At 37.7% G+C, this 72089-nt stretch overlaps 3 protein-coding genes across 6 annotated transcripts; all 3 read left to right on the top strand.

Annotated features, from left to right (window-relative positions):
- Positions 1-23322: 23322 nt before the first annotated feature.
- Positions 23323-24048, top strand: LOC122289216 (uncharacterized protein At4g02000-like). The gene has a single exon (XM_043096196.1). The coding sequence runs from the start codon at positions 23323-23325 to the stop codon at positions 24046-24048; it is 726 nt and encodes a 241-aa protein (XP_042952130.1).
- A 3845-nt stretch (positions 24049-27893) lies between these two features.
- LOC122289215 lies at positions 27894-28679 on the top strand. The gene has a single exon (XM_043096195.1). It carries the CDS (start codon positions 27894-27896, stop codon positions 28677-28679), a length of 786 nt encoding a protein of 261 aa, XP_042952129.1.
- A 1453-nt stretch (positions 28680-30132) lies between these two features.
- Positions 30133-42873, top strand: LOC122289599 (glutathione S-transferase zeta class-like). Of its 4 annotated transcripts, none has more exons than XM_043096750.1 (10): positions 30133-30300; positions 30425-30518; positions 30622-30678; positions 30863-30948; positions 31046-31117; positions 36136-36189; positions 36316-36391; positions 40208-40302; positions 41205-41264; positions 42522-42873. In XM_043096750.1, exons 1-10 carry the CDS (start codon positions 30295-30297, stop codon positions 42540-42542), a joined length of 621 nt encoding a protein of 206 aa, XP_042952684.1. In that variant the 5' UTR covers positions 30133-30294; the 3' UTR covers positions 42543-42873. The 4 variants fall into 4 exon arrangements, with proteins under 4 accessions (XP_042952684.1, XP_042952682.1, XP_042952685.1 ...); XM_043096748.1 differs by having other exon boundaries at positions 30134-30300; positions 42499-42873; XM_043096751.1 differs by having other exon boundaries at positions 30135-30300; positions 40208-40269.
- The last annotated feature ends 29216 nt before the right edge of the window (positions 42874-72089 follow it).

The raw sequence follows: 72089 nt of genomic DNA, 5'->3' as shown, positions 1-72089 counted from the left end.
CATTCAGATCAACTATGTCCCAAATCTGGAGGCTGAGTGGGTGGGTCAGATTCAAAGATCTAACCGAGCAAATCTTCCTCATTGAATTCCAGGCAAAACAGGATCTAAGAAAGGTCTTGGGCTGAAGACCATGGTTTTTTGATAGGAATCTGCTCACGTTACAGGAGGTTAACGAGAATGAATCGATAAATGCATTACAGTTTCGGTATGAACCCTTCTGGGTTCAATGCCACAATTTTCCTCTAGCTGCAATGAATGAGACCATAGGGGAGAAATTTGGAGCATCGTTTGGCAGTGTTATCCGGGTAGACTCAGACTCTGATGGCCTAGCTTTGGGCCGATGCTTGCGAATCAGAATGGCACTAGACATCCATAAGCCACTACTAAGAGGTAAATGGCTAGAGATAGATCAGAAGAAACACTGGATTTCCCTAAAATATGAACGCCTACGAAGCTTCTGCTTCCACTGTGGTGTTCTATTTCATAAAAATAAAAGATGCTCCCGACAACGTTATGAACAAACCCCAGACGATAAATAGGACCTACCCTTCGGGCCATGGCTGAGAGCACAACCATCAAACTCATCTATCTTTGATCTACGGAAATATGGGGGCAGAACAGAAACACAAAAACACAATCCTTCCAACCAAAAGCAATCGAACGAGGAGACGGGAGAGTCGGATGGGAAGGAATCGATGGGGACTCGCGATGGGGTGCAGGAAGATAAACAAGAGAAACTCGAGAATGGCCAGGTCTCACTTCTACCACAAACCGATCCCCCCAACCCAAAATACCAGAACAAGTGTACGGGAGAGGGGCAAGTGGACAGAGAAGTACTTCACCAAACTTGTCTTGGCAAAAACTTGGCTCTATCTAGACAAACTGAAGCTCAAGACTTTGCCCGAAACACCCTTGACTCCGTGAACACCAGGTGTTTGATGGAAGTGGACAGTGGGGGCACTTTGGAAAAACAAGCTCGACAAAAGAAGGGGTCAATACCAGTGGCCGAGGAAGCTCTACCGGGGGAGGAATCTGACTTTATAAAAGCTCACTTAATAGCAATAGAAGAGTGTGGGGTAGGAACTCAAAGGGTAGTTGGAAATAACACTGGTAGGTGGAAAAGGAAAGCCCATGGTGGTGGCCACTCTGAACCTGTCTTTACTGATATAACCAATAATTACCCAGTGGTCGGTGCAAAGCGAAGAAATGCAATCCAAAACCAGGACAAGAGCCCTCCAAGAAAAAGAGGGAAGGCAAAGGGGGGAGAGAATGATGCAGAAATCAAAGTGGCAGGGGCTGAAATTCAGAACTGCCACGACAAATGAATATCCTGTCCTGGAATTGCTGAGGGCTTAGGAACCCCCGGGCAATTCGATTCCTTAGTAAAATAACTAAGGATAAGCAGCACGACTTAGTCTTCCTTATTGAGACTAAGTGCAGTAGGAGTAGGATGGACAAGGTGAAAAGGAGCTTACATTTCGAGTCTTGTTTTGCCGTGGACAGCCTGGGAGCAAGTGGAGGTCTAGCTCTCCTTTGGAAAGGGGAATGGGAGGTTATAGTCGTCAATTTCTCAAGGTGGCATATTAGTGTGATGATAAACGAGGAGAATAAACAGCCATGGCAGTTCACCGGTTTCTATGGCCATCCAGAACAGTCAAAAAGGAAGGGCAGTTGGGAATTGCTAAAACTTCTAAAACCTCAAGCCCCTACATCGTGGCTTAGTGTGGGAGACTATAACGAGATCCTTAACCAGAGAGAGAAGTGGGGGGGTGGAAGAAGACCCTATAGGCAGATAGAACAGTTTCGGTTGGCACTTGAAGAATGTGGTCTACAAGATTTAAACTACCATGGGCCAAGATTTACTTGGGCAAACAACAGGTGTGGAAGAGATTTCACCAAGGAGAAGCTTGATCGAGCAATGGCCAATCGAGAGTGGGTCGTTAGGTTCCAAGCAGGTTCATGTAAGGTACTAGCCATGGTACAGTCAGATCATTCCCCTTTATTTGTTGCCACCCTTGGCTCTCACCACGGCAGGCACTGGGGACTACAAGTATTCCGGTATGAAGCTCTTTGGGAACTAAGAGAGGATAGTAAAAATGTCCTCAAGCAATCGTGGAGCATGGGAATCTTGAGGGACCCCCAAGATAGTAACATAAGAGCTAAACTAGAGGCATGCCAAACAGGATATATATTGTGGGACAAACAGATAAAAGCTCAAGAGAAGGGAGGTGTCGATCAAGATCTAAAAGAAATTGGGGATCTCCAAAACAGTGGCGAGGGAAGACACATCACCCGGCTATCTCATCTACAAAGGAGGGTCGAATCAAGACTAGCAGAACAGGACCTCAAGTGGAAACAGAGGGCAAAGCAACACTGGTTGCAAAGGGGAGACAAGAACACCCAATATTTCCATAATCAAGCTTCGCATAGGAGGAGGACCAATACCATCAAAGCAGTCACCAACCCCGAAGGCCAAACAGTCTCATCTCAAACCGACATTGGTGAAGCTTTTACAGGTTTCTTCTCTTCTTTGTTTACTACGTCTCTCCCTTTTAGTATAAATGATTGTTTGAGACCCATGGATCAAAAGATATCCCCGGCCATGAGTGAGGATCTATCCAAGCCTTTCATGGCTGAAGAAGTAAAGAGTGCAATCTTTCAGATGAAGTCGTTGGGCTCCCCTGGACCTGATGGTTTTCCGGGGTAATTTTATCAGAAAAACTGGGAAGTTGTGGGGGCTGAAATCACTTCGTTTGTGCTAAATGTTCTGAATAGAGGTGGTTCCATCAGCTCTGTAAATGATACATATATCTCTCTAGTACCGAAAGTGCAGAATCCCAAGAGAGTTACAGACTTTCGGCCCATAAGTTTATGCAACGTTTGTTATAAATTGGTGACCAAAACCCTAGCAAACAGAATGAAGGGTATACTGCCATTTATCATCTCCGACAATCAAAGTGCCTTTGTACCTGGCCGTCTTATTTCGGATAACATATTGGTAGCGTATGAAGTGCTACACTCCATGTCGACACGCATGAAAGGAAAAAGGGGTTTCATGGCCCTAAAAATGGACATGAGCAAAGCGTACGATAGAGTAGAGTGGAGTTTTGTGGAGGCTGTCATGACCAAGCTGGGCTTCCCTCATCAGTGGGTTGCGCTAGTACAAAAATGTATCACCTCGGTCACTTATTCCATAATTGTTAATGGGGAACCACAACAGCGGTTTAAGCCAACCAGGGGCATTAGACTAGGGGACCCGTTGTCTCCCTATATCTTTATAATATGTGCAGAGGCCTTGACTGCTTTGCTGAATAAAGCAGAGGCAGGTGGAATCCTCACAAGTGTACCGATCGGCAGGGGCCCTACAAAAGTCAGCCACTTGTTCTTTGCCGACGATAGCCTTCTCTTTTGCCAAGCATCTCCAAATGAACTCTCAGAAATTCTGAACATCCTAAAACACTATGAAAACGCGTCGGGTTAGGTCATTAACAAAGAAAAGTCATCCCTGTTTTTCAGCAAAAATACAAGCCGAGAGACACAATCAAAGCTCCTCCAACTTGGGAATATCAAGGCCATCAGCACAATGGAAAAGTATCTCGGGCTGCCTGCCATGATGGGAAGAGGTAAAGTAGCTGCATTCCATGCTCTAATCGACAGAACTTGGGCAAGAGTTGTAAACTGGAACACAAAGCAACTCTCATATGCAGGAAAGGAAATTCTCCTCAAAGCTGTCCTCCAAGCGATACTTACATATTCTATGAGTATATTCCTCTTACCCCTCTCGATATCACAAAAACTCAACCAACTACTCAGAAAATTTTGGTGGGGTTACAATGAAGACCATTTGAAAATACAATGGGTACCATGGGACCAACTCAGCTCCTCAAAAGACTTGGGAGGGCTAGGTTTCAGAGATTTTAGAAGCTTTAATTTAGCTATCCTAGCAAAGCAATGTTGGAAGTTGATACAAAACCCCTCAGCCTTGGTCTCTCGGGTTTTAAAACAAAAATATTTCCATAACTCTGATATTTTTGGTGCAAAACTAGGCAATAGCCCATCCTATGCATGGAGAAGTGTCTTCTCGGGAGTGTCCCTTCTACGAGCAGGCTTGGCGTGGAGAGTGGGGAACGGGAAAAGTATTGACATATGGAATGATAGGTGGCTGCCGGGTATGCCTTATTCCAGCATTGCATCTACCAAGCCAGCTGATTGTTGGTGTACCAAGGTCAGCGATATAATTGACTCTGTCAGGCACACATGGGTTGATAGTCTATTGGTGGAGATGTTCTCAGATGCAGAATGCCAAGCCATTAGAAGACTCCCTATCAGCGTAGGGGGAAGGGACAACAAGAGGGTATGGTTATTCACTCCTAATGGCCAGTATACAGTTAGAAGTGGTTACCACTTTCATAGACAGCAGATGGATGACTTAGAGGGGGAATCATCATGCAAAAGAGAAGAAACCCAGGTGTGGAAGTCGATGTGGAAAATGAAAACTGCTCCTGCTGTGAAATCTTTTATCTGGAGAGCATGTAATGAAGCTCTTCCCACTCTAGCCAACCTTAAGAGAAGGAAGGTGGTCGTGGACAGCCTATGTCCTATCTGCCATTTAGAGCCGGAGACCTCTAGGCACGTACTGTGGTCGTGTGGGGCAACAAAAGATGTTTGGGCTGCAAGCATCATCAAAGTGCAGAAGATGTCCACAAGTTCAGATCTGTTCCTCAATATCTAGGCAGATCTCACCAAGAGGTTGGTAACGTCTGATCTGGAAGTGGTGGCCAACACCCTGTGCGAAATTTGGGTTAGGAGAAATGCCTATGTTCACGGACAGGAGTTTGTTTCCCCCAACATGGTGGTGCGTAGAGCGGAAAATACACTGTCTTCCTACCAAGAAGCCAACAGAGCTCCTCTAGTTTCGGAACATACCTCACCAAGGAGTCAACCTTGGAGGAAGCCAGCAATTGGCACCTACAAGGCGAACTGGGATATTGCTGTTAGCTCGGAGAGGGGAAAGGTGGGGGTGGGAGCTATCGTGCGTGACTGTAGGGGGTGTGTTATGGGTACCTTGCGTGCTAGTAGACCATCTCCAGGTGGTGTTTTTGATGCTGAAGCCTTGGGCTTGCTCTTAACAGTGCTGTTTTGCAGGGAGATGGGCGTTACCAATATAGTGTTTGAGGGAGATTCCCAGAGGGTTATCAATCAGCTACGCCAGAGCACTGCCGACTGGAGTACGGGGGTTCTTATCATCGAGGATGCTAGATATTATCTTGCAAGTCAATGCAATTGGGAAGCTTCACATGTCTTTCGCGAGGCAAACCAAGCAGCCCACATACTTGCCAAGTCTGCATTATTAATTGATGAGGATTTGTATGAAATTGAAGAATGTCCTTCATGCATTCGTTATGTTGTAACCTCTGAACTGATTTAAGTTATATCAATGAAATCAGGTTCTTATTTCAAAAAAAAAAAAACAAAAACCGAATTGGTGGAAATGGGAGAAAAAATACTACCATGAAAGCATATACACAAAGCAGTATTGGAAAAGGAGCAGAGAGAAGGGTGAGTTTTTTCTAAAGAGACTGAGGTTTTTCTAAAAAAAGGGCCCCACCCTCCTATCCGGAGGAAACACTTGAAAAATACTGATATTTTTTTCTAAAGAGATGGAGGAGTTTTTCTTTCTAAAAACTGGCCCTAAGCAATGCCTTATCCATGCATAAAAAGAGTAATTTACTTATGGATAATGATATCATTTAGGGGTCATTTGGTTGTAAGACTCAACTTAGTGCAGTCTAATTTTAAGCTGAATCTAATATCCAAATACTCGGCTCTCAAATTACTAAAGTAGTGTTAACTGAAAACTTCTTTATATGTGAAATTCACAACCTTTTTCAACTCAACATATTTTTATACGTGAGGCTCACAATTGTTTTTATTCTCCGTAAATATCTCTAAACTTATGTTAACATCCAAATACACATAAATTCATCTTAGCTAGACTCTATAAAATTTACTCAATCTTCTTAACTCATTATTATTTATAAAAAATTTAATTTATCTTAATTTAACTCAACATCTTAACGCAACTTTAGTTGTGGCACAAGTGAGAGAAAACGAAATCCTATCAACGTTGTCGGGATTAGACAGTACAAAGGTCCGCACAATTTGTATATCCTTCCGAAAATAACTTGGTCGTTACTTATCTTCGTCACTGGAGTGCGCCAATAATGAAGTAAATGACAAAATTTCAAAAGTGATATCATTTAATCCGGTTTGGATTTGAAAAGGTTTTCATTTGTTATAATTTTTTAAATTTTTATATAAAATATAATAAATAATTTAATTTAATTTATTATTATTTTTTATCTATCCATGGGTGTTTGGACCAGGTTGCGCACACCTTGATTAATTCTATAAAATCTTAAAGTTAACGGCCAGGTAAACTTTCGGTGGTCCTGAAGAAATTTGAATTGGTGATTATTAAAGAGCAAGTTCAAGGCCTGATCAACTGAGCTACCCCTCAAAATTATAATTTAACCTTTTCAAATTTTAATATAGTTTTTTTAATTTAAAATAATAATAATATTAAAAAATAATATTTTAACAATATTTTATTTAATTTTTATTTTCTATCTAAAATTATCTTAATCTCTTAACTCAAATTAGTACTAATTAGTTGTGGTACAAGTGAGAGAAAACGAAATCCTATCTACATTGTCAGGATTAGAGAGTAGAAAGGTGCTATCTATATTGTCAGGATTAGAGAGTACAGAGGTCCACACAATTTGTATATATATATTTTTGTTTTTGTTAAACAAGCTTGCATATAATAAATAAAGGATTATTACAAACTAAGGGAGTCTTTTTCACCGTCAATATACAAAAATAATATTGACAAAAATAGTAGTAGGAATAGGGTCCACACAATTTTTATGTGAATCTCGCTTTGCATATCCTTTGGGAAAGAACTTGGTTGTGATTCATCTTCGTCACTAGACTGCACCAATAATGAGGTAAATGGCAAAATTCAAGAAGAAAGGCGCCCAAATATTGATTCACCTGGGAACATAAAGACCACAAAAATTCTTTAAATCTTTAATGTTGTCGATTGTGTGGGTACCTCCCACGTACGAGCCTACATAGCTACCACAGAAATTAACTAAATTGTGGTCGCTCTAATCTCCTCGGCTGAATGCGTGGATGGAAATTAGTCCCCAACAAAGTTGGATATATGTTTTTCTCATAAACTGTACACTATTTCATAACTAATTGAAAATTATTTAATAAAATAATAATTTTTTTACTTTTTTTATTTTTTAAATTTGATGAATTTAAATTTAAAAATAATATTATTTTATAATAAAATTGTAAATGAGTTGTGAATTAGTGGTATGTTGTTGTTGATTACAATTTTATTGTTTCTATCTGCTGAAAGTCTTGGGAGGATGGCGGAAAGGTGGCTAAGCACAATTCTCTCTTGTAGGGATGTAATCAGTTCGGTTTGATTCAATTTTAGATAAAATTTGGGATCAACTGGTATGAATCGGTTTTACATTTTTAATAACCGATTCCATACCGGTTACCCTCCTAAACCTATTCTTCCGATTTTATCGGTTCTGATCTAGTTTTTCAATATACTATATTATATATTATATAATATATTATAGTATATAATACTATAATGATAATATATTATAGTATATTATAATATATAGTGATATAGTATTAATATAACTATTAATATTAGTATAATTATTGGTGCGTGTACAATTTATGTTTGGGGGATGGTTTTTGGAGGTCCTTCTCTTGCTTAGAGTAAGGTTTTTCTCTCTGCTTGTGTCAGAGTTTTTGTCTCTCAATTTAGGCTGTGGAGTTTTGTGCATGCATGGCTATGGACAGATTAACTTCTTTATGGGAGGGCCTCAAACTCTCAGATGTAGAAGAGCAAGTTGTTGTTTTATCTAATCATTCCATACGAGAAGCTTCATTGAAGGGGAAACATTGTCTTCTTTCTTTGGTTACTTCAGACAAACCTATCAACACAGAAGCTTTCAAAACAACAATGGCAATGGTATGGAGGTTGAAGGGTTGGGTGGAGTTCTTAGTGGTGGGTGACAATTCTGTTCTTATTGAATTCCAGTTGTTGACAGATAGAGAAAAAGTTCTACAAGGTCGACCATGGACCTTTGACAAATATTTGGTTGCCTTGCAAGAAGTTGATGGCAATCTCCCTATCAATGCCATTTCTTTTACACAAGAGCCATTCTGGGTGCAACTTCATAATATGCCCCTAGTAGGTATGAACCAGGAATATGGGAAGGTTATTGCTTCTGCAATTGGGGAGGTTCTTGCAGTGGAAGTGAAGAAGGATGGCACGGGTTGGGGCAGAAGTCTTTGAGTCAAAGTGAGTGTCAATATATTTGAACCACTGGTTCGTGGTAGATGGGTGCAAAGTGGTGAACAGAGGACATGGATAGCATTCAAATATGAAAGATTACAAAATTTCTGTTTCAAATGTGGAGTTCTAAAACACAAAGGTAAGAATTGTCCTCTCATGCATAGAGATGATAGTGAAGAGCTGCAATTTGGTCCATGGTTGAGGGCTAACTCAATCAAAAGTAGACTGTCTGAAGTGAAAAATTATGGTGGCGATGGTGGTGTTTCTGATCGACCAAGGGATGAGGAAGGAGGTGGGAATTCTGTTGGGAAGGAAGCCGATGGTTCTTCTAAGGAGCCATTACAAAATGAGTCATCACTAAATGCAGTTATTTCCAATAAAGGAGGCGTTACTATCATGCAGAAGGCCTGTCCTTTTCAGGTTACTGAAGGCAGCATTGGATCAGTTTTAAAGAATAATCAATCTAAGTTATTGGCGCACATAATGACAAGTAATCTGCCGAATGATCCATGTGTTATTGAAAATCCATTGCCTATGGAGACGGTTACACAAGGACCTGAAGCTGGTGCTGATCTTTTTACCCTCAGCTCTCAATCACAACCTCCTTTATTGAAAAGGAAATCCACATGGAAAAGGAAGGCACGTGAGGGACCAGGTAAGGAAATTATTTCTGATCCAAATCTCCAAGTAAATGGTGATAAAAAAAAAAAAAGAGCTTTGAGATCTCACTCATTTATTAATATGTCTTCCCAACATGAGAAAAAACAAAAAAACAAATGCGGAGTCCTTTGTTGCTAATTTGGTGGTGGCTGCCTCACAGCTCCACCAAGCCTAATGAGTTGCCTAAGTTGGAACTGTCGAGGGCTTGGGAACCCTCAAACAGTTCGTGAGTTGCACCATCTGGTGTGCTCTAAGTGCCCAAACTTTGTTTTTTTAATGGAAACAAAGTGTAACAGAAAAAAGGTGGAAAGTATTCGTAATAAGCTTGGTTACCAGCACGATTTTGTTATTGAGAGCAGGAAACTAAGTGAAGGGATTTGTTTTTTGTGGAAAGACCAAATGGAGGTGGAATTACTGACCTACACTCAGCATCATATCTCATTAAAGGTGACTGCAGAGTGTGAGCAAAGTTCTTTTTTACTAACAGGCTTTTATGGCTTTCCTGAAGTTGCTAGAAGGGCTTCTAGTTGGGAGCTTCTCAGAGCCATAAGGCCTACTGTTAACATGGCATGGATTTGTATTGGGGATTTTAATGAAGTCCTTCATAGCTATGAAAAATTTGGTGCAGCAGACAGGCCTTTCAGATTGATGGAAGACTTCAGAAGTGCCTTGGAAGATTGTGCTTTGAGAGAAGTTCCATTCCAAGGAGATTTTTTTACTTGGAGCAATAAAAGGGAAGGGGATTCTTTTACTAAAGAAAAACTGGATAGGGCGTTGGGTAATCAAGATTGGTTTGATGGTTTTCCTAATTGTTCTGTGTCAACACTTGCAGCTCAATGTTCAGATCATGCACCAATTCTGCTTTTATTTAACAGTGAATCTTTAATCCGAGTTTCTGGATCAAGACCATTTAGATATGAAGCCAGATGATTTTTAAAAGATGGTTGTGAGGATGTGATTAAAAGAGCATGGGGAAATACACTCTTACAGCATTCAAGGATTAAAGAATCTATTCAAGGTTTGAAAAGATGCAGAGGAACTGTCCAGATGGAGCAAGATTAATGGCCAAAGTATTAAGCATTTGATCCAATCCAAAAGAAACCAGATTAAACAGTTGCAAAGCATTAATCAAGGAAACAGAAACTCTGAAATTTATCAACTCAAGAGGGAAGTTGACACATTAATAGAGGAAGAAGATTTAAGATGGAAGCAAAGGGCAAAGCAACAGTGGCTGAAAGAGGGTGACAGAAATACTAAATTTTTTCACAAGTGTGCTTCCCAAAGAAGGAAAGTTAACTCTATAAAATGTATAACAGATGATGAGGGGCGTATAGTTGAAAATCCAGAAGAGATGAGCTCCTTATTTCAATCTTTCTTCAGTCATCTATTTACTTCTACTGAGCCTGCCAATTTTGAAGAATGCCTCCAGAATATACAGCCTGTGGTCACTCAAGAAATGAATTATGTTCTTATAAAAGGGATCTCTAATGAAGAAATTGAAAGGGCTGTATTTAATATGAATGGTCTTGGTTCTCCAAGACCTAATGGTTTTCCTACTATTTTTTACCAAAATCATTGGGGAGTGATTGGTCCTGACATTTTTGCAACTGTCAAGAATGCTTTTCTAGCTACCGAGTGGCCTAAAGACTTCAATGCAACTTATATTGCTCTCATCCCCAAAGTGAAAAATCCTTCAAGAGTAACTGAGTTTAGGCCTGTAAGCCTTTGTAACGTAATATACAAGATCTTGGCTAAGGTTCTGGCCAATAGACTTAAAACTTTTCTTATCTCAGTTGATCTTTAACACTCAAAGTGCCTTTGTTCCCAACAGGTTGATCACTGATGATGTAGTGGTGGCTTTTGAAGCTATACACTCTATGCAAACTCAGATCAAAGGGAAAGAAGGATTCATGGCTCTAAAGTTGGATATAAGCAAGGCATATGACAGGATTGAATGGTCCTTTCTTCAAGCTGTCATGATAAGGATGTGATTTGACTCTAAATGGATTGGGGTGATTCTGAGATGTGTTTCTACTGTGTCATATTCTATTCTTTTAAATGGGATCCCACAAAGCTCCTTTAATCCTTCTCGAGGGATAAGGCAAGGAGACCCTTTGTCTCCTTGCCTTTTTATTATTTGTGCTGAATCTCTAAGCAAAATGATCCAAAGTGCTGAAGAGACTGGTGCTATTACAGGTGTTCCTCTGCGTAGAAATCAGGTGAGGATAAGTCATCTATTTTTTGCAGATGACTGTCTTCTTTTCTGTAAAGCAAACCCCTTGGAGTGGTCCAAGTTATCTCATCTTCTAGACACCTATGAGCAGGCAAGTGGTCAAAGACTTAATAAGAAAAAAACCTCAATTATGTTCAGCAAAAACACTAAGGCTGAAGCTCGAGATCTAATCACTCAAGTTGCAGGCATTCAATCCTCTCAACCTTATAACAAATATTTAGGTCTTCCGTGGAGATTAGAAGATCAAAAACCAAAGCCTTTAGAAGTGTTATTGATAAAGTTAGAGGGAGGATTTGCAACTGGAAATTGAAGTATTTATCTCAGGCTGGCAAAGAAATCCTTATCAGGTCTATTATCCAAGCTATCCCTACTTATTGTATGGGTGTGTTTAAGATTCCTAAGTCTCTCCTATTAGAAATTGGTCGATTGACTCAACAGTTCTGGTAGGGTTAGAAAGCTGAGGAGAGGAAGATGCAGTGCTGTCACTGGGATAAGATGGTTAAGGCTAAAGCAGTGGGGGGTTTAGGATTCAGAGATCTTGAACATTTTAATCATGCAATGCTGGCTAAATAAGGATGGCGATTGCTTCATTTCCCTGATTCTCTTGCTGCAAAAGTTCTCTCCTCTAAATACTATCCTGATGGCGAGTTCCTAAAAGCTAAAACTCCAAGGCACTCATCCCTTTTATGGAGAAGTCTCATGGCTGCTAAACCTTTGTTGGAAGAAGGCTTATTCTGGCGTATTGGTAATGGAGCACGTACTAAGATATGGCACCATAAGTGGTTGCCTATTCCAACTTCATTCAAAGTTCAAAGTCCTATTAGTTGTTTTGATGCTGAAGAGTCTGTTTCTGCACTTATTGACCATGAAGCCAAAACCTGGAGTGATTGATCAAGTTTTTCTTCAAAAGGAAGTTGAAATAATTAGACAGATTCCAATAAGTTTATGCAACAGTCCTGATAAAGTTGTCTGGCGATGTACTTCTAATGGGATTTTTTCTGTTAGAAGTGCATATCATCTGCAACTTGAGCTTCATCAGAGAGATAAAGGTCAACATTCTCAAGCCTTTGTTGACAGTGAAACCTGGAACAAGCTTTGGAGGATTAAAGTTCCAAATGCAGAGAAATTATTTTTGTGGAAAGCATGTCACAATAGCCTTCCAACAAAACTAAATCTTTTTAAGAGAAAGGTTGTAAAAGATGCTTGGTGTCCTATTTGTAATCAACATGAAGAATCTATGGAACATGTCTTATGGGAGTGCGTGGCAGCTAGGGATGTGTGGTGTCTTTGCTCATCAAAATTGCAGAAACAATGTAAGAACCAAATTAACCTTAGGAGCATGCTGATGCATATGGTGCAGGAACTTGAAGATGAAGTTTTAATGGAAGTGGCTGTGGTGGCATGGAAAATTTGGAGAAGAATGAATGATTTGGTTTTTAACCAAACTTTTTCTACCCCTCAATTTATTGTGAGACAGGCAACTCAGAAACTTGAAGATCTCACTGCTCTTTTCTCTCAACAGACAACTAATTCTACAACCACCATCCCTCACACTATCTGTGACGCCCCCAAAACCCCACGCCCGAACACGGAGAAATCGAGACGTCCGGATGGTGACAACCCGGGTCACCATCCCATCGACGGGTGCCAAGTGTGTACAAAGGCAACAAATATGCACAAGAAACACGCAGCGGATAACGAAAGTCATAACTAAGTACCAGAATTTTTCTTAACATAATATAAGCTGTTTAAAACATACTTAAATAAAATATTACAACACAAATACAGTTTTAAAACCATAAAGAAAAGCATAACATCAGCAACCCGGCGGAGCCGTATCCTCGGGCTCAGCCTCCTCCTTCTCATCCTCCAAACCTGCACCAAAAGCTACGGAACCAAAAATGGTTCCGCAGGTAAGTAAAACCCAAACACTACCAGATAAAAACACATAGAACTCAAACAAGATGCATGATACATGCCCAATGCATAAAGCCCATAAAACACAAGTTTTCCACGCACGCCAAAAACCCATTTGGCCCAAAAAACACATCCTTTCCGAAAAACACGCCAAAAGTCACATTTGGCCGCCAAAAGTCCATTTGGCCCAATATCTCGCCAGAAGTCCATCCGGCCCAATATCTCGCCAGAAGTCCATTTGGCCCACGCCAAAAGTCCCATTTGGCCTCACAAACCATTATCCAATTTTAACCGTATGCACCATGACCTCCCCTAGGGGTCATCCGCACACCCTGGCTCCAGTGTCACACCGTAGAGTACCACCACGCATGTGACACCTAACAAGCGATGCCCAGTTCCGCGCCCCGCGCGTGCGTAGCCAAGCATCCTCTAGCCCTCGCCAGCGAAGGGCCACGGAGTCGGTGAGTAGGGCGATGCCCGGTTCCGCGCCCGTCATCGCTCCCGTCATCGCTCTCGACAACTCAGGGGACATCACTCAGTTTATTCCGCTCCCGAGTGACCAGAGGAGCTCCACCGAGATAATAACCTATCCCGGCTTGGGCTCGTGATACACACGCACCCGTAAAACCACTCACGCCAATACACAGGCTTTTCACATAAATCCACAAACACACGTGCATACATCATGTAATGCCATAACAATGCATAATAAAATAATCCAACAATATAAAACAAATAAACAGGCAACTCCGTCCTCCATCCATCTGACCCCCGAAACTCCTCGGACTCAATCCGGAATCAACAACCAACAACAGTAAATAATTGAATGAGCAACATATATTAAAATCTGAAAATAGGGTTTGGAAAATACTTACAGCGCTATATGGCAACTTTAGAAAACAAGCGGCGTTGCAAACGGCGGAAAAACAGCAACGTCACAGTGAAAATTCACTGTGGCCGTGGGTTTGAAAAACCCACTTTTGAACGGGGACAAACTAGGACACGAGATTGATAGGGAATGGTCTAGAGATGGTTGTGAAGCTATTGGAAGTGGTGGTTGGCCGTGGGTGGCGGCGGAATCGCCGGAAAATGGCCGGATTACCCAAAACGGAAAGCTAGCTCGTAGGAGCTGTTCCGGTGGTCGTTGGAGGCCGGAAATGGGTGGGTTAGGACGGCAAGGAGTCGGTGATGAAGTGGTGAAGAAGTGGTGGCCGGAGGTGGAGCGACGGCGGCGGATCGGAGCCAAAACCGTGCGGCTTTGTTGGGCTTTTTCCGGCCAAATAGCCGGCCGGTTGGGGGTGAGCTTGGGTGGAGTGGTGCACCGGAGGGAGAGGAAGAGAATGGGACCGGTGGGAGGCCGAACGGTGGCCGGACGGCGGCGGTCTAAGCTGAAGAAGGGGACGCCGGCGTGAGGGAGAGGGAGGAGAGAGAGAGAGAGAGAGCACGGGGGGGTTCGGACGCGGGGAGAAGAAAGAAAAAAGAAAAAAAAAAAGAAAAAGAAGAAAAAGAAAAAGAAAGGAAAAAGAAAAGAAGGGAAAAAGAAAAAAAAAAAGGAAAAAGAGAAAAAAGGAAAAAGATGTGAAAAGAAATGAGGTCTAATCCTCACTCCGGAAAACACGCCGAAAAGAGATTAAAAACCACAAAATAACTAAAAGAAATAAAACACATCAAATAAATTAAAAACCAATTTAAAACACAATAATTTAAAATAAATAAACCAATATATTAATTAAATTAAAAACAATCCTTCAGTGAAAATACACGTAAAAGCGGGTCATCACATCCTTCCCCCCTTAAAAACAAATTTCGTCCTCGAAATTTGCAAGATCAACCATCAGCGCCAAACAGATACAACATACAACTCCGAACATATTTGAGAGATACATATCATCGACAACTCCCAACAAATCCAATGGTCATTAACTTCACACCATAAATTGCTAATATCGACGACGCCTCTGCTTTACCTTCCGAATTTTCATCCTATTCCAACCTTGGTAACCTAATAGCCACTTCCAAAATTAACCATCAATAAACCAAATTGCACGACCAAAAGATTAATCTCCCATTAAAATTTCGAATCACTACTAACTCCTCAAAATCAACACAAAATTTGAACTCCTAAGAATCTCCAAAAATCACGCTTTCGCGCACACTCTGATAACTCACCAAAATACATAAAGGCTATATCCTCAAAATTAATATCATGAAGTATAAGCTCAAGCCACACCTAATCATAATAAAACCTTTTATCACTTTTCCATAGAAAATCATATACCTCCAAAAACCTCAAATCTCCACTCATTCCTCAGTTGGCCATTGCTGCCCCAATCGAAAACCAACATTCCGCAAAATACATCCATTGATTGATGACAGGACCAGTACTAATCAACCTCCAGGCCCCAATTTGAAAACATATAACATCATCCCCAAAATACACCTGTCTCTTCTAAAGATAAGGAACATCTCCAAAAGGCCCAAGTCCTTCCCCGCCAACCAACAAGAGCGCCTATAACCTCTATCCGATATCCCACACTTCAAGCTCATAACCTATATTTTGAATAACATCTAATCTTGCAATAACTAGCTCACTATAAACTCCCATTGACTTCACCTAGACATAATCAAAACGCTCTTGGTAACTCACCCACCTACTTATACCCTCAAAAACTTTAGTTTTAGCACAACTAATTCCTTCAATAGCACTTCACAAATAAATCTCAAGACAGGCCATACTGTTTAAATCTTCAATCCATCAAAACTATTAAACAACACTCATGAATCCTAATGTTTTATTACTTCATACATATGATCATGCTACCCGCCTTTGATGCATAGGTTTCAACTTCCAAGATTCATTACTTCATACTCCACACATGGTGACCTAACGATCTCCTTTCAAGCTATATAACCATATCCCCAATTCTCCCAACTAGATACTTGATCTCCAAAGAAAAGTATAGCCTCACCAATTTAAATTCCTGTGTGACCTCAAGTCACAATTAATTCTTGAAGATAGACTCAACCATTAATGCCAACCATCACTCCAATTGGTAACCCACTTCAATTGTACATTCCATTCCACTTACCAAACAACTCAAAGCCAAAAAGAGACTAGGATTTGTACTCTCCGAAATCCATACACCCTCACCACCACTATAAATGGATCTCATGTACCCCTTAGCTAAGATCAATAATCATTCTAACGTATAAGTGATCCATCACTTCCATTTCCAACATCCGTACCTTATCCTCAAAATAAACAAAAATTCATTTTCTAAAACCTGCATCATCTATTATCCTCACTCGGTATGAATCAATCCTATATTTGCTTAACTTATACCCTTAACATTAGCAAATAGCTACCGCTTAAAACTTTATACTGAAAATGACCTTAAACCTACTAATAATCCGTTCCTAAAAGTCTCCAGAACATGAGGTCTCAACTTCAGTCAAATTCAATACCAACAATTAAACTATTGTTTCCAAAACCTCGATGGATCTATTTCTTCCGAACCGATAAAAATCATTTCCTAAAATCTACTATTACAACCTCGAGTTAACAATAATCATTTTCTAAACTAGCTCGATATCTTCAATCCTCAAAGAAAAACACTAATTGGATCATTACTTCCAATCCTCAAAGGAATCCACTCTAGAAAAACTTTCATATCAACAACTCAACTCGAATCAACCTCATTTTTAATGATTACAAACTAATCACTCACTAGAGTAGATCAAGCTACAGCACTAAGTCTGTAAAACTAAGAACTCAATTCTCATTATAAATCAGTCCTTCGACTCTGCAATTCTAAAACCTTTAATCAAATAAGAATCATCTTTCGGAACTTCTAAGATCAAGGAACTTACATCCCATAATAGAACAATCGACTCCCAAATCTTTCAAATTCTAAAACATTAATAGATAATAAATCATTTTCTGAAATTCTCAAGATTGGTGGTTTTAATCCAAATCATTCACCTTAAAAGCTTGTAAAATCTAAAGCCCCAATTGCCACCAAATTACTCATCCGAATCATGAAATTTACCACTCGAAATTTAATTATTCCCCTCCAAAGCTTGTCGAACTTAACACCTTAATTACCATAAACTTATATTCCTAAAATCTATAAGGCCCCAAACTTTAAAACTTTGCTGAAATTTCATAAAATCTAACATCGAAATTTGTTGAACTTACAACCTACTACGTTATAGACCACTTCATAAACTCCACGGAACCAAAGAACTCAATTATTCTACTTCCCTAAAAGATCACCCAGATCATTCCATTCTCTCCAAGCCTCGATAATAAAACAAACCACACAAGGCGTTCATCACTAAAGATTAGATTAGACCCCTACCTGCCATGACTCCAACCTTCTGAGTCTCCGTAACCTCGCCTCCAACGGTACCAGGAGTCACTACGTACATTCGAGCCCGACCTAAAAGCCTCTAGTTAGTTCTATCACTGCGACGAGCTCCACGGCTTCCTTGAACTCTAATGGGGCACTCACCCACATGGGCTCTATTACAAACTCCGCAAATTGGCACTCGTCCTTCCATACGAACACTTGAGGACGCTTGCGGTCGAGTTCCGATCCGCTGAACAAACTTCTAAGGTGAACCCGAGCTACTTCCTTCACCAGAAAAACTCCGCCTCTTATGTCCTGGAGGGGAGCCCATACTCAAATTATTCTCTCGCTCCACAAGAGTGGCCACATCCACTAAATCCTAAAAGGTGGATATCCGGTGGCTGACCACCATTTTGCATATATCTGGTCGCAAACCTTAAATAAAATTCCCTTAAACATATCCTTAAAGTTCGTTGAACCTACACTCTCCTACCCTATAGCCTCGCTACATAAATTCTACAAAACCTTGACCTCAATCATCTTAAGCAACTTAAAGCTAATTCCTCTCCTCATTGCTACGTGAGTTCCCACCTTACAAAGATTGCCTAAACTATGACATTCCCTTCAGACCTCAACATCATACAAGCAAACCACATCGCAAAAAAAATTCAAACCTACAACACTAAAAGTTCCTGCCTAATAATAGTATCCTTGATTATACCGCCTTCTAGCCACAACACCACCTTTGACCCCCTTTAAGAAAACAAAAACAGATAAAACCAACAACATAAAACCAAAAACCAAAACCAACACCATAAAGCCAGAAACAAAAGAAACCAGCATGCAATAACATAACTAAATAAATAAAAACAAGCAAACAAGCTCAAATCAATAAAACAAATAAAACATGTCAAATAAAAACTATACTTAAAATAAATGTTAAAACATAACTTTAAAAACATTCTGGTACTACCTACGGGACATGTGGTTTTACCCAGAGCCAAACCGCTCTGATACCACCTGTGACGCCCCCAAAACCCCACGCCCGAACACGGGGAAATCGAGACGTCCGGATGGTGACAACCTGGGTCACCATCCCATCGACGGGTGCCAAGTGTGTACAAAGGCAACAAATGTGCACAAGAAACACGCAGCGGATAACGAAAGTCATAACTAAGTACCAGAATTTTTCTTAACATAATATAAGCTGTTTAAAACATACTTAAATAAAATATTACAACACAAATATAGTTTTAAAACCATAAAGAAAAGCATAACATCAGCAACCCGGCGGAGCCGCATCCTCGGGCTCAGCCTCCTCCTTCTCATCCTCCAAACCTGCACCAAAAGCTACGGAACCAAAAATGGTTCCGCAGGTAAGTAAAACCCAAACACTACCAGATAAAAACACATAGAACTCAAACAAGATGCATGATACATGCCCAATGCATAAAGCCCATAAAACACAAGTTTTCCACGCACGCCAAAAACCCATTTGGCCCAAAAAACACATCCTTTCCGAAAAACACGCCAAAAGTCACATTTGGCCGCCAAAAGTCCATTTGGCCCAATATCTCGCCAGAAGTCCATCCGGCCCAATATCTCGCCAGAAGTCCATCTGGCCCACGCCAAAAGTCCCATTTGGCCTCACAAACCATTATCCAATTTTAACCGTATGCACCATGACCTCCCCTAGGGGTCATCCGCACACCCTGGCTCCAGTGTCACACCGTAGAGTACCACCACGCATGTGACACCTAACAAGCGATGCCCAGTTCCGCGCCCCGCGCGTGCGTAGCCAAGCATCCTCTAGCCCTCGCCAGCGAAGGGCCACGGAGTCGGTGAGTAGGGCGATGCCCGGTTCCGCGCCCGGCGCGTTCGTAGCCAAGCATCCCCTAGCCCCGCTCCCGTCATCGCTCTCGACAACTCAGGGGACATCACTCAGTTTATTCCGCTCCCGAGTGACCAGAGGAGCTCCACCAAGATAATAACCCATCCCGGCTTGGGCTCGTGATACACACGCACCCGTAAAACCACTCACGCCAATACACAGGCTTTTCACATAAATCCACAAACACACGTGCATGCACCATGTAATGCCATAACAATGCATAATAAAATAATCCAACAATATAAAACAAATAAACAGGCAACTCCGTCCTCCATCCATCCGACCCCCGAAACTCCTCGGACTCAGTCCGGAATCAACAACCAACAACAGTAAATAATTGAATGAGCAACATATATTAAAATCTGAAAATAGGGTTTGGAAAATACTTATAGCGCTATATGGCAATTTTAGAAAACAAGCGGCGTTGCAAACGGTGGAAAAACAGCAACGTCACAGTGAAAATTCACTGTGGCCGTGGGTTTGAAAAACCCACTTTTGAACAGGGACAAACTAGGACACGAGATTGATAGGGAATGGTCTAGGGATGGTTGTGAAGCTATTGGAAGTGGTGGTTGGCTGTGGGTGGCGGCGGAATCGCCGGAAAATGGCCGGATTACCCAAAACGGAAAGCTAGCTCGTAAGAGCTGTTCCGGTGGTCGTTGGAGGCCGGAAATGGGTGGGTTAGGACGGCAAGGAGTCGGTGATGAAGTGGTGAAGAAGTGGTGGCCGGAGGTGGAGCGACGGCGGCGAATCGGAGCCAAAACCGTGCGGCTTTGTTGGGCTTTTTCCGGCCAAATGGCCGGCCGGTTGGGGGTGAGCTTGGGTGGGGTGGTGCACCGGAGGGAGAGGAAGAGAATGGGACTGGTGGGAGGCCGAACGGTGGCCGGACGGCGGCGGTCTGAGCTGAAGAAGGGGACGCCGGCGTGAGGGAGAGGGAGGAGAGAGAGAGAGAGCACGGGGGGGTTCGGACGCGGGGAGAAGAAAGAAAAAAGAAAAAAAAGAAAAAGAAAAAAAAGAAAAAGAAAGGAAAAAGAAAAGAAGGGAAAAAGAAAAAAAAAAGGAAAAAGAGAAAAAAGGAAAAAGATGTGAAAAGAAATGAGGTCCAATCCTCACTCCGGAAAACACGCCGAAAAGAGATTAAAAACCACAAAACAACTAAAAGAAATAAAACACATCAAATAAATTAAAAACCAATTTAAAACACAATAATTTAAAATAAATAAACCAATATATTAATTAAATTAAAAACAACCCTTCAGTGAAAATACACGTAAAAGCGGGTCATCACACTATCCAATGGAGTGCTCACCTTGTTGATGTGTACAAAGTCAACTGGGATTCTACAGTGGATAAAGTGAATTGCAAAGTGGGTGTTGGGACTATTATTCAGGATTGGGAAGAAAGAGTGATTGCTTGTATGAGGATGTGCAGACCTCTATTTCCTGACCCTTACTTGGCTGAGGCTTTTGGAGCTCTACAATCTGTTAAGTTGGCTTTAGACATTGGATTGAAACAAATCAAACTTGAAGGGGATGCAATGAATGTAGTAAATGACATAAAAGGCAACAAAGATAGCTGGAAACAAATTGGTTTGATCATTACTGATATCAAACAGATGCTGTTGAGTTTTGATTCATTTTCAGTTGATTTTACACCTAGAGGTTGTAATAGTTTGGCTCATTGCTTAGTTAGAGATGCTCTACACATCACTGATGTCCTTATTGATATTGAGGATGTCCCTTATTGTATTGCTTCTCTATTGTAATCAGTTGAATCTTAATATAAATGTTCATTTCAAAAAAATATTAGTATAATTTTTAATACAATAAATTATAGTAGTATAAGATTTTAAATTTTAATATTATATTAATTAGTAATTTATTATATAATACAAAACTATTTTATATATAATTATATATTATATATATAAATTATATACAATATAAATAATTAAAATCTATATATGAATCGGTCTAGTTTAGTTTTAGAAAAAGAAAAACTAGAACCAAACCGATTTTGACTGGTTTTAAAAAAAATAAAATCGGTACTGGACTAAACCCACCAGTTCGGTTCGGTCTGGTTCAATTTGCTAGTTCACTTTTTTTTTTTTTTACACCCCTACTCTCTTGGATAATAAGAAATTGGAGCCTTTAATTTTACAAATTGGCCCTTCCTGGAACCAAATTTTAAAATTTGACATTGGATTGACAGATCCAACCTCAAGAAGGTAGAGACTCATGTCCTGTTTGGACGTTGGAAGCATCTATATACAGTTCAATTTTAAACCTACTTCAACATCGAAACACACAACCAAGCCTTCACTGAACCTCACTCAAGTTAAGATCGACCAAATCCACGGGATCCACAAATGACAAAAGTTGCATAGATGTTTGTAACTTTTTCTAACTCATTGAGTATTGTTCTCGCTCTGTTGCTCTCTCATAAAAAACTATCTCATTCCCTAGTCTCATTATCCCTAGCAAAACTGCATAAAAAAAAAAAAAATGTCCTTATGAAACTAAAGCTCAACTCAAGTTATCGTATATGCCGGACCTCTCTCTCATACCAACCCAAGTATGGGTGATTTTGTTTTTTCCTGCACAAAGCATTTTGTACTACTAATTAAATAGTATGTACATAAATAATGGAATAAAATGTGGGTATGATACTATTGTCTTTTTATTGATAATTATTATTATTTTTATAAATTTCAAGTAATAAAAATTTTGCATACAAACAATAGTATGAAATTATTTTTTATATGCATTGAGGGAATTTATGTTTGATTTATATTATTTATTAGCAAAAGATTTAATACATTAATTATTCAATCATTACAACAACTTTCCAATTATTAGTGAGATCCATATCTTTTTCAACATTTTATAAATAAATTTAAACTCATCTTAATATCCAAACACATCTAATCTCATTTTAAATGAATTCGAAAAAACTCATTCTACTATTTCAACTCATTATATTTATGAATAATTTAACTTATCTCACTTCAGCTCCACACCTAAACAAAACCTCAAATGTAGCCTCAAAGGGTTATCATGAGCTTCAAAATAAAGTTGATGAGTCCGATTTTGGGAAGATGCCTGCGTTTAGGACCTTCTGTTTCTGACTTACGGCCTTTTTCCATCCTATATTCAATTTTCGACTTAGGACCTCAATTTTTTACTTGGAAGTCTGGGACTTTTTTCCATCCTGTCTTCAATTTTTGACTTAGAATCTTATTCTTTCCTATTGTATTTTTCCATTTGGACGTTTTTCCGTCCTATTGCATTTTCAGCCTTAGCAAACCCATTTTGGCCGATCTAGGAACTATCTATCAAGCTATATTTTGGATTGGTGTATACTGAATGAGCATAGCAAAGATGGAACATTTTTCTCGTCAAATAGATTTTTATGCAACTACTGTTATAGCTCAGTATGGGGAAGATCTTGAGAATAGGTGCAACTAGAAATTTGGGTTTGCATAGGTTCCAAATCTTCTAATATTTGTTAAAAAAACCCTTCCGTAGTAGCATAGATCATCGATATATACCTTCTGGATAACAGTGGCAAGGCAAAAGTGGCGAACCTTACTATGTCATGTGGCACGATTTCTTTGTAACCAACATTGAAATGCTGCATAACGTACCTGAGTCTCCTTTGTTTTTCTCTCGGGAAAAGAAGTGGAGAGAGTGAGTGAGAGAGGCACGTGAGACGGTTATAACGGCTGCTGGGGAATCAGGAGGTGGTGGCCAGGCCGTTGCTGGGTAGGCTCTGGAGGGGTATAGCAGTTAGGGGACAACACGAATTAGGTTGTTCACGGCGGAGAGGGAGGAAGTTGTATCGGCAGTGGAAAAGCATTTTTGAGTGGAAAGTGATGGAGGACCTAGCAGAAAAATGGAAGGAGATGCGATTGTTAGATGAGGAGAAAGCTGCCATCGAGATTGATGATGAATTGCCGAGGGAGCTGCTACTGAAGGAACAAAGAACTCTACTGGGGAAGTTTTGTTCGCCTAGATTGATAAGCAAGGAAGTTTTGGAAACCACTCTTGCAAAGGTGTGGAGGATTAGCAGGAGAGCACAATTTACAGAGGTTAGTCTGAATATCTTTACCTTAGTTTTTGACAATGTCGATGATAAGATGAGGGTGTGGGCGGGTAGACCCTGGTTATTTGATAACCAACTCCTGGTTTTGAAAGAGTATGTTGGGGATACACCTTTGAAACAAGTGGATTTCAACTCAGAAAGTTTCTGGGTGAGATTCCACAATATGCCCTTATCTTGTATGACAGAAAAGCGAGGAGAACAAATAGGGAGCTCAGTGGGAAAGGTGGAGAAGGTGGATGTGCAAGAGGATGGGAGTGGATGGGGGTGCTATCTGCGTGTCCAAATACACATGGATATCACCCAACCGATGGCTAGGGGTAGAACTTTGATAGTAAAAGGGCAGAAAATTTGGATTCCATTCAGTTATGAGAAAATGCCTAGAATCTGTTTCACCTGTGGATGTATTGAACACGGGAAGGAAGGGTGCAAAGTAGGAGGGGAGGCAGGAGGACAAGAAAACCAATATGGGCAATGGTTAAGGGCTGTGCAGGCATAAAGACTGAGAAGTTTCAGTAATATGAACAGAAGAGAGGAGGAGGGGAGCTGGTGGAGGAAAGAGAAGGAAAGTGGAGGTGAAACTGAGGAAGAGGGTAGTAAGGGAAGGGGGGAATCAGAGGATGGTAAAGGGGAAAGTGGGAATATCCAGGGTAGTGAGGGAGGAGAGAAAGAAAGCTCTATGGTGAGGGAGGTGGGAAGGGATCTGAGTGATACGAGCAAAAATAGTGAGATGGGGCTGGTTGTTATAGAAGGAACAATTGAAGAGAGCTTTAACCTGTTGCAGGAGGTATCTGTCCAATATGAAAAAGGGGCTGAAACTGTAGTAAATTTAATTGAGGAAGAAGCAACCATGGGTGAGGGGGGTCTAGGTAAAAAGAAAGGAGTATGGAAGAGGAGAGCAAGGGCAAAACTTAAACCAGTAGCGGCTGGTATGGCAGAGAAAATTCAAGAAAAGAGGGGGGTGGGGGAGGTGGAAGGTGAGTTGGGGCACAGGAGCTACAAGAAAGGAAAAGGTGCAATAAAAGGGGAAGTTACTAAGGAAATGGTGGAGGCTGTGGGTCAGCCCCACCAATCACCATGAAATTGTTAAGTTGGAACTACCGACGGTTGGGGAACCCTTGGACAGTTCAAGACCTCTGCTTTATGGCAGAGAGAAATAAACCCCAATTAGTTTTCATTATGGAAACTAAGTTCAGAAAATAGAAAAGTGAAAGAATAAAGAGAAGGTTGGCATGCGAAGGTTGTTTTGTTGTGGAAGCTGTTGGGAAAAGGGGAGGTTTAATGTTGTTATGGGGCTCAAATGTTGATGTAGAAATCATAAACTTTTCACAAAGACATATAAATGCTTAGGTGGGGGGTGATGGAGGGACTAGATGGCTTTTAACTTGCTTCTATGGTCCACCTGAAACAGTTAGAAGAAAAGAGGCTTGGTTGATGTTAAAAGCCATGAAACCAAGAGGGAATGAGGGGTGGCTTATAGTTGGAGATTTCAATGAGATTCTCACAAATGATGAGAAATGGGGTGGGAAGGCTAGACCCGAGAGTCAAATGGAATTGTTTAGAGAAGTACTGAGTGAGGGCAACCTAAATGATTTGGGCTGGAGGGGGGATAAGTATACTTGGAGCAATTCCCATACTGATGATACCTTCACAAAGGAAAGGCTAGATAGAGCAATAGCAAATCCTCAATAGAGAGATCTATTCTCTGAGGTGTGGGTGGAGATTATGGTGGCAAGAACCTCTGACCACAAGCCTATCTTAGTACATCTAAACACACGGATCAATGGGAATGAGCCTCTGAAGAGAATGGGTTTTAAATACGAGGCCAGCTGGGCTCTAGATGAGGACTGTGGGGGGATCCTGAGTGAAATTTGGAGGGGGAAGGAGAGGGAGCCTAAGAGCATTATAAACCTGCTGAATCAGAGCTGAAGAGTCCTGCAAAGTTGGAGCAAGAATATGAGACAGAGGGAGAGGAAAGAAATGGAAGAAAAAACTAAACAATTAAAAGCCTTACAAGCTAAAGAATGCAACAGCAATGTGGTGGAACTCAGGAAGGTAACCTCAGAGATGAATGTACTACTAGAAAAAGAAGACCTCAGGTGGAAGCAATGAGCAAAAAGGAATTGGTACAAGCATGGGGATAGAAATACTAAGTATTTCCATGCGTGTGCTAATCAAAGAAAGAAAAGAAACTGCATAAAAGAAGTGGAGGATGAGAATTGCAGAATGGTGAAAGGACACAAGAAGGTGGAGGCAGTTTTCAGAAACTACTTTGGGACTTTATTTCAATCCTCTCAGCTTGGAGTAGAGGAGATTGACAAATGCTTGCTAGGGATGAGTGGCAGAGTCACTAAGGAGATGAATGAAAGGCTGAAGAAGAAGTTTACAGAGATGGAAGTGGCAGAAGCAGTGAAGCAAATGGCCCCTTTAAAGGCCCCAGGACCTGATGGTTTTGGGCCTTGTTTTTATCAAAATCACTGGGGCATTGTGTCAAGTGAAGTGTGCAGAGCTGCGCTGGAAGTCCTAAATGGTAATTCTATAGATCCAAACCTCAATTACACCAACATAGTTCTGATCCCAAAAACAAACTCACCCAGGAAAGTAACCGAGTATAGGTCTATAAGTTTATGCAACGTCATGTACAAAATTGTTTCTAAAGCCATTTCCAACAGATTTAAGCATGTTTTAGCTGAGATAATATCACCTGCTCAAAGTGCCTTCTTGCCTGGTAGATTAATAAATGACAACATCATGGTGGCATACGAGTTGTTGCACTCTATGAGAAAGAGGAAGAAGGGGAAAGTGGGGAGTATGGCTTTAAAATTAGACATGTCTAAGGCATATGATCGAGTGGAATGGGGTTTCTTGGAGGCAGTGATGGTAAAATTGGGCTTTTGTGAAAAATGGGTGGAGTTAGTGATGAAATGTGTTAAAACTGTTTCTTATTCAGTTTTAATAAATGGGGTGCCTGGTTGTAAATTCTGGCCTCAAAGGGGGTTGAGACAAGGTGACCCCCTATCACCATATCTGTTCCTTGTGTGTGCTGAAGGGTTAAGTAGCCTACTTGACTACTATGAGAAGAGAGCCTTCACAAAAGGGGTCCAAGTTGCTCGAAGGGGAACTAGCATAAATCATCTGCTCTTTGCGGATGATTGTATTTTATTTGGAAGAGCAAAGATTGAGGAGTGGAGGAAGATTCAAGATGTTCTGCAGGTTTATGAGAGAGTGTCGGGGCAATTTCTCAATAAAGAAAAAACTTCTGTTTTTTTCAGTAGCAACACCAAGTATGCTGATAAGCAAGCTATTCAAGAAGCTGGCCAATCCTATGTGTGTGGAACATATGAGAAGTACTTGGGTCTTCCTGCTATAGTGGGGAGGTCTAAGTTTAATACATTTAGAAGCATAAAAGAGAGGATTTGGAAGAAAATGCTTAATTGGAAGAATACTTTTTTATCTCAGGCTAGGAAAGAAGTGTTAATCAAGGCTGTTCTCCAAGCCATTCCTACCTACACTATGGGAGTGTTCAAGTTACCCAACAGATTATGCAAGGATATTAATGTGATGTTCTCAAAATTCTGGTGGGGGAAGCAGAAAGAAGGGAAGGGAATTGTGTGGAGGAAGTGGGAAGGTTTGAGTGTGCAGAAAAGGAATTGGGGAATGGGGTTCAGAGACATAGAGAGTTTTAATACAGCCCTCCTTGCTAAACAAGGATGGAGGTTGATCAAACACCCATCCTCCTTGGCAGCAGTGATGTATAGAGAGAAATACTTCAGAAACAGAAGCTTCTTGGAGGCAAAACTGGGAGCTCAACCCTCATTAGTGTGGAGGAGTATCTGGTATGCTAGGAATCTGTTGAAAGAAGGGTTGAGATGGAGAGTGGGGGATGGGAAGAATATTAAAATATGGGGGTCAAAATGGTTACCAAAACCAATATCTTATCCTGTCCAATCCCCAGTAAACCAGATGATGAAAGACTCTAAAGTAGAAGAACTTATTAACACTCAGGAAGGGGAATGGGATGAAGTAAAAATTCGAAGTCTCTTTATAGAAGATGAAGCCGAGCTCATTCTAAGTATCCCTCTAAGCATAGGCAACATGAAGGATAAGTTGATATGGGGTCCTTCGAAAAGAGGTGTTTTTTCAGTTCGTAGTGCTTATTTCCTGGACCTTGAGATAAAAGAGAGAAACAAGGGTGAAGGCTCCATTGAGAAGAAGGCAAATGAGAGGTGGAGGAGCATTTGGGATCTTGAGGTACCAAACGCTACAAAACTGTTTCTCTAGAAAGCTGCTAGTAACCTATTACCAACAAAAGAAAACTTGTATAAAAGGAGGGTGACAGAGGATATGGGGTGTCCTATCTGTGGAACAGAAGTGGAGTCCATAATGCATGTGCTGTGGGAGTGCCCTGCAGCAAATGATATATGGGGACAGGATGAAAGTGGTATTAAGAAATGGGATAGATCCGAGAAGGATTTCTTGAGCATGTGGGGAAAGCTTATGAACAGAATGCCAAAGAACCTATTGGAGGAAGTGGTTGTGTTGTTTAGAAAGGTATGGCTGAGGAAAAATGATTGGCTATTTGAGAGAAGAAAAGCCTGCCCAAGAAAAGAGATAATTTCCACGAGGGTAGCTCTACAAGAGTTCAAAGATTTACAGGGTAATAATTCTAAGCAGGTAGCAGTTCAATCTAGTTTGACAGGAAGCTTGCAGTGGGGAAAACCTGCTTCAGACTATGTTAAGGTGAATTGGGATGCATCTACAGATTTTAAACAGCACAGAATGGGGATATGGATCATGATCCGAGATGAACATGGGGAGGCCTTGGTTGTAGTGTGTGATAGGAGAGAAAATGTGATGGATGCAGCTGTGGCAGAATGTGTAGCACTAAGGAAGGCAGTGGAACTTTGCATAGCTTTAAATATTCAGAAAGCAATTTTCGAAGGTGATGCAAAAGTAGTGGTGAAGGCTGTGCAGGAAGCAGAGGAAGATCTACCATTGTTCAGTCCTATTGTTGAAGACATTAGAGTTTATTTTAGGAACAACCCTGAGTGGAGTATACAATTTGTATCTAGGAAAAAGAACACAGTAGCACATACTTTAGCAAAAAAAGCTCTAACTATAGAGGAATAAACTGTATGGATTGAGGATGTCCCGGTTTGTATAGAGGGATGTTTAAAGAATGACAAAGATGTAAGAAGAGAAGATGAATGAAAAGCACTGAGGCATTTTTTCAAAAAAAAAAAAAAAACATTGAAATGCTGCATATTTATGGGATAACTCAATCCACGTTGCTCTTCAATAAAAACTTCACGAAATAATTCTTAAAATCAACAAAAGCAATTAGTTATCAAACCATATTAAAATACTTTAATTTATGAGATTACTTTTATATAATTTTTTTGTAGCTAGAATATCTTCTGAAAAATAGATGGTTGTATGCTGTTATTTAATCTTAGGCCTGGTTTGATTTCACATACCTTTAAAATTATCTCTCATCTCATCTCATTTGTTAAATTTTATGTAATTTGTTAAAATTTTTTACAATTGAAGTAACTTTATAATCTGACGAACTATATTAAACCACTTTAATTTGTAAGATTACTTTTATATAATTTTTTGTGGCTAGAATATCTTCTAAAATATATATAGAATATCTTCTAAAAAATAGATGGTTGTATGCTGTTATTCAATCTTAGGCCTGGTTTGGTTTCATAAACCTTTGAAACTATCTCTCATCTCATCTCATCTGAACATCCAAACATCAATTTCAAATTTTTAGCTTTTTTATCTCATCATTACCTGATTATTATAATTTTCTTAAATATTCAAACAAAACACAAAAACAATTCAATTTTTTTAAAATTTCAAAACAAAAATAAAATTAAAAAATTATGGACAATGCTAGAGTGAGTATCAAATGTGCCCACCATATTTACATACTAGTACAAATGAGGTTTTTTTAATCATTTTTTAAATATCCTTAAATAATTAAGAAAAAATAAAAAATATAGAAATTTACTAATAGTCATTTTCTTAACTATTAAAAAAAATAAAAATATATAAATGAGCATATTTGGTAGTCATACTATCATTTTCAAAAATTTATATTCTAACATTCTTTTAAATTTTTAATTTTTTTATTCAACAGTTTCTTTCTCATTTTTTAAAACTCTATAAAAATCTTAGGGCTTGTTTGAAAATAATTTTCATCCCAAAATTTTTATCTCATCTCATTCCCAAATATAATATAAATAAAAACATTTTCAAACTAATCATTACAACTTTTTCAAACTTTTAAACAAAAAATAAAAGTAATTTAATATTTTCAAATCTTTAAATAAAAATAATAATAAAATAAAATTTTATAATATTTTTTTTCAACATTTTATCTTCATTTTCTAAAATACAAAAAAAAATCAATTCAAATTATCTTATTACTATTCACAAACTATCTTAATATTATTAATAAAATTTCAATCTCATTTCATCTTATCCCACTTTTCAAAAATACTCTTATTCAAACTATTTCATTATTATTAATAATAAATTATATGATTTGTAGTGACATATTTGTCCCTCATCCATGTAACCGCTTAATCCTTACGGACGCCATTCACAGTGCGTCAAGGTCGGCCGTGTTGTGTTGTGTTGTGTTGTGTTATTTGGGCGAAACCAAGTCTGACTTTTCAGGATTCAGCCGTTGATCAATCGATCGATCGGACTTCTCAGCTACATCGATTGGGTGATGATGGTATGCACCATCATAATCTATGAGTCTTATTTTTTATTTTCCACTTTCTGTAGTTATTTTGCGTGTTTGTAACCCTTTCGAGAGAAGAGCGAGAAAATGAGCTCTAGTTTGGGTTTTGGAGCAGGCAAGTGGAAATGGTGATAAGAATCAACTGAAACTGTATTCGTACTATAGGAGCTCTTGCTCCTACCGTGTCCGTATTGCCCTCAATTTGAAAGGTAATGAATGAACTTTGCTTCCCAACCTAATTCTAATAGTTTCTTGATCATATGAACTCTTATTTATCCATTTTTTGTTTCAATTTCACATAATAAATTGAAGAGTTGAAATACGAGTATAAAGCAGTTAACTTGTTGAAGGGAGAGCAATTCAGTCCAGGTGATTTTGGCTTCTCTATTTGTTCTTCTAGGATCCAAATCTTATGCATGTATTATTTTTTTGTCAATCTTCAGCGTGAGCGTTATTGCTCTGCATGTATTCTATAATTACAATGTTTATCATAACGAAAGAAAAAGAAGAAGAGAATAACGCACTTGAAATCATGCCCTCTTTCGCTGTATAGAGTTTACAGAGCTCAATCCTATTGGCTACGTGCCAGTGCTTGTGGATGGGGACGTCATAGTCTCCGACTCTTTCGCCATCATAATGGTATATCTTTACCAGGATTTCACAATTTCTTTACCTTCTGTCTGCACGTTTGCATCTTTTCTCCAACTATTATTGTTGTAATTTGTAATGTATACAGTATTTAGAAGAGAAATATCCTCAGCATGCATTGTTGCCTCAAGATCTTCAGAAAAGAGGCATCAATTACCAGGTAATACTGCATCTTGTTTGTTGATAATTTTTATTATTAGCATATTTTGTGTTATCACATATTTTTTTGATCAAATTCCTTGTGTTCAAACTAATAGATTTCAATAGTGTGAAGTATAATTTTTTATAGGATGAAAAATCTAAGGTCATCCCATGCTCCCCAAGCTCTACATCTTAAATCAAATACTATTGTTAAAAAAAAGTGACATATCCCTTGGCTATTGGAGTCATTATCTCAAATATATGAGTTTGTTGCATATATTTAGGGCTGTAAACGAATCAATCTGTTCGATAGTCTGCTCGATACATGCCTGGTTAAAGTCGAATCGAACTCGACTCGTGAAGAAAAAGCTCATCTGTGAGAGCAAATACCCGCTCGATTAGTAAATGACACATACACGACAAAACTTGACTTGACGTAGTTAAAGCTCGTTAAGGCCCGCTTATTTATGCTTGAATTGACTCGTTAGTTTAAGTCGATTAAAGCTCATTCATATATTGATAAATATATACATACACCTATGTACATATACATATACATATATATATATATGTATTAGCTAATGGTATAGCATAACACTTTTATAATTAAATATATGATATGTAACCTAATTATTTATGTCTATGTATTGAATATGCTTCATAGCTATATTTTATAATTTGTACAATAATTAGTCGATAATATTTAATTATTTCATAGACTAGTATGTAGGAACTATATATGAAATAGATATGCTATCATATTATGTGTATGTGTTAATAATTTATGTAGGCATATAATATATTGTTATTATGGATAAATATCAACTAGTTAGATATTAATTATTTATAAATTTTTAAAATCTTGTACTTATCAATTTTAAAAAAAAAATCTTATAATTGAATAGAGGTTCTATATGTTAGTTGTACAAATTCAATATTAGGCTTTTTATTTTTTATTTATTTAATTTATTAATTATTAAATCTTATTAAAAAAAAAATTGAATATTGAAAGTAGGAAGTCTTTAGATGTTTCATTTTGAGGGACCCGAGAGAGAGAGAGAGAGAGAGAGAGAGAGAGAGAGAGAGAGAGAACCCTTGAGATACCGCTGCCACACCTGGTTCGGCGAGTGGCACTTCACGTTCGGCACAGTTAGGGCCGACAAGCTCTGGTGACACGCCAAAAGGTATCCAGCACCGAAAACCCTTCTAGTGACATGGGTTTTTTGTTCTTTCGGAGTTGTGTTTCTGCATAGTCTCAAAGGAGCCACCCTCTGGTGGTTCTATGCCGGGTCCTGGCGATCTTTGCTGGCTAGGACCCGAGTCCTAGAGATCTTTGCTGGTCATCTGATGTCGGACTTTATCTAGCGACCAAGATTTTGGGTTTGATTTTTCTCTTTTTGCCTATATTTGTCAAGTGTAGGGTCTTTGTGGCTTCCACAGAACAATATGACGGGCTCCGACGACCTCTCGGAGGGCATTTTGGCGACCCATTGTCAGTTCTTCTTCGGCGACTAGGAGTCCATCTTGTGTCTTTGCCTTTGAAATGGGCACAGAATTGATTTTTTTTTTTTCCTTTCCTGAAGAGGATGAAGAGAGAGCAGTAGGATATCTCTGATTTGGGTTTTGGGATCTGACGATGACAATGTTCGATGTGGATTTGTCTCAATTGGAAGGCGAGAGGTGGTTGAAAGTAGAATAAAAAACTTTTTGTTATGAAAGAGGGAGGTAATAGTTTTTGTATCTCTGAATGTAGTAAAAGGATAGCTAAGTTCATGTGTCTAGATGGGACAGCAGCTTCGTGGGTGGCTAAGGGGATTGAAGATTGTTTAGAACTTAACTGTCATGAAGGTTTCTTCAGAGAGTTAAGGATGGGTAATGGAGTTTTTATAATTCAACATCATGTTAACGCAAGTGGTAGCTTTCTGCAACTCTCAGAATTCTAGAATGGAAGGGGGAAAGGTTTGTTGGTGATTCAGGAGGGTGCAAATGGCTTTGGATGGAGTGACTTTATGTAGTCCATTCGTAGTGTTACTGGGTCCAAAGCCACTTTCCTGAAGCATGCAAACAGTGGGGAGTTTGTTGCTGGAAAAATAGTGGGAAAGTCTTCCTTAGTTAAAGATGTTTCGTAAGTTGTGGTGCTGAGGTCAATGGCGGGTAGTTCAGCTGAGATCAGTTCAGCGGCAAAAGTAAAGGGGAAGGCACTTGTAGGAGACAAAGGCTATTAGGTGACATTGGGAGTTATGGGAGTTATGGAGTATGTGAGTAATCTAATGATTAAAGTGGATGAAAGGCTGGACCTAGTCGTGGGTTTTGGTGGTGGGTCGAGAATGGATGAGGGAGGGTTGGAGGATCTGGGGTAGATCTTTCGGGTTTGAAGGCCACAAGTGTGCCGGGAAAGGTTTCAATGCCGTCACAGATAGGGTCATTGGACGTTGGCATCTTTGTCCATGCTAGTGTCACTATGCCTTTTGAGGAAGCAGTAGGGCATCAGGCACCAGTTACAGATGGGGTTGGTACTTCTGTCTAGGGTTCATTTTTAGCTGAAGATGGGGGGTCCATCTAGGGTCTTGAATACTTTGGAAGATACAGTAGAGCCTCTTTGTTTCCCCTACCTGTTCTGTGTCTCCTCAGGAGTAGTAGGGTCTGACAAAGTGGCACGACAAGGATTGTTGGGGAGTGGAGTACATACAAGCAATGTTGATGGAGGGGAGGAACCTGTAATGGTGACAGAAACAATGGACAACAACCATATTGTTGTCGAGCAACCATATGGTGGGAAGAAAAGTTTGTTGTTGGTGCCTCTGTGGAGAAAGGTTTAGATTCAGGAGTACAGTTGGGTACTATGTCTGGGGATAATGTCGTTCCCTTGGTTTCTCTTCCTCTGCTAAACGATATAGCAGGGTCACCATCGGATTGGGTTCTTAACAAAGTTAACAGGTTTAAGCAAATCATGGGGATTTCAAATGATGCATATGAAGACCAAATTAAAGCTCTATTCACTGCGATTGAGGCGAGCCACGCGCTTGAAACCAAATCAAGTTTCAAGAAAAGTTGGGAGTTAAAGCGTCTTTCATGGTTAATTAACTACAACGCTATGGGAGGTAGTTCAAGTCGAGAGAAGACTAAAGGGAGGGCATTGTGAAGACGGTCTTGTAAAGGGTTTTGAATTAGTTGTATGGGAAACAAGGGGTTGGGGTTGGGGAGGTGTGTTCCATTCCAATTCAGCTTTGGTGCATTTTGGGTAGTTTTCACATGCTTTTGGGTCATTCGGGGCACTCTAGTACGGGCTAGGTGTTTTCTTGTATACGTCCAGTGTACTTGGTTACTCCTATTGATATATATAATATTTTTACTTATCAAAAAAATAAAAATAAAATAAAAAAATAAACAACTTGAGTTGAGCTTGAGCTCGAATCGGGAATTTAGCTTATTATTGAGTCGAGCTCGAACAAAGATTAAATAATAATCTCAAGCTTGGGCTACTTGAGTTTTTTGACTCGAGTTGAGCTCAGCAAGCCAAAGACCGCTTGGCTCGATTATAGCCCTACATATATTGGTTGTAAATAAGAATTTTGACTACCTTTTACTTGAAGTGACTTGGGTCCTCACATTTAATAGCGATTCATAGAAATTGCTTTTTATTGACACTGGGTATTCGAGAACAGCGTTCCTAACTAATTCCTGAGGTGCACAGGTAATTCGTAGGGACTTATAATCATTTCATGAATAAGAAAGCTGCTAGAAGTGGGTTTCATAGCACCGCACATAGATTTCAAAGAAAGTTGGTAAGTACTTTAAATCATAAATGAAAGAGTGCTGAAAAATGGATGAAGATAAGCTTATGTCTTAATGAATGGGGCATGTTGGAGATCGCTACACACTTTCATGGCCCATGGCGTCATCTGGAACACAAAAGTGGAAAAAATTGTAATGTTAAAATAGTTAGTTAAAATTTAAATCGTCTCTACTAGAGAAACAGTTGAGAGTTTCAATTGCCTGGGAATAGCAACTCGTTTGAGACATTTCAGAAACAAAATGGTGAAGTCCTTTTTTGCTCCTATATACTTCTTTTTTGAAATAATAAAAATGCTTTCTCTGGCATCCCCCTATTATATCCATGCTCACTAAGCTGAAGGCTACACCTGTCCTGTATGACAAGATTGTCACCCATGTGAAATGAATTGGTGCAGAACCTTCAGATAGGAAACACCTTAGGGGTTGGTTGTGGATGCTTAGCGGTGCTTTGAATTTGTAAAGATTTATGGAAAAATCTTGGACATACATTTATCATTGACAACCAGATGCTTTTATTGGTCCTATTTGTTAGATTATATTTTTCAGCTTTTCACCTGAGCTTACTGAGAAAAAAGTCATTTAGCAGAGCTTCAATGTATAAGAGTACTTATATAAAAATAGAGCACTAGGTTTTTGCTTTCAGATCTAAAAAGTGAATACTCCCACCAAAGAGTACAGGCATGTATTGAGGCATAGACTTGGCGGGCATGCACCTAAAACAAAGAGGATCTATGAAGTACGGGCATGCCTCAATTTGGTTATGTTGGAACAATTTGGTTACTGACTGAATGATCTTTTGATCGGATCATAAACCTGATCTTCCACGTAGTTAATAACATGTGATTGCACCTAAAACAATTTCTGGAGCTGCTGCTGGATCACAAAATTGAAATCCTGACTGTTTCCTACCTTATCCATCTCACTTGATGAACTCATGCAGATACCTGCTTTCTATTTTATATTTAACAAAGCATATGGACTTCAGCATATACTATCAAACCTGGGTACAACTTGATGAGGATATCTTGTCTACTATGATTAGTCTTATGTAGATTTTCATGTGTATGGGTTCCCGAATACGTAGTTGACACATCTGCACAAAATTGTATCTTTGTGAGGGGGAATTTTTTTTATTTTTTATTTTTATTTTAAAGTCATATCTATTATTCTTAATATTCTGACGTCTTTGGAATTACTTCTGATTCAGAGACTGATGGGCTGCCTTTGTCACTTGATATATAGGCTGCCAATATTGTTTCCTCAAGCATACAGCCTTTTCAAAATATAGGTACACTGGTACGTATCCAACTATGACTTTTGTGGCTATGCATTTCTTTGTTAAATTTAAAGTGGTATTGTCCTGAGATTGTTGGAGCATAGAGTGTTACAATATTTTTGTGCTGTTGCTTTTCCCGTTTGCAGAAATACATTGAGGAGAAAGTTGGTCCCGGTGAGAACCTTTACTGGGCTAACCATCATATTACAAAAGGCTTTGCAGGTAAGTTTTCATTAGGCTGCCACTAAACCTAATTCTTCTTCCTACTTCCCCGAAACCTCAAAGAGAGAGGCAGAGGAGAGATAGAGATAGATATAAGATTAAGGAAATACCTATTAATACATTTTTTTTATTGTTAAACAAGAGTTTATTGATCATAAGAATAGGCAAGAGTGCTAGTATATGGGACATATACAAGAGCAACACATAAACGTGCTAGTTTAGTAATACAAGAAATTCATAAAAAGTTACTTGTAAAAAAAAGAAAGAAAAAGAAATTCATAAAAAGTCATGCCATGAAAATCAATTACAATCGACCAATGGAGTGAAGTATTGAAAGGAAATTTCTAAGCTCATCCTTTTACAGCTCTTGATCTTCAAAACTCCTTGCATTCTTCTCCCTCCAAATACACCATCATAAACATATTGGAACCATCTTCCATATTGGGGCAATTTGAGAGCTTCCCGAATGCCTCTCTAAGAAGCTAGGAGGTCAATTAACCTTCTCAGCATCACCCAAGCTAATCCCATCCGAGCAAAGACTTCATTGCACAATGTCACAGCAATCTCACAATGAAGTAGTAGATGGTCAACAGACTCTCCCCATGTTTTGCACATATAAAACCAATCCATGACTATAATTTGACGTTTGCTTAAGTTGTCTAGAGTGAACATCTTCTCCAAGGAAGCCATCCATATAAAAAATGTTGCCTTTAGGGCCTTTGTCTTCCGAATACTATTCCATGGGAATGGATTGGTATTGTGCGTTGTCATGGCTTGGCAGAAAGAGCGGACTATGAACTTCCTTTTCTTAGAGTGGCACAGAAAAATCTTGTCTTCGACTCACTTCAACAAACAGGTGGAGCTGGGGGTGCCAATTTGTGTTTGCCGGTTGTGGTTGTGTCGTGTCAAGTCATTAGTATTTGATTATATAGGTAAACTTGACCTGTTAAGCTAAACGTGCCAAACTTTCTAATCCTAACTCGATCCATTTAAATAATGGGTCTTATCGTGTCACTTGTTTTGACCTATGTAATATTAATTATAAATAGGTTAACGGCATGATTCATTTCAACCCATTTCCTGTAAATGGTTGAACTGACCTCATTTCATGTAAATACATAAACCCATTTGACCTGATTAATATGATTTTACATAAAAGTTAAAATTTATATTTATGTAGGCAGAATATCTAAAGAAAAGAGTAAGACTATCTATAACAAAAAAATATCAATATTTTTCAAATTTTAACAGATAATAAAACCAATATTACAACCCTACAATGACAAATATGAACATAGGTCCAGAATTACAATTCTAACAATAAAAGCATAATATCTGTAGAAATACAAAACTACAACTTAACAATAATAAAATTGTAGTTTTGAAATAAAATTTAGACAGGTTATTACTGGCTGATTTCAGGTCAAGCGAGCTAACTCGTTATTGATCTGTTTATTAATCGTGCCTTAATATATCAACCCGTTTTGACTTGAGCCCATTTTATCAAACTCAAACCCGCAAATTTCATATCGTATTTGGATTCACAGGTCGTGTCACATATTGCCACCCCTAGGTGGAGTACACTAGGTCATAGAATTGTGGATAAGTTTCCTTGAGTGCCCCATCACCACACCATACATCGTGCCAAAATTTAATTTTGGATTCATAACCTACCTTAAAATGGATATTTCTCGGATTTGTGTCCCAAACTCTTATGTGCTTCCCTAGCCACACTCCATAAGGCCCACTCACCTTATTCGAGCACCAACCTCCCCATGGCTCACCACGCTTCAATTCGATGAAAGATTATGCAAAAGCCCCTCCCAGTTCACTGTGGTATCTCCATGGCCATTTGTCAAGCAAAGGTTTGTTGAAAGATTGCAAGTTTTGAATACCTATTTATACATAATATACCTTGAATTTAAATTTGAGATGTTACTCTGACACATGAAAGCAAAAATTTATTTCTTGCCCAAGACATGAGCTTTTATAATTTCACAGGAGCTAAAACTCAGTATGTAACTAGAGAAAACGCCTAAAAGAATAAACAGTTCTTCATCACTATACAGGAAAAATCATTTACACCTCAAGACTTGTAAACCAACCTTATCCACTACTAAGTGCTGTCTAACCTCCTTAGGAACTTTCTGTACGCAAAAGAATTCCTATCTGGATCCTCTAGCACCTGATATTGCAAAAAAAAAAAAAAAAAAAAACCAGCAATTTGATTAACCTCTCTGTACACCTTACATCTAAAAGATAGCAAACAATTAAAAAATATATATATATTCTACCATGTCAATCTTGCTTATCTGGAGGCCAGGTTAAATCCATACCTTCAAATTATGGAACTAGAGTTGTTGAACATATTTTGGGTAATGGTTTCAGCCATGGATGATAGTCCAAGCATTATCATTACAATAAGCTGTGATGACAAGACCATTCTTTCACACTGCCTTTATATTGATAAAACGTGTGTAGAATTCAAGTAAGATATTGATATCTGATAATAGTGTTGCAATTCAGGAACTATGCCAATTGACATTTAAATTTGATTTTGATTATCTGTATATGCTCCAAAGTATCACCATGGTCAGCATTCCAAAAGATCAACAGCATCAACAAGGCACATTGTCAATTGACTTGATTTGAAACTAGTGGAACATCCTTGCGATGTGTGGACATAGTTCAAGATTTTATATATAATTGTTTATGAGTGTTTTATTCTGAAATGTTCTAATTAATTTTAAAATTTTAAAGATATAAAATATTTTAGATTCATTATAATCAATTTACTACCAAAAATCAAGAAAACAAGCTGAGAGGTCTGTCCATTGTGAACCCATTTTTTTCCAGCAATATTATCAAGTACTGAGGTTAGTCATGTCTCGAAAGCTCATTCTCATGTACAATTTTCTCTCATTAAAATTCCTCAGTGACTGAAGTAAAAAATGATACAAGTTTATAGAACCAAAAGAAACGCATTTTGAAAATTAAAAGGAAATTAATTTTGAATAAAAATTAATAACTTAATTGAATAAATTTTTTAATTATCATTTAATTATAATACAATTGGAGATTGGATGATGTATTTTGATATGAATATTAATCTAATAGGGTAGTAGATAATGTAGCTTGCGGGAACTTCCCCTCAAATTACTTGAAGTGCACTTGCGGGAAACTCCTTGTCGAGGGCCTGTGCACCCTTGGGATTTTGTTCTTGGACACCTGGTGCCAATCAAAATAAAAAAAGATAATGTAGCTTCATACGAGTAAAACTTTATACGTTGGAAATAATATATACTAAGGCCATGTTTGGTTTCATTATTTTTCCAAAATTTTTCATTTTTTTTTTAATTTCAATTTCAATCTAAACATCTTTTAAATTAAAAATTCCTATTTAAAATAAAAAACATTGAATCATTGGCCCAGATTTCTTTGAAAATAAACACAAAAGCCAAAAAATACTTTCACAAAAACCCAAAGAAACATATATCACAAGAGTCTTATAGAAACAACTTTTCAAATCTACCAACCTAATTTCACAAACTCTAATAAAAAGACATCTCAAAAATTTTCTATTCAAACAATTTCTCATTTGTCCACCCACTTTCACAAAAAAGGTCTCAATTGTTTTTGTCAAAACTTCTAAAAGATTCATGAATGCGAAGAAATAAAGGCTGAATGTATAATTTTATTTTCTTGCTTCCTAAAGTGCTGGTTTCCTCCCCCTTGCCCATCATAAATGAAATTTTTATGTACAATTAATTTCTGCTCCTGAATGACATATTTTATTATCATCTCCTCTTGTTTCAGCACTTGAAAAGTTACTAAAGGGCCATGCAGGAAGATATGCAACTGGAGATGAAGTTTTCCTGGTTTGGTTTTCTGCTCCATCTGTGTGCATGCCTGTATGGTTGCATATAGTGTAGGCTGTACTGTGTTAATGTAATTTGTAGACTCGGTTTTGGAACATTCTACTAATGTATAATAGCCATTAAGATAAAAATGCCTTTTTCTATTTTTTCTGTGCTGGCGGCTGGAGGGATGGGCTTTGGGCTGCCAATGGTACATTCAATTTGCTAGGTACCTTACCTAGAGCTCAATATCATAAACTCTTATTGCACAGAGAAATAGTAAGAAACATGCATTTCTCTGAGAATTTACTTCCAAAAGTCCAATATTTGTTGGGGGCTTCTTTGCTAATAAAGTTGTCAACCATCCTGAATTTGCTGTATCTTCTAGAACCAAAAAGTGATTTTGGTTTGCTGGTATGCAATGTTATACAACTCAAGGCCTGGTTTGGTTACACAAACCAAACCATCTCATCTTAGTAATCATTACAACTTCCCAAACTTCTACAGAAAATATAATAAACAATTCAACTTTTTCAAATCTCAAAATAAAAATAATATTAAAAACTTATATTCTAATAATATTTTATTCAACTTTCAACTTTTATCTCATGCCATCTCATCTGTGTAACCAAACAAGGCCTAAGTATTAAGACCATCTTTTACCTTTCTGGCAGCAGAATACAACATTTCTATACTCATCAATTTTTAGGACAACAATCTGAGCATTGTTTTTTTCATCAAAACCGTGCATTGTGAGACAGGAAGGTACCTGACTCAATTCTAAGCACTAGGCTTCTGGCATATATGCCAATGAACTAATGCTGGCATTATTCACCATGTCTTAGTTGCACCTTACACAGTATGCTGGAAAATTTACTTCATAGTTTCTAATATACCACAGAGCAAGAGCAAGTGTGAATTAGCTCATGGATTGGGATATTTTAATTATATTGCAGGCAGATCTGTTTCTAGCGCCTCAGATGCATGGAGCAATTAAACGGTTCAATGTTGACATGGTATTTTGCTTATTCTATAATTTCATGTGTTGGTTACATTTGTGCAAATATTTTTTTCATTCATCTCTAAAGGTGATTTGTCCTGGTCTTATTTTTTTTGGTTTGACAAAGCAAAAGCTCATTTTACTACTCACTTAGGGTGTTAGTACAAACCACATTGCAAAACCCGAGAGATCACAAGCATTAGCAGAACCAGGATGGCTAGGGGCAAAATCTTTTGGAATCTCCTGGAAAAGAGTTAAAGGGTTGCCTGGATGTGGAATCTCCTGTAATTTTATCCATTCTTTATTCAGACACAATCTCTACTTCAGCTTCATTAAATCATCCCAAACTTGCATCCATTTATTTCTAGTTCACAATTCTTTTTTCTTTTTTAATCCAGTTCATAGTTCTCTTTTCCATTTAACGCATGAACAAGTACTTGAGAATCAGATCCACACTCATCCATCCATAGTTGCAGTTTTAAACAGAACTGTCAGCCATCCCATATATGGCCTGCACCTCTGCCATTGTGTTAAAGCCAACCCCATAATAAGCCGAAAAGTCTGCAACAAAATTCCCCCCTTCATCTGTAACCACTCCACCATCTCCACACAAACTCAGATTGCCATGACTACCATTCACATTCAGTTTAGCTCTTCACATGCTGGCCTCAAACATTTCCTAATCTGCACTCAAGGAGAATTTATCGCAATAAATGGAATCCCTATCTTCTAAAAATGAGTAAATAATCCATCCTTTCCACCATTTTAACCTTCGAAACAGGTGATAGGAAGTCAGCCAATAGGGATTTAATTCTAAAACAAGTAGCTTTGGTTGATTCCTTTAGACTCTCCATTTTATTTTACTTGTAAAATTATTCTCTTCCTCGTGAAAAAGCCACTCAAAAGAAAAGTAAAATGTTTCCAAGTTGTTCCTTTATGTTTTCATTGCATATATTAGCGTTATTTGCATTTTGTTTTATTACCAACTTTGTATATTGTTCTTTTGCCTGGTTCATACTTGCTTCTGGTCTTGAGATGGTCCTACTTAATTTACCAGCTGGAATTTTGGCGTTGGATATTTTTTACTTTATTAGTGTGGCATTACCTACCCTTATGCTTGCTTCTTCGACCTTGTTAATGGTTGTGCATGAGAGTAACTATATCCATTAGTCTTGAAATATATGGTCTAAACATGTCTGTTTCTCTATCTGTATCTTCCGACAGTTCTATTTTTCGAATTTTATCTGCAGACTCAGTTCCCTCTTTTATCAAGGTTGAACGAGGAATACAATAAAATACCAGCTTTCCAGGACGCTATGCCGGAAAATCAGCCAGATAATCCTGCTGCAGGCGCTGTTTAAATCAATGGATTGTGAAACCAGCTGTTATGAGCCATTTCCTATCCATCCTGTGTATTGTATATGTGTAAGAAATGGCCAGCATCCGATCTAAAAATTGCAGAATAAAGTGCCACACACGATCAAGCTTTCAGAGACACTTTCTAAAGTTTTTTGGCATCTGGTGTTTCAATAAACGTTGATACGCCATACAATATAATAATGGGAACACATATATTGAGAGTTAGGTGATATCTATAATTACCAGTTTGGATTTACCTCTTTGAATTCGTTGAAGCCACTTTGTGTAACACCCATTCCCGTAGACTAGGGATGTCATGAGACGTTGGTAATGGAAGCCAGGTAAGAGACTTATAATTAACTAAATATATCATTATTTTGTAAAAAACAGTTTTAAATAAACCAAGTGTTGAAAATAAAACATAATCAGCGCTTCAATTCAGAAGAATAAGATTATGTCCAGTTCGTCAGAGTGTTATCTATCTTTTCTGTTACTGGAAAGAGAGGTGAAGTATGTCGTACTGCACCCAAGGACGATTCTTACGGAATTTGTTGGAAGAGCAGGGAGGACAATCAGCAGTGAGTGGGCATCTATTTGTTGGAACTTGGCAAACCGAGGTGGTGCTAGGTGGCTTTGGGAGGACTTTCTTCAATACGTCAAGTTTTTCGGTGGTAGAAAAGCTAAAAAGAAGGTGGTTAAACAATGGAGAATTTGGAGTCTCAGTGGAAAAAGCTTCACCTAACAGAGGAAGAGAAGCTCTGTATATAATTAGATGATGAGGTACCAGACGAGTTAAAGAATAACGGAGAACGGAGTTTGGTGGGGAAGCTGTGGATGGAGAGGAAAATTAGCTTGGGGATTCTTGAGTTCACGATGGTTAAGATATGGAAACTCAGCAGGGTAGCAAAATTTCTAGAGGTAGGGATGAACGTATATGTTATCACCTTTGCAAGCCATGCAGACAAATAGAAAGTGTGGGGAGGGAAATCATGGCTGTTTGACAACCAGATAATGGTGCTTAAAATGTTTGATGGTTTTACCCCTCTATCAATGTTGTGCTTCAATCATGAGTTATGGGTACACATGTATAATCTATCTTTAGCTATGATGACAAAAGAGAAAGGAGAGCAGGTGGGGAACAAGGTGGGAAAGGTAGTGGATGTTAATGTATAGGGAGATGGAAGTGGGTGGGGAAGATCTCTAAGGGTTCATATTGAAATGGACTTAACGAGGCCTCTGGCGAGGGGCAGAACAATTTCAGTTCAAGGTAAAAGCATGTGGGTTCCCTTCAGGTATGAAAAACTACATTTTCTGTGCTTTTCCTGTGGTAGAATCATACATGGTTCTAATGGTTGTCCTAAGAAGAGAGAGTTGAAAGAAGGGAGTGGTGGGAGTGACGAGTAGTTTGGGCCCTTGTTAAGGGTGAGCTTAGTGGGGAAGAAGAAGGGTGGTCTGGGCTTTAATGGGGACTTTAGAAGAGAGGGATCTTGGAGAAATGAGGTGGAGGAAGAGATAGTGTCTAGTCATGTGGGTGGTAAGGAGGTAACGAGAGACATGGAGATAATGGCACAGGTGGCAAGCCAAATTAATGTGGGGTTGGAGGAGCCTGTGGAGATAGGGGTAGAATCAGGTGGGAGTAAAATACCTATCAAGCCTGGAGATGCGTTTGAAGGTTCTAATAAAAAATCTATTAATGTGGAGTGTGAGGCCATATTTGAGAGTGGTGTTTTTACTGAAAAACCTGATACCTTGGGAGGGGAGGAGGTCTTAAGGGATTTGAGGAAGAGAGGTAAGACATGGAAGAGAAGGGCTCGGAACGTGGATAAGGAAGGGTTAATGGTATCTCAACCAAAAGTTATAAAGAGGTTCTGTGAGGAAGGTAAGTCTGAAGAAAAAGAGGCACCACAAAAAAAGAAACAAAAGATACAAAGAGAAGGGAAGTTAAGTGCTATATAGGAAGGATTGGCGGACGCTGTTAAACAGCCATGCCAAACAGTATGAAAATGCTAAGTTGGAACTGCTGAGGGCTTGTCAAGTCTCGGACAATTCAAGACCCCTGCTCTTTAGTAGAGGAGAAGCTGCCAAGTGTGGTATTTGTGATGGAAACCAAGTTACAAGTTAGAAGGCTTGAGGGCATAAGAAGAAGAGTAAGAATGGAAGGGTGTTTTGGGGTGGAACTTAATGAAAGAGGGGGTAGTCTGTTTTTGTTTTGGAAAGACGAAGGTATGGTGGAGATTTTAAATTTCACATAGAGGCATATTAGTGGTTGGATTTGTGATAACAAAGGGAGGCAGTAATGGCTTTTAACAGGATTCTATGGCCATCCTAAGGCAAGTAAGAGACAAGAGGCTTGGCACCTGTTAACTTCTTTCAAAGCAAAAGGGAATAAGGGTTGGTGTGTTATTGGGAATTTCATTGAGATACTTACAAATGATGAGAAGGAAGGGGGCAGGCCTAGGGGGGAAAACCTTATGAATAATTTCATAAATGCTTTGGATGATGGAGGTTTATCTGACCTAGGATGGAGAGGGGACAAGTTAACTTGGAGCAATCAACATGGGGATGAAACCTTCACAAAAGAAAGGCTGGATAGGGTGTTTGCAAATAAGAATTGGATTGAAGCACAAAAGGAAATCAGTGTAGAAGTCTTAGTGGCTAGGAGCTTTGATCACATACCTGTATTATTAAGCTTCTCTCAAACAGGCAAGTCCTTTTTTTAGAGCCACAGAATTTTTAAGTATAAAAAGCATGGTGGGCCTTAGAAACAGAATGTGAGAAGGCGGTTAAGGGTGGCAGCAACCAACAAGGGAAAGGGGCCATTCGAGAAACTTAAAGGGTCAATAAGAAGTTGTATAGATGGTTTGAAGAGGTGGAGTAGAGCCCTAAGAAGGAATATAAATAAAGAAATCACTGTTCTTGCATGGAACAGCCTCGATCCATGTGGATACATAATCAACAGCTACTAAAATATAGAGATTGCCAAAAGAAACTGGGAAGGGTCCCATGAAATCGATGCCCCAACAATCAAATATTTCAACAACCAAAATTGGATTTAATAGCATCATATTTCGACGGGTAATCTCTCCCAATTTTTGACAACGCTCACAAGTTTTACAAAATTCATGGGTGTCCTTGAAAAGGGTAGGCCAATAGAAACCACATTGTAAAATTTTAAGAGTTGTTTTCTTTCCAGAAAAATAGTCACAACATGCCCCAGACTGACAAAAAGACATCACACTCTGAAATTCACTATTGGGAACACATCGTCTAATTATCTGATCCGGGCAATATTTAAACAAATATGGATCATTCCAAAAGAATTCTTTTACCTTGACAAAAAATTTCCTCTTATCTTGTTGAGTCCAAATGTGAGGAATTTTACTTGTAGCAAAAAAAATTAGCCATGTCAGCATACCAAGACAATTGAGATATACTAAAAAGTTGTTCATCTGGAAATGTGTCTTTAATAGGAACTATCTCTATGGAATCGGAAAGAACAAGTCTAGACAAATGATCAGCAACAACATTCTCAACTCCTTTTTTATCTTTAATTATCAAATCAAATTCTTGTAGCAAAAGGATCCATCTAAGCAATCTGGGCTTTGCATCTTTCTTAGCTAAAAGGTATTAGAACGCAGCATGATTAGTAAAAATGACAATTTGAGATCCAATCAAATAAGAACGAAATTGGTCAAGTGCAAAAATTACTGCAAGTAGCTATTTTTCAGTTGTTGAATAATTCAGTTGAGCACCATTTAAAATTTTACTTGCATAATAAATCACACAAGACTTTTTGTCCTTACGTTGGCCTAACACAGCTCCAACAGCATAATCATTAGCATCACACATAATTTCAAATGGTAAATTTGATGGGTCCCAAGGCAGACCAAGTCTTAAGGATCAATTACAAGATCAAGAGTTAGGAAGATCAAGGAAGCTATGCATGAATGGGGGTGCAATCCACTTGAAACATATTTAGCAAGAGCCCAACATTCAAGATGGGCTTGAGAGGAGGAGATCCAGTTTTCATCCATGTGATACGTTACGGAAGATGCGACTTGGATTTATTGTTATTGAAAGCCTTGGACTTATTTATTTCATTAAAAGAGATTATTTTATTAGTTTATAACAAGTGGGTTTGAGGATGTCAGCCCACATATATTTCTTATTTCTAATGAACTAGGGTTTTTGGGAAGGTCTTATATTTTGGCCAAGGGCATATTTAGAAAGTTATTAATTAAAGTGAACTAGGGTTTTAGAAGTACTGTAGTCCGGGCACTGTTCATGCTATAGTACCCATGGCTCTCTTAGGGTTTTGGGGATTGTTATTTAAACCACTTGTAGTCTCATTTGAAAAGGTATGACATTATTGAATTGTATTGGTGAGTTGAGTTTACTCCTCTTATTCTTGATTGAACTTTTGAACTTATCAAAGGTAAATCACAACTTTTGTGGCGTTCCTCCTTTGTAATTCGGGTTCTTGAGACGGGTTCTTCAACGGGTCTAGATTTTAATATAATCTAGGTTCTTGAAACGAGTTCTCAACTAGTTTAGATTCTCTATCCATAGACTTGATTTTGGCTTTCTTGTGTTGATTTTTCAATATTGTTGTTGGGTCTCAAAGCGAGTCGATTGGGGTTCACACCATTTGGTATTCAAAGCAAGGTTTCCAATCAGGCTTGATTTTATCTTTTATTTGTTGCATCTTTAATTCTAGGGCTTCATTGTTCTAGGGTTAAAAAAAAAAGTGCAGAAATTCGTTTTTCCCTAGGGTTGCCAAATTACTCTTATCATTTTGGTTTCATGTTCATCATCATAGGGTGGCTAAATTCCTTGTTCGAGAGCTACCAAAATTTGCATCATCTAGGATTTGAAATTTTTAGGGTTTTATTGATTCCTTTCTATTTTCCTTGTCAATTTCTTATGTATTTGAATTCAATTGTTTGATTATCACAATTGAATATTTCTGTTTGTGGTTGAATTGTTGAGAAAAGAAGAGAAAAGAAAAGAAAAGAAAGGAAAGGAAAGGAAAAGAAAGGAAAGGAAAGGAAAGAAAAGAAAAGAAAAGAAAAGAAAAGGAAAAAAAAATAAAAAAAAATTCAAAAAAAAAAAAGAAAAGAATAAGAAGGAAAGTAAATGTAGCATATTCAATGGTTGCTGCATAGTTACAATAAAAGAGAAAGAAAAAATTTGTTGATTGGGTCTTGTCCTTAAAGGGGTTGAATTACCTCTTGTTACCTCATTGTAGTTGTTATCTTGTCTTGTAATTACTCTTTCCGTCGTATAAATATCTTGAGGCTCGTGTTATTTTTGTTCCTTCCATACTTCTCTTGTTCTTGTTTTCTTAGACCTAATAACTAGTTAGAATAAAACAAGGTTGTATTGTCTTGATTTAGTTCAATTAATTCTTAAAGAACTTGAGTGAGAAAACTTTTGAGGTAAAAGGTAAGAGAGTGTGAGATCATTATCAGGAAAAAGCTAATTAAGAGTGATACACGAGTGGAGTGTCATTATTTGAGTGTAAACACGTAGGAGAACGTGTGAGGTCTTTCTCTGCTAACATTTTTTTTGTGCAGCACATACAATGTCTCATTAAACCAAAGGGGATGTCAAATAATTCATATGTGTTGCAAGTCATGCAACAACAACTTGAGCGGTTAAATTTGAGGTTGGGAAAAGTGAGGAATAGGATGGATCAACAAGATGCATTAATTAGAAATTTGTAAAGTGGGAGAGATGGGAGGAGACGTAAGCCTAATATTGAACATGAGTATAAGAATGAGGAGTATGGTGAGTCTCTTGTTGTTAGGCGTGCTCTCAATACATAAAGTAAAATGGATGATACAGAGCAGCAGAGAGAGAACATTTTTCATACTGGATGCTACATCAACAACAAGGTATGTAGTATGGTCATTGATGGAGGGAGTTGTACTGATGTGGCTAGCACTACTTTAGTTGAGAAATTGAATTTACCTACCTTGAAACACTCTAGACCATACAAATTGCAATGGTTGAATGATTGTGGGGAGGTTAGGGTAACTAAGCAAGTGTTAGTTTCTTTTTCAATTGGGAGGTACAAGGATGAGGTACTTTGTAATGTAGTGCCTATGCATGCTGGCCATATTTTGTTGGGGAGGTCGTGACAGTGTGATAGGAGAGTGATCTATGATGGGTTTAGAAACATGTACAGTTTTGAAAAGGAAGGAAAAGCAATCAAACTTGCTCCTTTAACTCCAACACAGGTCCATGAGGACCAACTGAAGTTGAAAAGTGAGGTTGATCAAAAAAGAAAGAGAGAAAGTGAGATTGATAAAAAAAAAAAAAAGAGAGAGAGAGAGAGAGAGAGAGAGAGTGAAAGTGAGGTTGAGCGAAAAAGAAAGAGTGAGAGTGAGATTGAGGAAGAAAGAAATAATGAAACCTCAAGAAAAAGAGAGTGTGAGTTGAAAAACAATTGAGGCTGAGAGTTCAAAAAATGATGTTGAAAAAAAGAGTGAAAGAAAAGCATAGTGTAAAAATAAAAATGAGAGTGAAAAGAAAAATGAGAGTAAAGAAAGTGAGGGAAAAATAAAGAGAGAAGTGAGTTTTTATACTAAGGAAAGCCTTTATACTGACGAATTTAATGACTCTTTGCCTAGTGTTGTTGTTTATTTGTTGCAGGGATATATAGTCAAGATTCCTAGCGGAGTGTTTATTGGATTGCCACCTATTAGAGAGATAGAGCATTACATTGATTTTGTGCCCGGTGCGACAATCCCTAGCCGACCTTTCTTTGAAAAACATGAGTTCTTAATGCACTTGAAAGGCCAAGGCAAGTTGAATAGAATGCATGCCAAGTGGGTGCAATTCATTGAGACATTTCCTTATGTAACCAAGTACACACAAGGTAAAAAAAATTTTGTGGTTGATGCTTATGCAAGAAGGTATGTCCTTGTCATTATTATAGATGCAAAGTTATTGAAACTTGAATATGATAAGAACTTATTTGTTAATAATGATGGCTTGGATAGTGTGTATGGAGTACGTGAGAAAACGTCATTTTCTCATTTATATAGACTAGATTGGTACTTATTTAGAGAGAAAAGACTTTGTGTGCCTCCTAGTCTTATGAGTGAGTTGCTTGTGCATGGATGTGGTTTGTAGAGACATTTGATATAAAGAGGACTTTAGACATGTTACATGACCATTGGTGGGAGTGCTACTTGCCATTCATTAAGTTTGCATATAGTTGGAGATGTCACTTTGGTATAAAGAATATTTTAGGCATATTGCATGAACATTGGTGGGAGTATTGAACCATTCATTGAGTTTGCATATAGTTGGAATGGTCCCTTTTGTGTAAAGAAGAGTTTAGACGTATTGCATGAATACTTTTGGGAGTATGGTTTGCCATTCATTGAGGTCGCATATAATTGGAGTAGCCATTTTGGTGTAAGGAAGATTTTAGATATGTTTCATGAACATTTGTGAGAGTATCATTTTCCATTCATTGAATTGTTACATGAACATTTGCGAGAGTATCATTTGTCATTATTAGAGTTTACATATAATAAGACCATGCATACTACTATTTCTCATTTATCTTTTGAAGTTGTTTTAATGCCTTTACCTGTTGATGACAGAAGTAGCTTGGATGAACATTTCCAAATTATTGATAAAATTAATGATACTCCATATATAGTGGATCTTCCAGGTAAGTATCAAGTGCTTGCTATTTTCAATGTTACTGAACTATTTCCCTTTGATCCAGGTGGAGATTTGAGGTCGAATCCTTTTGAGGAGAGGGGGAATGATGGGCCCCAAGGCGGACCAAAACTTAAGGATCAATTACAAGATCAAGAGTTAGGAAGATCAAGGAAGCTATGCATGAATAGGGGTGCAATCCACTTGAGACGTGTTTAGCAAGAGCCCAACATTCAAGATGGGTTTGAGAGGAGGAGATCCAGTTTTCATTCATGTGATACGCTACGGAAGACACGACTTGGATCTTTGTTATTGAAGGCCTTGGACTTATTTATTTCATTAAAAGAGTTTATTTTATTAGTTTATAACAAGTGGGCTTGAGGATGTCAGCTCACATATATTTCTTATTTTTAATGAACTAGGATTTTTGGAAAGGTCTTGTATTTTGGCTAAGGGTATATTTGGAAAGTTATTAATTAAAGTGAACTAGGGTTTTAGAAGTACTGTAGCCCGGGCACTGTTCACGCTACAGTACCCGTGGCTCATTTAGGATTTTGGAGATTGTTATTTAAACCACTTGTAGCCTCATTTGAGAATGTAAGACATTATTGAATTTTATTGGTGAGTTGAGTTTACTCCTCTTGTTTTTAATTGAACTTTTGAACTTATCAAAGGTAAATTACAACTTTTGTGGTGTTCCTTCTTTGTAATCCGGGTTCTTGAGACGGGTTCTTCAATGGGTCTAGATTTTAATATAATCTAGGTTCTTGAAACGAGTTCTCAACGGGTCTAGATTCTCTATCCATAGATTTGATTTTGGCTTTCTTGGGTTGGTTTTCCAATATTGTTGTTGGATCTCAAAACGAGTCGATTGGGGTTCACATCAAAATTTCAATCAGGTGATTGCATAATTGGGGCTGAAATCAACGTACCTTTTTGCTTTGAAAAAGCTAACTCACAATCATCAATCCACACAAAAGAATTTTCCTTTGACAATATATTGCACAAAGGTCTAGAAATTGTGCTGAAATTTTTAATGAACCTCTTGTAAAAACCTGCATGACCTAGAAATTATCTAATATTTCTAATGTTTTTTGGGATGGACAAATTAGAAATTAATTCAATCTTGGCCTTATCCACTTCAATACCTTGAGAAGAAACAATGTGACCAAGGACAATCCCTTAAGTGACCATAAAATGCCACTTTTTCTAGTTTAAAATCAAATTCTTTTCTTTACATCTAATCAACATTTTTTCCAAATGAGTCAAACATTTATTAAATATGCTCATCATGCATATTTGAAATGTAGCAGGAGCATTACAAAGTCCGAATGACATCCTTCAATATGCAAAGGTACCAAATGGACATGTAAAAGTGGTCTTTTCTTGATCTTCAGGAGCAATCTCAATTTGGTTATATCTAGAATAACCATCTAGGAAGCAATAAAATTTATAGCTCGCTACACATTCAATGATTTGATTCATGAATGGTAGGGGAAAATGATCATTCCTAATGACAGAATTTAGTTTTCTGTAGTTAATACACATACGCCAACCAGTAGTAACTCTGGTTGAGATCAATTCATTATTAGCATTCTTAACTACAGTCACATCAGATTTCTTAGGTACCATTTGTGTAAGACTAACCCATTTGCTGTTAGTAATAGGGTAAATGATCCCTACATCCAGAAGTTTTAACACCTCAGCTCTGACAACCTCTTTCATGTTGGGGTTCAGTCTACATTGCATCTCTCTAGAGGGCTTAGCATTGTCCTCTAGATATATCTTGTGAAGAAAAATCAAAGGACTGATACCTTTGATATTAGCTATGGTCCATCCTATTGCCTCTTTGTGTTCAATGAGAACACCAATTAATTTTCTCTCTTGAATTTTATTTAGTTTTGGTGAGATGATCATTGGTAATGTCTTGCTTAGCCTAAAAAAGCATATTTGAGATCAGCAAGTAGAAATTTCAAGTCGAGATTTGGTGTTTGCACATTTGAGTGGAGGGACACGACATCACGAGGTGGCAATTCCTCAAAACGTGCCCTCCATTTATCAGTGTCCATTATAGGAGTGGATTTTAACAAAAAACTCATAGATGCAAGCACATAATCATCATTAATATTTTTACCATGAACCAAACAAGCCTCAAGAGGATAAAAAAAAATTGACAAATCAAATTTATTTTGAACAAGAGTTTGGATCAAATTTACTTCATGCACATCATCATCATCACCAGGTTGTTTACAAATATTGAAAATATTCAACTCCAAAGTCATGTTACCAAAATAAATTATCATCACATCACTCCTACAATTTAAGTGCAAACATCAAAGATAGGTTCTGTGTCCAAAACAATAAAATCCACTGGAAAATAAAACTTGCCTACTTGCACTAACACATCCTCAACTATCCCTCTCGGTATTTTTATTGAATGGTCAGCAAGTTGGAGTGTTACCTTGGTGGGTTTAAGTTCATCAAGACCCAATTGCTTATATACGGAGTAAGGTAGGAGGTTAACACTAGCACCAAGGTCAGGTAAAGCTTTCTCAATTTTAAAATTTCTAATCACACAAAAAATTGTTGGACAATCCTGGTCTTTATACTTTGGAGGAGAATTGTTCTAAAGGATGGCGCTTACCTGTTCTATGAGGAAAGTCTTCTTTTACACTTTCATCGTACGTTTCACTGTACACAGATCTTTTAAAAATTTAGTGTAAGATAGAATTTGTTTAATGGCATCCAATAGAGGAATGTTAATTTTTACTTGTTTGAAAATCTCAAGAATATCAGCATTTTGAGCCAATTTGTGAGAAGGTTACAACCTTTGGGGAAAAGGGGTAGGTATTGTGGCTTTCATAGGCATGTCTAGCTCAACCTTGTCAAGTTCACCATCACTTTTGGAATTTAAAGAGTTGTTGGTCTCATTAACTTTCATTGAAATACTCTTTTCAATTATTTTTCCATTGTGTAGAGTAGTGGTGGACTTGGCATGTTTAAATTTTGAATCAAAAGAATTTGAATTTCTTACCTCAAATTTCCCTTTGGGATTCGACTGAGGTTGAGCAGGAAATTTACCATTTTCTTAAGTATGCAATGCGGAGGTCAAGTCGCTAATGGAACTTCTCATCTTAGTAATGGACTGCATTGTCTGAGTGTTAATATTGGCTTGCCCCTGTAAAAAAGTTTGTAATGTCTTCTCAAAGGTTTTCTTATGTGGAGGCACATATGGAGTAGAAGAAGAAGGTCCTTTGGGATTTTTATTTGAATTGGACTCGTTCCTCCAACTAAAGTTTGGGTGATTTTTCTATTCAGGATTATATGTTTCCGAGTAAGGAGAAGAAAATGGTTTCCTATAAGAATTCATGGCATTTGCTTGTTCGTGCAAGACCTCTTTAAAAGCGGGGATTGTTAGACAATCCTGAGTTAGGTGTCCACTAATCTCACATATGCCACAATTCTCTTCTTATTTTTCAATGGCCTTAGCCAAATTTACCTTCCTAAGTTCCATGGTCTCGACTTTTCTTATCAAATTTGTTATCCTAGTATTCACATCATCATTTCCTTTAAGGACATACATACCCTCTTGAGACATGGCATTGAGCTTGAGCTTATTTGATCGATCAGAACGATCTGTGTTATCTCAAGATTGGGCATTTCAGCTAATTGGTCAAAATAGTCCCAAGTATCACCAGGATCTTTATTTAAAAATTTAACATTACATATCATTTCTACAAACTGGCACATTTAAGATGTTAAATCTTCATAGAAAAAATTAATGGTGCGCCAAGTCTCATAGCCATGATGTGGACAAGTTAGCAATAATTTTTTAAAACACTTCCAACACTGAAAAAGTGTTTCATTTTCTTTTTGAGAAAAATTCATAATATTTTTGCAAAGAGTGTTGGTCCCGTGAGTAAGAAAAAAAATTTTAAAAATTCTCTTTGCATTTCTTGCCATGTGCCAATAGATCTTGGTCTCAAGAAATTTAGCCAATTTTTAACTTTTTCTTTCAAAGAGAATGAGAACAACTTTAATCTAACAACATCAGCATTGACAGTTTGGTTTTATAAAGTTGCACAAACCTCTTCAAATTCTTTTAGATATAAATAAGGACTTTCTGAGTCTAAGCCACAAAACTAAAGAAGTAATTGAATTACTCCCGGTTTTAATCAAAAGTCCCTATATTTGTAGGAAAAATCATGCAAGATGGAGTACCTGTCTTGATTGACTGCAAATACTCACGCAAAGTTCTCATTGGTGGATTATTTTGTGCCTCCTCATTTTCGTGTTTGTCATGAATACTATGATTGTCAGCCATGGTATTAGAATGAGAATTTTTAGAATCACCAGACAATCTATCAACTAATTTTTTTTTAAAATAATTTCTTTTTTTCTTAATCTACCAATTTGATCATGTTGTCACGAGATCATTCATCATAGAGGTTTAAGTACATTAAAAAACTAAAAGGAATGGATTGGTCTCAAAATTAATTAATGCATGCACTGCTTAAAGTCTTCTATTCTAAATACTAAATGCAAAACAAGCAATAAGTAAAAGAATAAAAAAAATGGAACGAGAATACTAAATAATATGAATATGAAGGCAATGTTACTTGATCATTTTCCTATAAAAAAATAACAAAAATCGTAGCTGCAAACAAATACGAGAAAGTTAGCAAAAGATTACTAAATTTTTTTTTTTTTAAAAAAAAAATTTTATCACATATTGCAATCCCCGGCAACGGCGCCAAACACTTATTGCACCTAAACTTTGACTCAAACTAGTGAATTAAAAATTTAATACAGTTTTATCCACAAGTATACAATTATTGTAGTACCTAACAAGGTCGAATCCATAGGAATTGACTTATGTGATAAAGAAAATAACCCGAACAATGAAAATAAATTACTAAAATGAACATGCAATTGAATAGAAAAGAAAATTACTGGGATGGAGATTTTTAAATTAACAAAATAAAACTAAAATGATAAAGTAAATCGATATGGAGAATGACTGAGATTTCAAGGATCTATTTAATAATTTAGAGTATTTTTTCCGATCGAGTTACTTCAATTAAACTAGAATACTGATTCCATTTAATTAGAAGATTTAACATTTAAGGTCAAGAAAAATAGTCACTAATGATTAAGCATGAACGATTGATGATTATAACTTTCACAAACTCATTTGAATATCACAAAGATTTTTTCAAGCAATCACTATATTCGGAAATAAAAATGAATCAAGATAAATATATAGATAATCAAAATATCTAATAATAAAATCATTCAATTGATCAAACTCACAATATAAATTCCAACGTTGATCCAAAAATAATATCTAAATCATTAAACTTCACATCTAACCGTAGTACGAAAGTTTAGCCAACCATGTTCAACACAAGAGTTATGAAAATCAAATGAAAATTCTCCATGATAAAACTAAAAAAAAAAAAAAACTGAGAGCATAGAACAGAAGTGAAGAGAAAATACAACCCCAAAGAACTCCCTGCGTCTCACTCAAAAGAAAAAGACAGTAAAAGTTTATGTCAAAGCCGTTCACGTTTTAGCTTCTATCTTCCTCTTTCCTTTTTTTTTTTAATGTTTTTGTTTCTGCTCCTACCAAACACCAGCCTTTCCCTTGCTTTCATCTCCCCACGAAACGATAGAAAAACTCTAACTCCCTTTCTCTCTCAGTCCGTCCTCACCTACCGAAACTCAGACCCCTCTTCTATTCATCTCTCGCTCAGACCAAAAAAAAAATCTCCACTGGTTCTCTGTTTTTTTTTTCTCTCAAAACAGAGCACTTGGCCAGCTCTTGGTTCTGTCTCTCTCCTCTATAATAAAAATGCTCCTCTGTTCAGCAAATGCATTCTAGTGTCTCTCACCAGTTATGTCCTTTTCCCTGCCCTTCAACGTGCCTGTGTTGTGTCCCAGACTCTACGTAAGTCCCTGTCTTTCTCCCCATTTCATCCTTCTCTCCCAGTCAGTAACCCCCCATGCCTCTCCTTTACAGTCCCAGCAAAATGGAAAAAAAAACCACTTCTCTCTTCAAAACGAAAAGCTCTAACTCCCTAGGTCCCAGTCCAGCAAAAGCTGAAGAAAAAAAACTCCTCACCTTTATGCTCTGCCCCAGGCAAAGAGTATATCTTCCTCACTTATCCCCTATTGTTGGACTTGTCCCAGTCCAGCAAGAGCTTTTTTTTTTTTTTTCAAAACCTGCTCTCCTATGACTTTCTTTTTGTTTTCCTTTTCTTGTATTGCCCTCTCTGTGAATCACTCCTCTCACCTCCTAGCTGCATGCATCAAAGAAGACCCTCTCACGTCCGTCAATTTCCTGTGATTCCCTTGAAAAACTAGCTGTTGACAATTACTCCAGAAAATGCGTGAATTGCTTGCTTTTTTAAAAGGCCAAGTTTTTCCATATGCTGCATCCATTTTCATCAAAAGCAAGAAAATTAAACAAGTTGAAGTAATGTGGGCTCCATGTTCCATGAAGAAAAGAAATGTCCGTTCATAGCCAACCCCATGTGCATGTGATTTCTTTATTCCATGCATGGGTCCCGCATCCTTTATATACATGTGATTCTTCTTTCTTCACTTGTTTATACGTCTATAGCCAAAAAATATCTTGTCTCATGTGGTGGTCAAACCGAAATATGTCAAGAGAGGCCATGTGCATCTACCACTATACCAATCTATCAAACTTTTCGACGCTTTTTCTCAGTAATATTTTATCCTCTATTTGAAATCATGTATCAGTGAGGTGCACTGAAGCAAGTCGCCATTTTAAAGCCTAAAAGAAAATAATACACAAATTATAAAAAAAAAAAAAAAAGAAGATTAGAATATTAAAAATATATTGTGCATGTGAAGAATTATTATCCAATTAAATCATTGGTTATAAAATAAAGCATAAACCATAATATTAACCAATTTAAATCACAACTACAATTTATGCCTATTAACCACATTTCCATCTAAAACCAATAATAATATCATGAAACAATTAAAATACATCGGTTTAGATAAATAAAATATGCAATAATTCAGCTCAAACATGCCACCCTGGCACCAGCACAAGACCATCACCCTGGAACCTTAACCCAGCACCTAGTAGCCTAGCCCAATGCACAAACAGCTCCCAAATGCCTAAAACAACCACCATAGGCGGTTTAGCAGCCACGTATAACTCTTCCGACTCCTTTGATTATGACTAGCAGCAAGCAACACACGAGTTATCTTATCGATTTTATAACCCTCTATCTCTCATTATTTATGATTAATGTTAGATTAGTTAATTGTGGAGTTCACTATGTAGTTGTAATGTGTAGTGTAGCGGTGTACATAAAGTGTTGGGCGTAATTGTGTTGTTTGTTGTGTAGTGTTGTGGGTTGCGTTGTGAAGTATGGCATGGTATTGTGAAGGGAGTACACATGGAGCATACCCCATGAGGTGAAGCAATACACAGTGTGGCTTGTCATAAGGAAAATGATGGTTGCTTAGTTGAGGAGTGTACAGCGTGTGAGTAGTGTCAGGAACTGTGGAATAGTGTCTCGAAATAGCTGTGATGTGGCCTATAGTCCAAGGTGACAGGGGTCGCCTTGTAGTTGACTTATGGTTGAAAGTATGTGTGAAGTAGTAGAATAGTGTGAGAGTAGCGCAGCAGAAGCATGATGGGGAAATGTCACAAAGTGACATGGTTAAACAAGCAGTTGTGCTTGTGATGGGTGAGGAGTTAGTGTAACAATGATGTAGCGGGATGTGAGGTGACGTGACAATGTCACGATGTAGCTTGAGGTTAGTCTTGAACTATGTGATGAGACCGAGGTGTAGAATGAATGGGTCTTGTCGTGTAAGTGTTGGGATGAACTTGTAAACGGCTGGAAAGTAGGAAGGTCCTGCTACCGGGTTTGAGTAGAAGTTGGTATTGGAGTATGGAGCTTGTTTATACAAGCGGGTGTTCAATGGACTATAAATTGATTTTAGGTGATAAGGGGGTAAGGTACATGTGCATCTGGTGAGACACGTGTACCAGACGGATTTACTATATATAATCGATAATTTGTCCAAAGCATGGTTACACGATGTTTAAGCCTTAGAGTTGGCTTAAAATCATGTGGCATGTATGGATGAGAATGAGAATTGAATACGGGCTAGGATACATGAAGGTAGTAATGGGTAAGTTTTCTAAGATTGGGATGCGTGACTTAGTTAGTTTGAGTCATACATCGAAATGTGGTTAACAGGAGAGTAAGACGGAGGTCATAGGGTTAAGAAATGTGGTTAATAGGAGAGTAAGACGGAGGTCATAGTGTCTTAACCCTAAGGTGAATCAAGGAGGTTCAACTTAAAGGATAAGACCTTGAAATAGAACGTTGGATTTTGAAAAGGTGACCCAAGTGAGTCCTAGAAAGAGAAAACATGATAAAGAAGACGTAGAAGATAGAGATAGTGACTATAAGGTTAGATTTCTCATATGAGAATTTTGAGTTTTAAGATTAAATATTAAAATATTATATTTTAATATTATTATTATTTTGAGATTTGAAAAATTTAAGAAAAAGTTGAACTGTTTATTATATTTTGTATGTGAATTTAAAAAGTTGTAATGATGAGATGATAATTTTGTGTTTGAGATAAAAAATCCCGATGACCAAACTGAACCATGGATTCCAAAGATTTTAGCATAGTAAATGGCACGTAAGAACACTGGATGGATAGAAAGTGTTCCAAGTGAAGTGTAGGTCTATTTCTAGTATGGTTGCTTATGTACTAGATAGAAATGACATTGAGGTTGTGTATGCATGTAGGTTGTCATCTGACACGCACATGAATGGACTGCATGAAATGAGTATGTCATGGAGTCCAGATAAGTATTATATTCATACTATTCTAGAGTTTTCTAAATAAATGAAAATGAGAAATAAAATGCTTTTCCTTTACGATACTTTACGAAACGACACGAAACATATTTTACGAAAGAATGCTAAGTATAAGTTTTCAAGTATAAGTATGTAATGACCATCCTTAGCAGCCCTTTTTTATGCACCCAAAGTATTAAGTGTATGCATGTGAATGGATGGTATACGTGGTAAGTATTATATGTATTTTCACGAAACGAAATGTGAGGCTGATGCCTCATGCTTTAAGAAATGCTTTAAACAGCGTGAAGAAAGTGTTTTAAACGTCCCTACGAACTGATGCTTTAAAGGATGCATGAACTGATGTTTTAAATGATGCCATAAAAGATGATGTTTAAGCTCACGCTTTTAAATGACTTTTATGAATGAATGAACTGAAGGATTGAAAAAACTGAAAAGAACCGAAATGACTGAAATGAATGAAAGAACTAAATGCTTTAATATATAAAAATACGTAAAAGGCACATGAATGATCGGATAAAGGCACCAAAGGACTGAACTGGGCAGATTCCAATGCCGAGTAAGTAGTACTGGTAGTGCACCTAGTGCTGCACCCTAACGGAATGGATTCATAACCTGTGGCCATGAGCAGAATTAAGGTCCAAAAGACCACTAACTCTCACATACGGGGTGTAATAGTGTGCAATGGCTAATGAAAGTGATAAGAAAGAATATATGTATGCTAAAACTCTTTAAGAAATGAAGGCAACGAGGCATGGGGAACTGTTTATGAGAAGAAAACCTTTTTTAAAGAAAAAACCTCACTTCACAACGTTTTAAAATGAAATGAATGTTTATGTATGGTATGTATGTGATAAGTGTGCGAAAGTGTACTTTAAACCCTATTATTGGACTAAAATGCTAAAATGTGAATAGAAATCATAAGAATTAATGTGTATTCTTAAATTGAATTTCTATTTACGTTGGGATACTCCTAAACAGTTTTATTATGTTTAATTTCAGAGTTTATAAAAGAACAAGTCAAGCCCAGTCAAATTTAAAGGAAGCCATTCATGGGATTTGAGACCAATTTAGAAGAAAAGAAAAAGAAAAAAAATCACAAAATGAAACCACAAGAAATCTAAATTCGAAATTCGCTAGGAGACAGTCTGGACATACTTTAGTCTTTTTACTCATATCATTAGCACGAAATAGAGGGAGAGGAGGAGGCACAAGAGGCAGATCTGAAGAGAGGAGAAAATCATTTCCATTGCCACCGTTCGCTTCAGTTTTCTCTGGAGATTTTTGTTGTTCAGTATATTTGTGGGTAACTAAATTCTCAAGTAGGGTTAGGGATGAATTTGTACATTATATGGTATTTCTAATTTATTTTGCATTCTTGTATTTAATTTTCAACTGTTAAAACGCTTTTGTTTTATCATTCTCAATTCATCGTTGATGTTTTCTTTTTTGAATAATCATAGAATTTATTCTATTTATAGATTCAGCCATGCTTTTTCTATTGAATGGATTAGTTCTTTGATTATATTTGGATCAATTATTTATCTATATTGATTTATTTTTTGTTACATTATCGCTCCCTAAGTATATTGTCGTCATTGGATTTTCTCAATAGGGGTAGTAATTTACGTATTTTAAAAGTGGTAAATAATTTTTCAAAAGGCTAAATTTGATTTAATTTTAGTTTATAAATCTATAGCTTCCGATTGGAAATTTTCTAAATTGAGTTCCTAATTGAGTTATCCAATGAATTAAGAAAAATTAAAATACCGGATTTGTACAAGGGATTCCCGACGCTCTATTGTTCGTCAAATTTGAGTACTTTTTCTATTTTTGCTTCACTTTAATTTACATTTAAAATTAATCTTTGTTCTCCATTACTTATTTAATATTTTTCTTTAATTTCTTTGCTCCTCTTGCTATTTTTTTAATTTGTCTCCCTATGGAATTGACACTCCAAAGCTGTACTATAATTACCGCATTATTCTTTGGGCGTAATTAGTATGGAATGATGAATGCATGACTGAAAACTTATGTTATTATATTTTAACTGTATGAAGTAATTCTTACGAGTTATCGATTCATTTTAGTTTTTATATGTGTCCTCTCAGAGATAAGATGAGCATGACACGTCAAGACGGACACGGCCCAAGAGGAAGAGCACAGAAGTCTAGGCATAACATTTTGTATGAGAGACTTTAATTATAAAATTTAATATTTTCTGTTGTAGCCTTTTAAATTAAGAAACACGTTATATTTATAAACATGGAGTCTTATAAACATGGAGTTATAAGAACAGGCCATTAAATTAAACAGTAATTCTCGTCTCTTTTCATAAAATCATTTTCTAAAGGATCCACCATAAGAACGGGCGTTACAACTTACCCGGCATTGCAATCTGCCAAGTCCAGTCCTTCGGTACCATCATTCATTCAGTCATGGCCGTTACATTTTTTCATACATTAAAACATTCAGTCATTTCATTCATTTCAGTCCTTTCAGTTCTTTTCAGTCCTTCCGTCTGTTCATTTATAAAAGTCATTTAAAAGAATGAGCTTAAACATCATCTTTCATGGCATCATTTTAAACATCTGTTCATGGCATCTTTTAAAGCATCAGTTCGTATGGACATTTAAAAACACTTTCTTTCTATCCTTTAAAGCATCGCTTAAAGTATGAGGTCTTAATCTTGCATTTCATTTTGTGAAAATACATACAATACTTATCATGTATACCATCCGTTCACATGCATATACTTAATACTTTGGGTGTGTAAAAAGTGGCTATCAAGGAGGGACGTTACATACTTATGCTTGAAAAGTTATATTTAGCATTCTTTCTTAAAGCATTTTCATCCAAGTCATTTTTTGAAGCATCGAAAAGGAAAAGAATTTCATTTTCATTTTTATTTATTTAGAAAACTCTAGAAGAGTATGAATGTAATACTTACCTGAACTCCATTCCATACTCATTTCATGCAGTCTATTCATGTGCGTGTCCAATAGCAACCCACATGCATACACATAACCTTTGTGTCATTCTTTATCTAATGCATAAGCAAGTAAACTAGAATAAAACTACACTTCACTTGGAATACTCTCCATCTATCCCTATGTTCTTACGTGTCCCTTACTATGCTAAAACATTTGGGATCTACTTATGGTCACTACCTCTTCCACACTCGACGTTCTACCTCGAGTGCTCAGCCACTAAAGTGAACCTCCATGATTCACTTTAGGGTTAAGACACTAAGACTTTCATCTTACTCTCATATTAACCACATCCCGATGCATAACTCAGACCAACTAAGTCATGCATCTCAATTCTAGTCAACATACCCATTAATGTATCCTAGCCCATATTCAATCCCTATTCCCATCCATACATGCCACATGACTTTAAGCCAACTCTAAGGCTTAAACATTGTGTAACTATGCTTAGGATAAATTACTCATTATATATGATAAATCCGTCCAGTACACGTGTCTCACTAGATGCACATGTAACTTATCCTTTATTACCTAAGATCAACTTATAGTCATTTGAATGTCTTGTATAAACAAGCTCCATACTCCGATACCAACTTTTATTCAAATCCGATCAGTAGGACTCTTCCTACTTCCTGGCCCTTTACATGTTCATCCCAATACTTAGTACGACAAGACTCCATTCTTGCTACACCTCCGTTGCGTCACATAGCTCGAGGCTAATCCCAAGCCACATTGCGACACCCATCAATATGATAGGGTCACACCACAACTACTTCAGCACACTATTCAACAGTTCCCGACACTACACCACATGCTCTACGCTCGTCGGCCACGTCATCTAACCTTTGTGGTGCATCACGACTTCACTACACGGAGTAAATTCCATGTGAACTTCCTTCCATCTACACTATGCCATACACCACAACGACGCATGCCACACGGTGTATCGCTACACAACATGAAATACGCACCATGTGTACTCCCTTTACACTCTGCTACACTACATACTACTACAACGCACACCACACAGTGCGTTGCTATACGACGTGGAGTACACACCACTTGTACTCCCTTCACAACACGAAGTCACTTCACAACCACGGCACACACCTCACACCTATACTTCACAACACAGTCCACAATACTACGCAGCACACTATACAATTAAGCCCAACAGTTCATTATACAGCGAACTCCATAATACTAACAGTACAGTCCATAACCTATTAATTAACATTTACTATAAATAATGAGAGATAGAGGATTATACCATTGAAGGGATAACCTGTGCGTTGTTCGCTACCCATCACGGTTAAAAACGTCGGAAAAGTCGTACGCGGTGTGGCTATTTGGGCTATTAAAGGTGGCTACATGTGTGAATCTAAGTGGAGAACGGTTTGGTCATGGTCCTAGAGTGCTGAGCTCATGGGTGCCAAGGTGGCACACGGTGGAGGCATGGTGGCTTGTGGAAAAGTTTGGGCCGTGGGTCTCAAAGCATGAAAATTCGTGGGTTTTAAGGCTTGGGACCATGGCTGGCCATGGTGGGCTTGAGGGAGGTGCGATGGAGCTGTGGTGGCGAGGTGGTGGTGGCATGGTGGTTGGAGGCAGCAGATATACACTGTGGGTGATGGAAGACCCATGAGAGAGTGGGGGAGAGTGAGAGAGGTGGGGACTTCAGTTAGGCATAGGAATAGCTAGGGGAGGTCGTGGGTGGCTGAGGATCACGATGGTGGTCGTGCAGTGGCTTGGGTTGTCGTGTATGGCATGGGTGGAGAACTCGTGCATGTTGTGTTGCGTGCATGAGGTGGTCCGACAGAGAGGGAGAGAGTTGGGGGAAAGGGAGGCCATAGAGGTGGAGATGGTGAGATAATGAAGCTGTTGGTGGTGGTCAGAGGTCATGATGACTGCATACGGTAGCGCAAGGGAGGAATAATGGGTTTTCTTACCCATTTCGAAAAGAGGGAGGAGGAGAGAGAGAGGGGCTGCCGTGGGACTCACCATCGGTGGGGTTGGACTCACTGGCTTGAGGGGGTGATGTCGGTGGTGGAGGTGGGGCTAGACAGCACAAGGCGGTGCTGGGATAAGCTGAAGGAGATTTGGCCATGGAGAAGGGGGCTGACGCGTGAGCTGAAGGAGAGGGAGGAGTGGGAGAAGAGAGAGGTGAAAGGGAAAAGTGAGGGGAGAAAGGTAGGGGCTTGAGTATTTAATCTAGACACTTCGTCTTGGGATTTTCAAAACGATCTAATAATGAACTTAAATATTGATTTAAAAAGGCGTAGACATTTATTTAATTTAAAACACTAAGAGGAATTAAGGTAGAATATTATTTTATGAACTAAAGTTCATAAAATAATATTCCTTCATAATTAATTAAAATGATGAAGTCTCTTTAATTACTTGAAGATAATAAAATCATTTAAATTAATTTAGAGTTTTTAACATAATTTAAATCTCAAAATATTTTTAAATGACCAAATCATTTAAAAATAATAATTTTTCACAATTATCATATTTTTAGATATCTTCAAAACTATTATAATTGTGTCATTTAAAATCAAGCTTAAATCTATAACAGTGGAACTATTCCATTTAAAATACCCCGTGGCTTTAAAACACTAAGCTAACTTTATAAGTCACTTAATATCTTTTAAAAACATGCTATCAAGGTTGAACAAGCATAACAAGACTCGTAATCATAAGAGAGAAAAAGGAGTGGGTTGTTACACAGAACCCTAAAAGGGGGAAATAGGAAACGAAAGAGGACATGTTACACACATTTGGTATCTCTCTCGAACTCTCCATAGCTTCTTGCTTCTGGGCTCCCTTTAGAGAATTTTGACTTTGGCATCGGAGGTGACATGACTCCCCTCGCCACCCTTTCATCCTCCCTCACAAGTACGGGAGTGTAGTCATTGACTAGCGGCTACAAAACATGCATCAACAGTATATGAAAAAAAAAAGCATAAAAAGAGTAATTTTTTTTTTCTAAGTAAGCAAATTATCATTCAGATAAAGGAAAATAAAATACATGAGGAGAGTGTGTAGTTCTGCAACAAACACCGTATTACAATAGGCAAAATGTGTGACGCCCCCAGCTCCCGCGTACAGACACGTGGAAATAGAGGCATCGGGATGATGACAACACGGGTCACACATCCCATCTCCAAGTGCCAAGTGTGTATACATGCAATACTTGTACAACAAAAATAACGCAGCGGATAATAAAAGTTAGTTGACTAAATACTAGAATTTAAAATCAATCTCACTTAAACACGAGCGTACCAAAAATATTACAAATTCTTGTAACATCATAAATCCAAAATACATAATTTTAAGACAGGGAAAATAATTTCTAAATAATAACTAAAAGCACCAAATCAATCCTCCGACAGAGCCGCCTCCTTGGGCTTAGCCTCCTCGATATCTGCATCAAAATCTACTATATCAAAGACGGTATTATAGGTAAGTAATAATCCAAACAACTCACAAGACAAAAATATATTAAGATCTCAACAATATGTTTGAACAGGATGCCATATGCATGAAATCTGAAAATAATCATTTTTCAAAAATAATCATTTTTTCAACGCACGCCAAAAATCACAGATAATGGCCCAAAACAAGAAATCCATCATTTTTTCAGAAAAATGGTCCACAAATATTCACTTATAAAATCTCGCCATTTTCTGGCACAAATATCATTTAATCAAAACTTGCCATTTTCCTAAAAAATGGCCTATATCCAATATCGAAACCAGTTTTCAATTTTTATTGTATGCACCATGTTCTCCTCTAAGGATCATCCGCACACTCTGGCTCATATGCCACACCGCAGATAACAACTACACATGTGACATCTACACGAGAAATACCCAACTTCGTACTCAGCGCGTACCATGACCAGGCATCCTCTAGTCCCCGCCAGCCGAGGGACCACGGAGTTGGCACGACAGCGTTATCATATCGTCCAAGCCTGACCCAGGGGATGTCACTTATTATTTTTTGTTCCCGAGTAACCAGAGTAGCTCCACCGAGATAATAGCCCATCTCGACTTGGGGGTCGGGATATACACGCATCCAAAAATCTATTAACACTTAAAAACCTGGTTTTCAATTTCCAACATATGTATATGCATGCACCATGCAATGCAAATGACAAGACACAAAATATACAATAATACCAATCATCCAAACATATATAACTTCATCCTCAAATCCATCCGACCCTCGACTTCTCGGACTCAGTCCGGTACAACTAACCAATCACAAATTATTGTTAATGCAAAAATATATTTAAATCTTAAAGAAAGTTTGAAAATTACTTACAACGCTATAAAATAATATTCGGAGGATCAAAGAGCTGTAAAAGGTGACAGTAAAGCAACATAACAATGCAAAATGCACTATGGCCATGGGTACCAAAATACCCAAAGTTGAATAGAGACAAACAAAGATTAGGGAAGGCTAGGGTAAGGCTTTGGGGTGTTGATAAAGCTAATGGTAGTGGTGGTTGGCCGTGGATGACTGCACAAATGGCGGTCAAAAGCCAAAATGGCCAAATTAGAGATGGAGATTGTGAAGGGTGGGTTAGAGAGCTGGGAGGTCTGTAGTGAAAAGATGGTGGCTTGTGGTGGTGCGACGACGACGAGTTAGGTGTTGAGATTGGTGGAGAAAATCATGTGGCTTGGTGTTCTTCGTGGGGGCAAATGGCGACGAGTTAGGGGCTGAGATTGGTGGAGGATGTGGCCGGTGAGAGGGGAAGTTGTGGTGGTGGTGGCAGCGCCTGATGGTGGAGCAGAAAAATACAAGCCCATTTGGGCTACATAAGGCCAACAAGGAGAGAGAGAGAGAGAGAGAGAGAGAGAGAGAGAGAGAGAGAGAGAGAGAGAGAGAGAGAGAGAGAGAGAGAGAGAGAGAGAGAGAGAGCTTGATGAGAGATGGCTGGGGTGAGGACGTCGCTAGCGTGAGGTGAGGATTGTTGGAGAGAGAGATGCACAGAGAGGAATGAGGGGGGGTCATGCACGGGCTGGGAGGCAGGGGAGGAAGAAGGAAAAAGGAAGAAGAAAAAAGAAAAGAAGAAGAAAGAGAAAAGAGAAAAAGAAAAAGTAAGAGAAAAGAAATGAGATCCAGCCTTTTCCAACTTACGGTCTCAAACTGATTCAATGAAAATAAATTTTAAAACGATGAATTAAATGAAATAATTTAAACACAATGACTTAATAAAGAAGAATAATAAAATCCAACAATAAACTAATTTTAAAGAGAGTATTTTAAATGCAATACAATAGTTAATATTAAGAAAGCACATCAAAATAATTTTCACAACTTAAAAATCATAAAAAAAATCCAGTGAGAAATCCAATAATTTAGAACAAAATAATTAATATTTTAGATCAATTAAAATAATCTTTCAATAAAAATACGGGGTATCACACAATGCAAAAGTGAAGGAAAAAAAGAAAAAAGTGGATCTTAAAACCAAATACTTGGTCCCCACCCATATACTACAAAGAGAGTGCTATCTTAAAAGACGGTTTTTTATAGTTTGCATAGCTATGCGGGCTATTGAGCCAACGTTGGAGGCGGTGGAAGTTGAAGGTGCACTGCGCTTTGTTGTCTTGAGATGTTTTCTTGAGAGACTCGTATTCTTTTCTTCAAGATCATCAGTTAAGGAAAGCAGAAAAATGATAGAAAGAATGGTATCGGAAGGACTGGACCGCAGTGGACCATCTTTCTTCACATGCACCTGTGGTGGAGCGTAGAGACTATGCGTTAGTGATTTTTGAAATGAGATGGGGCAGATCTGAAAAATCTTGAGGTGGAGAATCTACTAGTGCGGTGCGTTTAACCAACAGACTCATCAGAGTGTGACAGTGCATGAAAACCACTTGTGAGACAAGCAGCACATAAGGGTCATACGTCGAGATTTTTGCTGCAATTCCATAATGTCTGGTAGATTCGCGGCTGTAGAGTTGCATGGTAGGAAGCATGTTGACTGGTAGTCGTCGAAATGCAGTAGATCTAACCAAAATCGAATTGGTGGAAATGAGAGAGAAAACACTACCATAAAAGCATATACACAAAACGATATTGGAAAAGGAGCAGAGAGGAGGGTGAGTTTTTTGTAAAGAGACTAAGTTTTTTCTAAAAAAACAGCTCTACCTCCTCTCCGGCGGAAACACTTGAAAAATACTGATTTTTTTCTAAAGAGATGGAGGAGTTTCTCTTTCTAGAAACCGTCCAATTAAATTCATCTTAATTGGACCCTATAAAACTCACTCAACCCTCTTAACTCACTATCAATTATAAAGAACTTAATTCGTCTTAATTTAACTCAACATCCTAACGCAGTCTTAGTTGTAGCACAAGTGAGAGAAAAAGAAATCCTATCAACATTGTCAGGATTAGAGAGTACAAAGGTCCGCACAATTTGTATGTGAATCTCGCTTTGCAAATCCATCCGAAAATAACTTCGTTGTTACTTATCTTCGTCACTGGAGTGCACCAATCATGAAGTAAATGACAAAATTTCAGAAGTGATATCATTTAATCCGATTTGGATTTGAAAAGGTTTTCATTTATTATAATTTTTTAAATTTTTATATAAGATTTAATAAATAATTTAATTTAATTTATTATTATTTTTTATCTATCCATGAGTATTCCAACCAGATTATGCACACCCCGACTAATTCTACGGGACCTTGAAATTAACGACCAGGTAAATCTCCAGTGATCTTGAGGGGACTCGAACTAGTAATTATTGAAGAGCAAACCCAAGACCTAATCAACTGAGCTATCCCTCAAAGTTATAATTTAACTTTTTTAAATTCTAATTTAATTTTTTTAAAATTTAAAACAATAATAATATTAAAAAATAATATTTTAAAAATATTTTATTTAATTTTTATTTTCTATTTAAAATCATTTCAATCTTTGAATCCAAATTAGTCCTAATTAGTTGTGGTACAAGCGAGAAACAGCTAAATCCTATTTACATTGTCAGGATTAGAGAGTACAAAGGTCCACACAATTTGTGTTTTTTCTTTTTTTTTTGGTTAAACAAGCTTGCATATAAGAAATAAAGGATTATTATAAACTAAAGGGGTATTTTCCACTGTCAATATGCAAAAATAATAATAGGATCATAGGGTCCACACAATTTGTATGTGAATCTCGCTTTGCATATCCTTTGGGAAAGAACTTGGTTTAGATTCATCTTCGTCACTAGACTGCACCAATAATGAGGTAAATAACAAAATTCAAGAAGAAAGGCGCCCAAATATTGATTCACCTGGGAACATAAACACCACAAAAATCCTTAAAATGTTTAATTTTGTCGATTGTGCGTATACCTCCCAAGTACGAGCCTACATGGCTACATAGCTACCACAGAAATTAATTAAATTGTGGTCGCTCTAATCTCCTAGGCTGAATGCGTGGATGGAAATTAGTCCCCAACAAAGTTGGATATATGTTTTTCTTATAAACTACACACTATTTCATAACTGATTGAAAATTATTTAATAAAATAATAGTTTTTTTATTTTTTTAAATTTGTTGAATTTAAATTTAAAAATAATATTATTTTATGATAAAATTGTAAAGGAGCTGTGAATTAGTGGTATGTTATTGTTGATTACAATTTTATTGTTTCTATCTGCTGAAAGTCTTGGGAGGTTGGCGAAAAGGTGGCTAAGCACAATTTTCTCTTGTAGGGATGTAATTGGTTCGTTTGATTCAATTTTAGATAAAATTTGGGATCAAATCGGTATGAATTGATTTTGCATTTTCAATAACCGATTCCGTATCAGTTGCCCTCATAAACCTATTCTTCCGGTTTTATCGGTTCTGATCCAGTTTTTCAATATACTATATACTATATTATATATTATATATTATAGTATATAATACTATAGTGATAATATATTATAGTATATTATAATATATACTAGTATAGTATTATTATAACTATTAATATTAGTATAATTATTATTACAATAAATTATAGTAGTATAAAATTTTAAAATTTAATATTATATCAATTAGTAATTTATTATATAATACAAAACTATTTTATATATAATTATATATTATATATAAAAATTATATATAATATAAAAAATTCATATATATATATATATATATATGAATCGGTCTGATCCAGTTTTAGAAAAAGAAAAACTGGAACCAAACCGATTTTGACTGGTTTTAAGAAAAATAAAATTGGTACTAAACCAAACCCACCAATTCGGTTCGGTCTAGTCTGATTTGCTAGTTTACCAGTTTTTTTTACACCCCTACTCTCTTGGATAATAAGAAATTGGAGCCTTTAATTTTAATTTTAGCACGAATTAAATTTGAGAAGATCACCATGTTTTAGTTTATGTTCGCGTTAAACTTCTTTATGATTTTAAACAGATTTGACTTCATTCACGAGCTGCTAGATTAATTTATTAGTTTTCAAAATCAAATAAATTTTAGTACTTTAAATCTTATTCATTTCTATGAGTTCATATTAATAATTATTTTCTTAAGTTTATAAATTTTAAGTTACTTAGGTAATATATATTATTATTATTATTAAAAGTCTTAGGACTGTTTGGAAAAAAATTTCATCTCATTTTATTACATCTCAATTCATTCATAAATATCATTCAAATATAAACACTTTTAAACTAATGATCATTACAAATTTTTCTGTGACACCCCCAACTCCCACGCACGGACACGTGGAAATCGAAACGTCGAGATGATGAGAACATCGGTCACACATCCTATCGCCAAGTACCAAGTGTGTACATGCAACAAGTATACAATAAAATCATGTAGCGGATAATAAAAGTCTTATAACTAAGTACCAGAATTTTTATTTAATACAAACTCATTTAAACCACACATAATAAAATATTACAAGTCTCAAATATTATTTCAAAACCAAATTACAAGATATAAAAACTAGTAGAGATAATTTTTGACATAAACAACTCCAAATCAAAACTCTGGCGGAGCCGCCTCCTCGGGCTCAGCCTTCTCCTCCCAACATCTACATCAAAATCTACGGTACCAAAATGGTGCCGCAGGTAAGTAGTAATCCAAATGTCACAAGATAAAAATATATTAAACTCAACAATATGCATTAAAGAATACCAAATGCACATGTCCTATAAATCCACATTTTTGCACGCACGCTAAAAGTCACCTTTGGCCCAAATCCAATTTCAAATCAATAACCAATTATCCGAATGCATCATGACCTCCCCTAGGGGTCATCCGCACATCCTGACTCCCTTCGTCACACCACGGGTAACGACTATGCGTGTGACTTCGTAACGAGCGATGTCCAATTCCGCGCCCTACGCGTACGTAGCCAAGCATCCTCTAGCCCCCGCTAGCAGAGGACCACGGAGTCGGTATGAGAGCATTACCATCCCGCCTGCTCCCGTTGTAGCCCAACAATAACCTAGGAGACGTCACTCAGTATATTACGCTCTCGAGTGACCAGAGGAGCTCCACCGAGATAATGCCCTATCTCGGCTTGGGGTCGTGATACACACGCACCCAAAAATCCATTTACACAGATAAAACTAGTTTTTCTCAATTTAATACATGCACATGAATGCACCATGCAATGCACACCTCAAGACACAATTTATCCAACAAAACTCAACATCAACAATAACCAAACAACTTCGCCCTCAAATCCATCCGACCCCCGACTTCTCGAACTCAGTCCAGAATCACCAACTTCACTGAATTTATTGTAAAAGCAATAATATATTTAAATCTAAAATAGAGTTTGGAAAATACTTACAACGCTATATAATAATTTTCGAAGGATCAACGAGTTGAAAAGGGCGAAGAAAAAGTAACGTAATAGTGTAAAAACACTATGGCTGTGGGTTGTAAAATACACACTTT

The sequence above is a fragment of the Carya illinoinensis genome, chromosome 12, assembly GCF_018687715.1.
Source record: "Carya illinoinensis cultivar Pawnee chromosome 12, C.illinoinensisPawnee_v1, whole genome shotgun sequence".
Taxonomy (NCBI): domain Eukaryota; kingdom Viridiplantae; phylum Streptophyta; class Magnoliopsida; order Fagales; family Juglandaceae; genus Carya; species Carya illinoinensis.
The sequence above is the reverse complement of the archived record's forward strand: the minus strand, read 5'-3'. Positions and strand labels throughout refer to the sequence as shown.

Coding starts and splice junctions, on each gene's coding strand:
- LOC122289216 (XM_043096196.1), top strand. CDS start 23,323: ATGGAGGACCTAGCAGAAAAATGGAAGGAGATGCGATTGTTAGATGAG.
- LOC122289215 (XM_043096195.1), top strand. CDS start 27,894: ATGGGGTGTCCTATCTGTGGAACAGAAGTGGAGTCCATAATGCATGTG.
- LOC122289599 (XM_043096748.1), top strand. Junction 30,519..30,621: donor TATTGCCCTCAATTTGAAAG/GTAATGAATGAA, acceptor AATAAATTGAAG/AGTTGAAATACGAGTATAAA. Junction 30,679..30,862: donor GGGAGAGCAATTCAGTCCAG/GTGATTTTGGCT, acceptor TTCGCTGTATAG/AGTTTACAGAGCTCAATCCT.